The 71,258-nt window shown below is 40.1% G+C and overlaps 6 protein-coding genes across 12 annotated transcripts in view; 3 read left to right on the forward strand and 3 right to left on the reverse strand.

Moving 5' to 3' along the window:
• The window catches only part of prcc (proline rich mitotic checkpoint control factor), a 9,396-nt gene extending 6,872 nt beyond the window's left edge, over nucleotides 1–2,524 (forward strand). The window contains exon 7 of the mRNA XM_062047616.1: nucleotides 1,973–2,524. Within this exon, the coding sequence (XP_061903600.1) occupies nucleotides 1,973–2,059 (87 nt within the window). The 3' untranslated portion in view covers nucleotides 2,060–2,524. The remainder of the gene's footprint in view (nucleotides 1–1,972) is intronic.
• mrpl9 (mitochondrial ribosomal protein L9) lies at nucleotides 2,497–8,337 on the reverse strand. The gene is made up of 7 exons (XM_062047621.1): nucleotides 8,076–8,337; nucleotides 7,479–7,638; nucleotides 7,289–7,413; nucleotides 7,152–7,205; nucleotides 4,079–4,180; nucleotides 3,900–3,983; nucleotides 2,497–2,776 (listed from the first exon to the last, which is right to left on the reverse strand). The coding sequence occupies exons 1-7, from the start codon at nucleotides 8,154–8,156 to the stop codon at nucleotides 2,594–2,596; spliced, it is 789 nt and encodes a 262-aa protein (XP_061903605.1). The 5' UTR covers nucleotides 8,157–8,337; the 3' UTR covers nucleotides 2,497–2,593.
• Nucleotides 8,338–17,176: 8,839 nt separating this feature from the next.
• Nucleotides 17,177–19,705, reverse strand: LOC133650410 (transmembrane protein 272-like). Its single transcript, XM_062047622.1, has 6 exons — nucleotides 19,628–19,705; nucleotides 18,673–18,770; nucleotides 18,071–18,113; nucleotides 17,936–17,986; nucleotides 17,670–17,861; nucleotides 17,177–17,555 (listed from the first exon to the last, which is right to left on the reverse strand). Exons 3-6 carry the CDS (start codon nucleotides 18,111–18,113, stop codon nucleotides 17,296–17,298), a joined length of 546 nt encoding a protein of 181 aa, XP_061903606.1. The 5' UTR covers nucleotides 18,673–18,770; nucleotides 19,628–19,705; the 3' UTR covers nucleotides 17,177–17,295.
• A 340-nt stretch (nucleotides 19,706–20,045) lies between these two features.
• On the reverse strand, nucleotides 20,046–36,344 carry si:dkey-266f7.9 (uncharacterized protein LOC100006223 homolog). Of its 3 annotated transcripts, XM_062047619.1 has the most exons (5): nucleotides 36,266–36,344; nucleotides 34,906–34,996; nucleotides 34,611–34,666; nucleotides 22,091–22,661; nucleotides 20,046–20,449 (listed from the first exon to the last, which is right to left on the reverse strand). In XM_062047619.1, the coding sequence occupies exons 3-5, from the start codon at nucleotides 34,649–34,651 to the stop codon at nucleotides 20,153–20,155; spliced, it is 909 nt and encodes a 302-aa protein (XP_061903603.1). In that variant the 5' UTR covers nucleotides 34,652–34,666; nucleotides 34,906–34,996; nucleotides 36,266–36,344; the 3' UTR covers nucleotides 20,046–20,152. The 3 variants fall into 3 exon arrangements, with proteins under 3 accessions (XP_061903603.1, XP_061903601.1, XP_061903602.1); XM_062047617.1 differs by lacking the exons at nucleotides 34,906–34,996; nucleotides 36,266–36,344 and adding an exon at nucleotides 34,810–34,894; XM_062047618.1 differs by lacking the exon at nucleotides 36,266–36,344 and having other exon boundaries at nucleotides 20,047–20,449; nucleotides 34,906–35,073.
• A 19,616-nt stretch (nucleotides 36,345–55,960) lies between these two features.
• On the forward strand, nucleotides 55,961–62,979 carry rpz2 (rapunzel 2). Of its 2 annotated transcripts, none has more exons than XM_062046341.1 (2): nucleotides 55,961–56,059; nucleotides 62,067–62,979. In XM_062046341.1, exon 2 carries the CDS (start codon nucleotides 62,119–62,121, stop codon nucleotides 62,812–62,814), a length of 696 nt encoding a protein of 231 aa, XP_061902325.1. In that variant the 5' UTR covers nucleotides 55,961–56,059; nucleotides 62,067–62,118; the 3' UTR covers nucleotides 62,815–62,979. The 2 variants fall into 2 exon arrangements, 1 of the variants encoding a protein (XP_061902325.1); XR_009826118.1 differs by lacking the exon at nucleotides 62,067–62,979 and adding an exon at nucleotides 57,961–58,119 and having other exon boundaries at nucleotides 55,994–56,059.
• Nucleotides 62,980–64,272: 1,293 nt separating this feature from the next.
• krit1 (KRIT1 ankyrin repeat containing) overlaps nucleotides 64,273–71,258 on the forward strand; it is a 25,281-nt gene continuing 18,295 nt past the window's right edge. Inside the window, exons 1-8 of one of the 4 annotated variants that reach the window (XM_062047625.1) lie at nucleotides 64,273–64,460; nucleotides 64,961–65,154; nucleotides 65,256–65,412; nucleotides 65,474–65,566; nucleotides 68,829–68,958; nucleotides 70,649–70,892; nucleotides 70,958–71,073; nucleotides 71,139–71,258. The exon at nucleotides 71,139–71,258 is cut by the window's right edge and continues 24 nt beyond it. In XM_062047625.1, the coding sequence (XP_061903609.1) occupies nucleotides 65,053–65,154; nucleotides 65,256–65,412; nucleotides 65,474–65,566; nucleotides 68,829–68,958; nucleotides 70,649–70,892; nucleotides 70,958–71,073; nucleotides 71,139–71,258 (962 nt within the window). In that variant the 5' untranslated portion in view covers nucleotides 64,273–64,460; nucleotides 64,961–65,052. The remainder of the gene's footprint in view (nucleotides 64,461–64,960; nucleotides 65,155–65,255; nucleotides 65,413–65,473; nucleotides 65,567–68,828; nucleotides 68,959–70,648; nucleotides 70,893–70,957; nucleotides 71,074–71,138) is intronic. The other 3 variants (XM_062047626.1, XM_062047624.1, XM_062047623.1) reach the window with 3 other exon arrangements.

Below are 71,258 nucleotides of genomic sequence, written 5' to 3' on the forward strand. Positions count from 1 at the left end.
TACATATATGTATATATATATATATATACACGTATATATATATATATATACATATATATATATATATATACATATATATATATATATACACATATATATATATATATACACATATATATATATATATATACATATGTATATATATATATATATACATATATATATATATATATACACATATGTATATATATATATATACACATATATATATATACATATATATATATATATATACACATATGTATATGTATATATATATTTATATATATATATATACATATATATATATACATATATATATACATATATATACATGTGTATATATATATATATATATACATATATATATATGTATATATATATATATATATATATATATACATATATGCTAGGAACTCTTTTTCTAGCATATATATATATATGTATATGTATATATGTATGTGAATCTTTGGGTGTCCCACGATTCGATTCAATATCGATTCTTGGGGTCACGATTTGATTCAAAATCGATTTTTTTTTTTCAATTCAACACGATTCTCGATTCAAAAACGATTTTTTCCCGATTCAAAACGATTCTCTATTCATTCAATACATAGGATTTCAGCAAGATCTACCCCAGTCTGCTGACATGCAAGCAGAGTAATAGATTTTTGTAAAAAGCTTTTAGAATTGTAAAGGACAATGTTTTATCACCTGATTGCAATAATGTCAATTTGTTTTAACTATTAAATGAACCAAAAATATGACTTATTTTATCGTTGTGAAAATATTGGACAGTGTGTTGTCAAGCTTATGAGATGCGATGCAAGTGTAAACCACTGTGACACTATTGTTCTTTTTTATTTTATTTATAAATGTCTAATGTTAATGTCAATGAGGGATTTTTAATCACTGCTAAGTTGAAATTGTAACTAATATTGATACTGTTGTTGATAATATTCATTTTTGTTTCACTACTTTTGGTTTGTTCTGTGTCGGGTTTGTGTCTCCTCTCAATTGCTCGGTTTATTGCAGTTCTGAGTGTTGCTAGGTCGGGTTTGGTTTTGGAATTGGATTGCATTGTTATGGTATTGCTGTGTATTGTTTTGTTGGATTGATTAATTAAATAAAAAATAAATATTAAAAAATCGATAAAAAAAAAAAATCGATTCTGAATCGCACAACGTGAGAATCGCGATTCGAATACAATTTTTTTCCCCCCCACACTCCTAATATATATATATATATATATATATATACACAAACAACACTGACTCCCATTAGCTGCATCTTGCAAGCGTTTTTTTTTATCATCATTGTGTTCTTGTCTCTCGTAAGGATTGTGAACGAAAGGCATAATTCCAAAAAGTGCAGTTCCCCTTTAAGAAACCTTTCTATGACTTTAGCTCCAGACTTCTTTTGTTTGTTTGATATTGTCATTACTGCCGCTAGTGGTGAAAAAGTGTAATACAACTGATAGGTTATATTAATGAAAATATGTTAAGCTTGTATTGTGCTATCTACTTAAGACAGTTAGCTGCATAGCCAGGTCAAATCCACACTTTTATAACATTTAAAACAGGTTCCCTACAGAGGCGATGCAGATCTTGTGAGAATCCATCTATCCATTTCTACCGCTTGTCCCTTTCGGGGTCACAGGGGGTGCTGGAGCCTATCTCAGCTGCGTTTGGGCGGAAGGCGGGGTACACCCTGGACAAGTCACCACCTCATCGCAGGGCCAACACAGATAGACATTGTCTGCCCTAATTAGAGACTTTGTATATTTTCGTTTGAAGACTACGTTTAATTAGATATAATTGTTACTTGGAGTTTGCAATCTGTAATGCTTTGAGCAGCATTCCAGACTTAGGTTTTTCCAGAAACATCAGACTTTCTAGTTTTCCCGAATGCACCATAAAGTCTGGATGTGAACTTCAATCCACACTGTGATCACGTGTTGTCTAAAAAGTCTACCTTGCCTCCTCCTTCCCAGGCAAAAGAACGTGAGCTGGAGCTGAAGAACAGCTGGGCAGAAAACCGAATGACGCGCAGGCAGACTCAGGCCAAATACGGTTTCTGAATGCCAAACTCTTTGGACTCTATGCGGCGTGTGGAGACCCTCCCGTCATTTAGACATTAGGAGTAGCGCTTCCTGCCCTTTAGGACCCATAGATCTGAAACTGTGATGCACATTCCCCTCACACTGCCATCTTTGTTTTTGTGACAAACTTTGTTTTCATTTAAGACCATGCTCCCTTTAAGGAATCCAGTCCTTCAGTGGTTTACAATGAAATCTGCTATTGAACACATTTGAGAAACTATGGGTGGCTTTTAGAGTTACAAATTTATTCTTTTTAACATGTATTCTTCCCGCTGATATGACAAACAAGTGTTAGTCTTGTTTGGATGCTGCCCATGCACAGAAATAGCATTGAAACGAACTGGAGACTCAAGTCAACATATTTACATGGAATCCGTTGTTTTATATTAAAGATGTTGGTGCACACGTCACTAAGGTTCTTGTTGGTCAGTTAAAGAAGCAACACATTTATTTTACAAATACATAGTCAATACCTGTTTCTATGCAAGTAGCAGTAAGCTCTGTGGATGTCATTTAAGTGTCCTTTTTTAAGCTGTCACTAGGTGGCGCTATCATGTCTTGACTTGTCTTATCAACCTCAGAATCCTGTTCCAAAATGTCTCTCTCGGCGGCCTGCTGCTTCATCTGACGTTTGGCTGAGGGGTCCTCAAAGGGGACCAGTGACAAGGGGATGCGGACAGTGTCCATTCTGTTGACCTGCAATAAAATGGATATAACTTACTTCCACTTTAGAGAATATACTTTTACAGAACACTGGTGCCTCAGTTTTCTTTAGTAATCCATTCCAAAAGTCATACGAAAACCAATTACATTTTTCCCCATTTTAAATAATGTAAATCAAATCAACACATTTAAAACAGCGGGTTTTATAGTCAATGATTATAGTTTTACATGCAGAAAATATTGCAAAATACATAATGAATGAGTTAACATTTTTTACCTTTTTTATACTTTTGATGGCAATTCTTTCTCAAATTCAATCAATGTTATTTCTCACCTTTATTAATAAAGTGCAGGCATTTGCTACTGCCTTGGTGGTTTATTTTGCAGCTGTACTCATACAAAAAAAGAGAAACCGCTGGACCTGCAGTTGCTTCACGCAGTTATTCATTTCGCTCCGACATGAAGAAAGGAGAAGGACACAGTTTATCGTTCTGTGTGCGTTCTATGAAAAAAAAACTCACCCACCCAACCGCATAATAAAGATAATTAAATGATTCCCTATCCAGTCACCAAGGCGTAACTTTGTTTAGGCACTCGATTCTGCAGAATTATATGCGGGGTAGGTTGTTAAGCGCAATGTTTGGCTGTACAATGACCGAGACAGCATACAAAAACTGGGAAACTTTAATATCAAAAAAATTTTTGTCGAACAATGGAGTGTATGAAAACTAAGGCACCACTGTCAGGAATGTGATCGGGGAATACAAAAAAAACTGAATCTTTTAACACTAGTGACACCTCCCTTCCCAATTGCAATCACGGGTCTTTGGCTGCACCACAATTATGTGCAATGAGATGCCACAGATTGATTTAACGAGGCCAGCAAAATGATCAAGTTAATTTTCATCGATTCCTTACATTGATTACCATCCCAGGAGTTAAGCAACATTCCTTTAAAAGGACATTTTTATTTGAATTAAACAGGATGGATATGTCTCTAGTATTACAATTTATTTTTTACAGGCCTCTGAATACAACCATTAGTAATCACACCACATGTTCCAAAGCATGCAAAAAGGAATCCTTTCAGTGTTCCGCTAACATTTTGTCCTACAAACTACCAATAATCACCCTAAAATGTAAATACTAATCTTACCGTAACTTCACACCAGTAGTCGCCCAACTCTGTGATTGGCTCAAATGGAAGTTTCAACGCATGAGGAGGCACAACCATGATCAACTGAGAAAAACATTCCAATAAAATTCACACATTTTCAACACATACATACATATATCTATATTTATTTTTTAATTTTTTTCAAACAAAGTGCATACCTTGCGAAGAAAATGCCTCCTAACGACCTCGTTGGTGAGCTTAAAATTCTCAGAGGGCATTTTGTTGATGGTCAGCTTACAACGCTTGAGGAACTCGACTGTCTGTAAAAAACACGCCCAATAATTAAATAACTTTAGTACAGTGCTACCTCAGCTTATGAGTATTTTGAGATACAAGCTGTCTCTTTCTGCTTTTTCGTATGCTTTAACACTTGTCCCTCGGGCCCACAATGGGAATTACTCACTGCTCTCCTCACATCCCAGGGGGTAAACAAGGGGATGGGTCAAATGCAGAGGACACATTTCACCACACCTAGTGTGTGTGTGTGTGTGTGTGTGTGTGACAGTCATTGGTACTTTACTTTAACTTATGTGATGTGTATGTTCAGTTGGAAGGTTAGCGGTCTGAAGTTTTTTGGGGCGGGGTTGCATTGTGTTTTTAAATGCAATGCTGTTAGAGCAGTCCTTCTCAAATAGTTTGTGTGTGTGTGTGTGTGGGGGGGGGGGGGGGTGCAATGCCGTGGGGGCGCGTGTGACCTTGCGGAACAAGCGGCCATGTCGTATGTAGCTCTTGGCTTCACTGTAACCTCGGTGGGAGATGAGGAAAGGCTGGTGTGTTGTTTCTTTTAATATTAATAAACTTACAATGTTATAGACAAATTATAATATTTATAGTCACGGTAGAGAATGGTGGGGCGCAAAATATTTTCTCCTTTCTAGGGGGGCGTGACAGAAAATAATTGAGAAGCACTGTGTTAGAGTAAGATATAAACATAAAGAATACACACTTTGTCTTTATAACTCTTTCACCCTATTGACTCCCGATTTTAACTGCTATTTATAACAGACTGTAATCCTGTAAATCCTATAATACTATGCTCTTTACTTGAAAACCAAAGTAATCTCATTCTTGCCAATTGAAAAAAAAAACAAGACAATATTGTTTGGTGTAATTGCAGCCCTTAACTTTGAGATGGTTCCCAAAAAATATCCATGATCATACCGTATGTCTCAAGAGTTTTGACAAGCATAAATTAGTTAAACTGCCATTAAACTGCTGAAATGCAATGAAAATGATCTTGGGCAGTATGTATGACATAGAAGAGAGATATGAGGCCTCGTTCACACTGCAGGTCAATTCTGATTTTTTTGCCCATATGTGAACTCTTATTTGATTTTTTCATGTCAATTTAAACAGTGTAATTCAGAATTTTTCAAATCCGATCGAAGCCTCTTTCGTAAGTGGATATAAATTATATATACATCCAATGCTACTGCAGTCTGAACGATCGAGTCGCGTTTACTCAACCAATAATAATAATCAAAAAGAGATAAGTGTCATACTTCTTTGCCAAAACAGACGGTTGCAAAATAAATAGTTGACAAATGAGCAGAAAACAGGTGAAAATAATGTTTTACAACTGGCAGCCAGCCAAAGCTTTTAATTTGGCCCGCCGAACAACACCCAAATAGGCTTGATGAAACCATTCAAAACAGGGTTGCTCATGTATGCAGTACTCCTGCCACTTGGCAGGGGGAAACAGCGAAGCATGTGTCACAATGAAATAGCAGTAGGTGAGTAGAAGATGATGGCATTATGGACCCTCAAAATGTTTTCATAAATCACAAACATTTGACTTTTAACAGCGACTGGACTACAAAGTATGTATGAAAATTGCTGACTTTGTTATGGTATTTTGTATTTCCGGTTGAGTTGTTTTTGGCTGCTTGGTTAAATATATTTTGCGCTGAATTTGACCAGCAGAGAGTGATAAAGCTACACTTTAGGTTTATTGTGTTAAACCACATGTGTGCAATGTTTGCTGTGTGTATTAACACTACACCTATTTTATGTATGTAACATACACAACGGACATTATTTATGTAAATACACAATGGAAGTTATACTTTTTTGATGGTTAAGTTTTCAGTCTTACAAACCTGAATAAAGGAAGCCATACAAAGAAATACAACTGAGGAAGAAAACTAATTCAAAAGAAGGAACATCAATCATCAACAAAACCTAGCTTCTGTTTCTTAAAGCTGTTAACTATCTGTCAACTGTACACGCTGGAAACAAGTAGTGAGGGCAGAATAATTAACTTATTGACAGTGCAATGTGAAAGCTGATGTGTTTACTTTGTCTCAAAGAAATATAACCTGCCGAGGCACTTTCTAAAGAAACATCCAAATTTTGATGTCCTGCCCCTGAGACCTTGGGCTCTTGAAACAGCGGCCGTCTTCATGATGTAGTTGAATAGCCCTGTTTTAGGAACTCACGTCAATGAACAAGGAACTCCGACTGCTCGCCCACGCGCTCTTCAGGATAGACGCCGAAATGCCAACAAACTGCAAAAGGTAAAATGCTTGCAATCTTCCTTCTTAATCTTCTACGCGCAATAATTCCGTTCAGAAAATGTTGACTTTGATTGCACAAAATCCTTGAAATGACCACAAATGCGCCAGGACTGAGACCTACTACAATTGGAGCCACGTTTACCTCCGCAAACACGTCATGACGTCATGTCTGCATGCACGTCAGATTGCATTCACATTAGCATTGCATTTTTTTGTGATGTGAATGACTACGTACATAAAAAGATCACATTTGACAAAATAAATCCAAATTAGACATCCTACCCCGCAGTGTGACATAGCCAAGTCCTGCCTGCTTTCTCACTCATTCTAGCTCAAAAGGCACCAAAAAATATTTTTTGTCTAATGTATCAAAATCAATTATGGGACCTATTCAAAGCTGTAATTACCAAACCTCAAATATTTCCCTATGCAACTTTTTATTTTATTTTAAATATTGCATATTTTACATTTTCTCATTATAAAAAAACAGTTGTTATTTTTCATAAAAGGCCATAAAAAAAAAAAGTTTTTAAATATGAAAACTTAAAATATAATAATATATCTATAGATGTGAAGTAGGTAAAATCTTTTAAACGTTTCTTACATTTTCCAAATTTTTGCACCTTAATTTCAAGGGTTATTGATAAGTGTTCAATTTCAATTTTATAATGTGGTTTACATTCAGCCCTCTGCTCCATATAGCAGAGGAACTCACCATTTGTCCAGTTCGGGTTTGGACTCTTTCCTCAAGCTTCCCCTCGCGCATAAGCTGCGTACAGAAAGATGAATATTCATATTAGAATGTGACATATGAAGGTACAATATTGGAAAATACTGCAATTTAATACACACCCTTAACTCCTCCGAAAACATCTGTTTGTTCTCTGGAGATGCATACACTGCAAGCCCTTGGGCAAGCAGTTTATTTCGCCCAATAGACTTTTTAACAAACACAGTATCTCCTCGTCCACCCAACTCTGCAACAAAACATGAAAAACGAATACACATTCTCCTTGTGTTACTTTTGTCTGATGGGACTCACTTGGGACTGTCTGAGTCAGAATGAGTTCCATCTTTTCTTTGGCCGCATTTTTGGTGTCCTCAACCATTTTGTAAATGCGGTGCCTTCGGGGGTTCAGCCTTGGCGGACTCCCAACTTTTGACAATGGTACCTGCCACCAGCGCTCCACTACGACAGTGCTCTGTGGAAACATAATGGACATACTGTATGCCATCTGAGTCTTTGTGTACTCTTTTCAAAAGTTAGGCAAGACATACTGATATATTTGAAGAAGAACCAGTCCAGAATTACATACATTTATAAGTCAATTTAATCCTTGTCACACGTATTGTATTTGATTTAGATAAGACACATGTGGTGCCTTCATGATCCACCACTAAAATATGGAAATTGGTACTATTTGGGTTCAGGGCATTGCCTTTAAACAAAACACACGTCATCTGACCCATTTGTAAAAAATCTGCGTTAATTGCAGCAATTTTTTTATTTATTACAATTTATATAATTCATTGTAAAACTTTACAGTCAGCACGCTAACCAGCTGAGGTTAACGTTCCTGCATATTCTAATAAATAGAGTATACCTGTATATCAATATAAATACAATGTTGACACTGACTTGGACGGGAGTCACAGAGAAACTCCTGATGGTCATTTGGCAGAGCAGATCTTGAAGGGCACGGCGGTTCAAACTCAACATGTTTATCCCACGTCGTTTACGAAAATATAAGTCGTTTTTCTTCCCCACAATACTTTATACTTTATACAGGTCACACATTGGTCAAGGTGCTGTGTAATATCGCTCACTTTACGCCTCAAGTCGTAAGCTAGCTAACATGCTGGTGGACTCATGTTGACGTCACAGGACCCTTAGTTTATAGCAGTCATTGCACTCGCCTAAATAGAAATGCTTTCGACAAAATTATGCTGTATTTGCATTTAACTATATAAATATTAAGAGCATTTAAAGTCCCATGATTCCAATTTCAAAAGAAAAAACTTTTTTTTATTTTTCGCATGTTTTTGTTGCTGAAGTAGTAGTCCCGGAAATAGCCTGAATGAAAATGTATTCCACTTCACGAGCGTTCAATAGAGGCTTTGCAGCTGACGTCATCAGCCACGTGACATTAGCTTGGCGGCCATCTTGCCGGTCACCAGTTCAGTGCCGGTCAACGACTCACACACGCTTTCTTGTTATATCTGCTGCTATTTGAGCTTGGAAATGCCGGAAACATGCTGTGCTGTTGGATGTAGCAATAGACGAGGCGATAAACCAAATCTTAGCTTCGGATCTTGGCGATTTGTCGTGAACGATGGAAACCCACGATGTACACAAGGATATGCAATGAACACTTCATATCAGGTATGTAAACAAACTATTCACCCCTGATTTGTTCCACAAAATGTGAAATAATACAATATGGAATGATACAAATATGATTGTTGTAAATGCTGGGTGCATTTTTAGAAAGGCAGCAAGGCAGGGAATGGGATGATTTCTTCAGTTCACCCCCCCCCCCCCCCCCGCCTCTGTCTGTGTGATGCTAGGTACCGTTTTTATTTTTTCATGATGCCTCATCTGATTGGCTTGAAAACTTTATCAATGTAAATGTTGAGCTTCATATTGGAATTGAACAATTAATTATCATGAGTGAATGCATTAGGAAATTTCAAAAAAATTATGATGGACATTGTGAAACAATTTTTTTCTAATGAAGCATTTTTGAACAAGAGGCTTTTTGTTACTTCATTTGGCACAAGGTAAAATCTACATTGGTAAAGTTTACAAGCCATTGGCACAAGGTAAAATTTTTTATTGGTAAAGTTTTCAAGCCAATCCGATGAGGCATCATGAAAAAATAAGAAAAAAATAAAAACGGTAGCAACTTAGACAGGTATCTGAATGATTTCACTCTATTCAGTTTTTTAATATGTCAAGTTATGAAATGCCATTACAAAACAAATTGAACTGGGTACATCCCCATCAACAACGTGCTTAATTATTTATGTCAGTCATTATGAATAATGTAATTGTTTAATTGTTTCAGGTGCAAAAAGCGAAGATCCACTATCCCCAGACTATGTGCCAAGTATATTTGAGCATACCCAGTCACCTCACAAGCGAATACTCAAATGTTCAATGAAGATCTTTGAGAGAAGACAAAATCTCAAGCAGTGTAAGAGAGACCACGAGAGGGCATTGGCAGCAGCAGCAGCAGCACTTGTCAATATTTCCCAGTCTGTCCCTTGTGAAAATGATCAACTACCCGCTGGTGAAGATGTGGTGCACGCTGAGATTCGAAAAGAAGGCAGCTTAATCCACTAGATGTTGAGGGCACCAGAGGATTAGCTGCTGTCCGTATCCATGTAGAGAGAGTTATTGGACTCGCAAGACAAAAGTATACCATGATGGAAAATATCATACCCATCTCTTTATTATCTTTATAAGTCTTGTAAAAGGCAGCTTTCTGCTCTTCAGTTGGTGGAGGAACATTCAGCAGTTTTCTCGCAGCACTTTCCTCAGGAGTTGAAACTTCTGACTTTCGTTTCTGGGCTGGACGGGCAAAATCGATATTGCATCCTTCAGCATATTCTATGTGCGATGCTGATGGTTTCAGCCACTGACAAGGTAGTGATGTGCATGGAGTGGCTGTCTTCATACGTATTAATGTCTCCAGGGCGAACAGGGATGCTGCTGAATGTGAACATGTTTCACCCAATCCAGCCATGCAGGTACAGTGGCAGCACAGGATCTGACCATCTTTCGCTATTGCTACCCAAGGTCTGAGGGGAGGATCATTCATCCGTTGAGAGTGTTTTACCTGAAACAGATAATATGACATACCTTATATTATTATCAGTCCCTAATTTGGATATAATATACAAGGCTAGACCTCTTACTGTCCATTTATGTATATTTTACCTGGCATTTGGTAAATGTTCTCATAATCATTCATTAAATTAGCCTGAAAATTTAAACCTGGTTCATTTTGAGCAAGAAACCAAAATGAATTATCAAGCATGAATTCTAAAAATTATTTTTGTAGAAACTGTTTCATAAGCTCTATACTGAATAGTTGGAAATTATGTAATGTTGTTTTATTGTAGGAATTAATTTCTCAGATTTCAATATGAAGCTCCTGGAAACAGTTTTTTACAAAGCAATTTTTGATAGAATTTTTTTATAATATTGTTTGGTCACATCCTTAAACTGAATACGATACATTTTCAGGCTAATCTTTTATTACAAAAAGCCTCCTGTTCAAAAATGCTTAATTAAAAAACTGTTTCACAAAGTCTATAGTAGTTTTTTGAAATTATGTAATGCATAGAGAAAAATTGGAAAATTGCAATATGAAGTTTGTGAAACAGTTTTTTAATTAAAAGCATTTTTGAACAGGATGCCTTTTGTAATAAAAAAAAAGCTTAACAATGTGAGTTTTCATTAGAATCACTTCAGTAGTTTTTTCACAATCACACTGTTACTGCCACGCGGATTTGTAAACAGACAGTAGGCTCTTCTGTGTGTGCTTTTTCCTTACCTTGGTCATGAGAAGAAATCGATTATTGTTTGGAATCTGCCATATCAGCCCATCATGCACAAAACCTGCTGTAAAATACTTGTAGGCATCCAGACTTTTGTATGCCTTAAGGTCCTTTCCAGTGTACGGATATGGTGAATCGACGAGGTAATTATAAATGTCTGGATATGAGAGTTCAGGCAGGTCGGCTGTTGCAAAATGCTCAGGTGATTTTAGCATGCTTCTCGGTAAAAGGTACGGATCCGTTGTGCCAACAAGGTTCAACTTCTCTCTGTAACGTTTCTTGGACTCTTCATCCAAATGCACAACTTCATTGGATAGCAAATCAGCCATAATTCGAATGAAATCGGTGAAAATGTAGCGCAGAAATCAAACTGAATCTGTACGAACACGTAGGAACGAGCTGACCGGTTGACCGGCAAGATGGCGGCGTAACACAAAGTCACGTGATAAAACCATGTGACTGCAAAGCCTCTATAGCAATTAGAAGTGGTCATATAATTGAATGGTAATACATTGTATTACAATGTATTACCATTCAATTATTGTATTACAATGTATTACAAGAACAACATTTAATAGCCTTTTGTGACCTTTTAAAAAAATGTTTGTGCTATTTGTGCCACAGGACCACTATCTTTTCCATTTATTTAATTATATTTATAATCTATTCCTATTAACCTATGCTATAACCCACTCTATTTTTTTAATCCTATTTAAAAACATCTGAGATACTAGATGTGTTGGTGTCCCATGCGTTCACGTGTGCTAGCATCATGACAAAGTTCCTAAGTTGAACCCAATTAAACATCTAGAGGAAGTGTATTTTACAATATATATATATATTTTTAAATGTCATTCAATTACAATTACAAAATTACAATTCTTTTTTGAATGTACATATTAAGAGCATGCGATCGATGCTCATGTTATTTGACATGCTCCTTCTCACACTTTGTGTAGTCAGACTCCCACAATTTATTAAAGAAATAAACATTACACGCAGATTATTGAAAAACTACAAACAATATCAGTTGTATACTTGTCGTATTAAATAGAGCATATATATTCTGTAGAAATCAGTGACACACACACACGGCTGTCCACTTCAGTGGTGTAGATTTTACTGAACCAACTGCGCATGCCCCGAACATACATACACAACTACGGATGCCCATAAGGGACATCCACTACATCTCCCCTTCTCCAATGTACAACAAGGAATGAACAATCATTGCAATGTATTTATAAATAAGCATCACCATTTATAATAAATCAACCTAACACCCTATAAAGGCATTATGTATGAGAATTGCATAACAAATTCCTTACCATCCTCTTTTCTCCCTGAGAAAGAAAAACAACAACAACAACAACACAAAACAACAACAGTGTTGCCAACTTACAGTCAAACAGTAATTGCCTTTTCTTTTTTCTTTTCTTTTTTTTTTCATTACACAAGATGTGTTTCGTTATGTCCTGTCCTTTCACGAGACATAGTCTTTAAGCCACCCCGGTGGCTTTACCTGCCGTCTTGGAGCATCTCTTGCTTTCGGTGTCTGGGTTACCTGCTCTCTGATTGGTGTACCTGGTGTTGCTTCCCTCTCTGTTCTGTGTTCCTTTTGTGGGGTTGGTGGCTCTTGTGGGGCCAACTGTGGCTGGAGCTGTGGCTCAGGGAGAGCCTGAAGGTGAGCCCTGTTTCTCCTCACCTCCTCTGCTCCAGTGTCGACCACAGGAGCGTGGCGTGTCGGCCTTCCTGATCACTGTAGCTGTTTGTTTTGAGGGAGATATCCATACTGACTGTCCAGGCCTCAGCTCGGGCTTTTGTGTGGCCCGGTGTCTGCTGTCAAAGTTCTGAGCCTGTGTGCATTTCAGCTGATAGTCCTTTTTCTCGAAGGCCTTTGTTCTAGGCCGCTGTGGTTTGAGGTTGGATGGCGCTTGTGGCAGCGGCGAGCGGAGACGCCTTCCCATCAGGAGCTCGCTTGGTGACAGTCCATGGTGCAATGGTGTGACTCTATATGCTAACATTGCCCTGTATGGGTCCTCCTCATTCTTAGCTGGAGATCGCTGTTTGTTGTGAGCTGTGTCCAAATCTCACCACGCTACAAATCTCGTTCCGAAATCTCGCGATAACTCGCGACAAAACACCGGTGGAAAAACAGTTACCTGACTGAGGTGAAGAGAGATGACTGAAGTGATTTTCTGTTGGATTACCGAAGACTGTTATTTTAGTTTAGTCGTCTCTCTTCACCTCAGTCAGGTAACTGTTTTTCCACCGGTGTTTTGTCGCGAGTTATCGCGAGATTTCGGAACGAGATTTGTAGCGTGGTGAGATTTGGACACAGCTCACAACAAACAGCGATCTCCAGCTAAAGGTAGAGACATACGTTAATTTCTCCTTTCTAGTATGTTGTCGGACACTCATTGTAACTATCTGAGCCTGTCAGTGTGAAAAAAATGCATGTTTATAGGCCGAATTTTGACGAGAGCCAGTTGCCCTGTGTACGAGCGTTAGCTGGGCTGGAGGCTGCCTGCCCTGCTCAATACTGGCGCGACCTCAAAAAATGTTTTATCCAGCACTCACATATACAGAAAAAATTATGAAAACAGGGCCCAGGTTGAAAAAAACCGAAGTTTCCCTTTAAGTAACAACAATTTTACCGTCTTGACAGCCCTCTCCGCCTCTCCGTTACTCTGGCTGAAGTAAGGGCTACTAGTCACGTGCGAAAAGTCATAATCTCAGGCGAAGGCTGTGAACTCTGCTGATGAGAACCATTGTCACTCCGTAGCTCCTCTGGGACTCCGTGCCTGCAGAACATGGCTATAAGTGTATTGATAATCCCCTTAGATGTGGTAATTGGGGTTTTCTCAATGTCAATGTATCTCGAATAATAGTCCACTGCTAACAGATATGAGCTGCCTTTCAGGTAAAACATATCCACCCCCACCTTTTGCCAGGGGCGCTGGGGCAGTGCTGATGGGATCATGGGCTCAGGATGCTGTGATTGGCTTTTAATACATGTTACACACTGTGCCACCATTTTAGTGATTTGACTCGTTATGCCCACCCACCACACTGACTGCTCTGCTCTTGCTTTGCATTTAGATATACCCATATGACCTTCATGCAGACGGGCCAGCATTTCTGCCTGCATAGTTTCAGGAATCACAATCCTCTGACCTTTCATTAAAAGTCCTCCTGCACAGTATAGTTCGCCCTGGTACGTCCAGTAGGGCTTTAGCTGCTCTGGCAGCTCTTCCTGTCTGGGCCACCCACTTTTGCATAGCTCTCTAAGCCGTCTGCATATGGAGTCCTGCTCTTGTGCATCTCTAATCTGTTGTAGTTTTGCCTTAGATGCAGGTAGGCACTGTTGCACTGATTCCACAAACACCTTCACCTCCCCTTCTAGCTCCCTTTCATCTTCTGTGAGTGTGCGCACGATGGGTGCGCGTGATAACGCATCTGCCGTTATCAATGCTTTCCCTGGGACATGTACTATTTGATATGAGTACCTGAGGAGCCTGAGGCGAAAGCGCTGGATTCTCGGAGGTAGGTCATCCAGTGCCTTTGTTCCTAACAGAGCTAACAGTGGCTTGTGGTCTGTTTCTAGGGTGAACTGCAGGCCTATTAGGTATGAGCTGAGCCTTTCACATGCCCATGTAACTGCAAGCGCCTCCTTTTCTACCTGTGCATATCTCTCTTCAGCATCAGAGAGACTGCGTGACATGTATGCTATTGGTCGCCACTCTTTGTTCTCTTGCATCTGAGTGAGAACTGCCCCGAGCCCAAAAGAAGAAGCGTCTGCGGACACTCTTGTTTTGGCACCTGGCCTGTACTGTGCCAGTACCCTGTCTGAGGCCAGCTCCCTTTTCACTTTTTCAAATGCGGCCTGTTGCACTTCTCCCCATACCCACTCACTCTCTTTTGCTAACAAGTCTCGTAACGGTTTGGTTATATCTGTGAAAAAAGGCAAAAATTTACCCACGTATGTTGCCATGCCTAGAAACCTTCTCACATCTGCTACATTTTGTGGAGTAGACATGTCTGTGATTGCTCTGACTTTTTCAAGGTCCGGTGCTATGCCCTCGCCACTGATTTTGTGTCCCACAAACACTAACTCTGGCTGTGCGAATGCACATTTTTCATTTTGGGTGAGCCCAGCATCCTGAAGTCTGGAGAGCACCGCTGTCAGCCTCTCATCATGCTGTTCCCGGTCCACCCCACACACCAATATGTCGTCAGCATGACAAACAACCCCTGTCAGTCCTTCTAAGAGCTGCGACATGCGGCGTTGAAAGTGTTCTGGCCCTGAGCTAATTCCAAATGGTAGGACATTGAAACAAAAGCGGCCACAGGGTGTTACAAATGTTGTAAGTCCTCTGCTTTCTTCTGCCAAGGGAATCTGCCAAAAACCAGACCGGGCATCCAGCTTGGTGAATACCTTTGCTCCGTCTAACTGTGCCAGTGATTGCTCTACTGATGGCAATATGTGCCTCTCCCTACATACTGCCTCATTAAGTCTGGTCAGATCCACACAGATTCTGATTTTCCCATTAGGTTTAACTACGGGCACCATGCCTGCACACCACGCTGTTGGCCTTTCTACCCTCGAAATGACCCCCATCTTTTCCATCCTCTCTAACTCCTCCTTTACTTTCTCTGTCAGAGGAATCGGCACCCTGCGTGGTGTCGTGAGTGCATAGGGCCTCGCATACTCCTTCAATCGAATGCTGTAGTCCCCATCGAGCCTACCTAGACCAGCAAACACTGTGGGAAACCTGTTTTTAAATGTTTCCCCTGGATCCTCTACTTCATCTACTCGCTCCACCAGCCGCAGGGCCTCTACAGCTGGAAGGCCTAGTAGGGGTCTGACCAATAAGTCCACCACGAACACGGGCTGGGTGACTGTTCCAGTTTTACTCTTAAGCTGACATTTTACCTGCCCCGCAACTTGTAGTACAATGTTATTGGGGCCATATAGTCTCTTGGTTGTTTGCATCAAGGGGCCATCTCTGCTGTATTTATACAGATTGGTGGGGATCGCGGTGACCGCTGCACCTGTGTCAATTTTGAAGGAGATTACCTCTCCATTAAGTTCAATGTCCGTGTGCCAGCCTGAGTTTTGCCCTCTTAGCTCACCCATAAAGAGGGAATCCTGTTGCAGTTCGTCCTGTACTTCATGCACAGGCTGCATGGAACGACACACAGCGGCAAAATGTCCTCGTTTGCGGCACTTCCTGCATTCCGCATTGTTAGCTGGGCACTCCTTCCAGTAATGGGGGCCCCTTCCACATTTCTGACATCTCTCTGAACTACTTACAGTCTCTGTTTGTCTTGATCTCGCCTGGCCGTGTTGTTTGTGTCCCTGCATTTCCTGTCTTCTAAATGGACGTGAGATAGCATCAACCTCTCTCCTCTCCTCTGCCTGTGGAGACTCACCCCGCATCACAGCCTGTTGCTGTTTAACCACCTCTGACTGTTTAACATGGCTTATAGCTTTTTGTAAAGTTAAATCAGCATCAATTTGTAACTTTTCTGACAGAGCGATATTCCTTATCCCTACTACTATGCGGTCACGTATTAACTCCTCCCGAAGCACTCCAAAGTTTATGTATTGCTGTTATAAAGCTATCTGCCGACTCACCAGGCTCCTGTTTCCGTACATTAAACTGCGCGCGCTCGAATATGACATTGTGTCTCCCAACAAAATAATCACTGAAACTTTTTATCACCGCAGCATAGTTCTGTTTTTGGTCCGATGTCAATGGAGAAGCATCCAAAATGTCCTCCGCATCCTCTCCCATGAAGTACATCAGCGTGTTGCCCTGGAAAGCGTCCCCTTTCTTGTCCAGTCCTGACGTCACTCGATACCTCTCGAATCTTTTGCTCCATCTCGGCCATTTCTTCCCGTCTCCGCAGTCAAACTTTTCTGGCGGGCTAACTTGAAAGTTGTCTCCATGGGCGGGAAGCGCCGGTGCATTGCCTTCACTCATTGTGATAGCTAATTTGGGAACGAACTAATTAAATCGTACTAATAAAACAAAAACACTACCTTTCGCCGTCGGCATAAGTCTTTATATGTCCTCTCTGACACATTTAATAACTTGGTGCGGTTGTTTAGACACTTCTGACACCATGTAGAAATCAGTGACACAAACACACGGCTGTCCACTTCAGTGGTGTAGATTTTACTGAACCAACTGCGCATGCCCCGAACATACATACACAACTACGGATGCCCATAAGGGACATCCACTACATATTCAATATTCGAACACCTGGACCAGAGTTAGTTATCAGACAGCGTCCGCAGTGTCACCCTGAAGAGAAGTAGTTCCGTAGGAGGTACTGCAGATGGGTGTCAATCTGCATCTTGCCGTTACTGTTGTGCAGCAGGTGAACAGGAGTAGGCAACCGCCGCAGAGCAGGGTAAGCATCATGGCGCCCCACATCATTGTAGTGACCACAAAAGCAAACTGGTAGGTTGTTTTGTGGCAGTACTGAGCATCCCCTGGTGTGGAGCTGGGTGGATAGACACTGTAAGTCCAGTGTGTGCCTGCAATGGTCACAAAATGGTGATAAGTCTATATTTGGAGAAATAAAGGTTTAGCTTTGCACAAAATATAGGTAGAATCCTGGCAGCGTGAGGGTGTGTATTTTCAGTTCACACCTGCAATGAACCAGCAGAAAGTAAAGAGATGCAGCAGGGTCATGCAGAGCGAGCTCGCAACCTTCATCACGCCACCGTCCCAGACGCACCTGCAGTAGGTGACACACAGAGAAAGGAGGCTGGACACTCCCAGTACCATAAGGTACACCGGGATGTTGGGTTGCACCGGGCACAAACCAACGTGTATGGCCCCTGTGAAGCCAAAAATAATGCCAATAAATGTTGAAATACATGTGTTTGGAAGTGGAAGCTGTAAGGTCGCCTACCCAAGCTTATGCCTGCAATCATCACCATCCACCATATTATATTCACCACAACTGCAACAGAGGGACGTCATTTTGATAATTAACATTTACTGTTCAACTCCTCAGAAGATGGATATTTAAAAAAATATGTCTAACCAATGGACGAAACCTGGACTTCACTTTGATGCGCGTGGTCCATCTGTGCAGACAGCACAATTTAAAACAATAACTTGTGCAAATAATCACAAAAAAATGATTGCATTAATAATTTCAAAACACAGATTAATCACACAATTTTGCTCGTCTGCACATGCTCCTTCACTTCAACCGTGAATGGTTGATAAAGTCAGTGATCAGGCCAATGCAAACGCCAAGATGAGGAGACTGTTGTTGGTGTTTTTGCAAATTTCACTTCAAAATAAACCCCAAATGTACTTGAGCTAAAACTGTTACCAAATTTTGAGAAATTAAATGATCAAGTAAAATGTTTTTCAATCAATCAATCAATCAATCAATCAATGTTTATTTATATAGCCCTAAATTTTCAAGATGCTCATATATAACATTTTTACAGTAAAACTGCTCGAGTGTCAAAATTTCATGGTCATTTTAATAAGTTAATTTGAATTATGCAAGCAAGTAATCTAATGGTGATTAATCAAAAATCAGAGGTGTGATATACTCTGATTAAAAAAATAAATAATTTAATAGCAGTAATTAAAAGCGTCACCGTGCAGTAAGAGTGTATCTTATTTTACCGTTTTCTCCTTTGAAATAAGCAGTTTTCTTCATTGGTCGGCTTTGCACAACTCTGCTGTTTGGCGCTCAGGATGTGCCGACACGGTGTGCGAAGTCACTGCGTTTCGACAACAGTGTCACAAGAAAGGAAATGCTGATTGTATCTAGTCATGAGCATGGTGCTCTTGCATGTACATTTTTTTAGGGTGGGAAGGGGGCATACTATCTATAGAAACAAAACTGTATTGCCTGAATATGCAAAAAAAAGTGTGATTGTGGATAAGTAGTTGGTTTATTCAAAGCCTAACCCAGAGGTCGGCAACCCAAAATGTTGTAAGAGCCATATTAGACCAAAAATACAAAATCAAATCTGTCTGGAGCCACACAAAATTAAACACCATATATAATTCTTATATTGAAGACAACAAATTATGTAAGTGCCTATATTACATTAGCCTACTATCAAAATGATTGTGTCAGAGGCTGACGCAAATCTTCGTTGACAGAAATTTTGTAACGTTATTATTTATTCTATACATTTTTTACAACATTGGAAAACATCAGTAAAACAGAGGCTTCTCAGAGGGTGAGATAACTCCTGGAAATGACTGTCTTCGAATGGCCAAATAAATATGTGTTTGTCCAAGTTATAGGAAACGGCAGGCTGCCTTCTTCTAATGAATCTTTGGCAAGCTGGGTAACGTTTGCCATGGTCTGTAACAACATGGCACACAAACAACTATCAGAAATGCAGCCAATATCACATAGAGATAATGTATCATGAGACATGCAAATATAAATTAAATACACAGATGAATAAATATACCTTCATACATACCAAATGAGGCATAATGATGCAATATGTACATACAGCTAGCCTAAATAGCATGTTAGCATCAATTAGCTAGCAGTCATGCACTGACCAAATATGCCTGATTAGCACTTCAACAAATCAGTAACAATAACAAAGCTCACCTTTGTGCAACTCAGGCACAGCATAATAAGTTTGGTGGACAAAATGTGACAAAGAAGGAGTGGCACAAAACACGTCTTACTGTGACAGCATTGGAGAAAGTTGTACATGTAAACAAATTGTTGCGTCACAGCTCATGGACCGCAAAACAAAATGGCGCTCGCCAAATACTCTTATTAGTGAAGCATAAACAAACATAATAAAAACTGGGCTCTCTTACAATTAGTAATGTTTGTCCTCCTACAGAAACCATAATGAAACAAAAAAAATTTCCCCCCCCAATTTCTTCTATTTTTACACATTTTTGAAAAAGCTCCAGAGAGCCACTAGGGCGGCGCTAAAGAGCCGCAGCTCCAGAGTCGCGGGTTGCCAACCACAGGCCTAAACCTACAAAAATATAAAAATGACATGTTTGAGGATGACAGTACACCAGACTTGTGTATTGATTTATTGGCACAAAACACAGATAAACTTTTGAATATTTATGCTTTTTATATTTTGAGTGAAAGACAGTGTTAAAGGTCAAACTATGAATTTTTTTCTCCCTCATTCTTCAGCTGGAAGTTGATGATGCTTTCAATAATGGGAGCAGCCGGGAAGTCCATGCATATGATTCCAAAACGTTGGTTCGGGAGGTTGGTCTTCTCCCTCAGGTAGTCGTAGAGATAAGGATTGATGCGTTGGGCCACAGCCCTCGGGAATGCAAACACACCAGCGCCGCTGCTGTAGGTGAGAAACATCTGGGCCATGTCGCCAACAGGTGCGGCCTCCAGATGATCATAAACGCTCTGCCACTTCTCTGTCACTTGGCCGAGCGTGGTAACCTACCAGAAACACAGCTGTTTTAACAGTGCAAGGCTAAAATTATAGATGATGCTTAACCATCTGTGCTGAACTGGGCTTTTATTTGGTTTGATTTGCTGTCATTGTTTTTACATTCTAAATCTGCACTACAGGATCACAATCTATTCTATTTTCCATTTATAATCAACCCCTATAACATATGCTATTTACTGTATTTATATCGGATTTTATTTAAATTATTATGTACATAGTATCATTCTTGTGGTACTCTATGGGCTAAATCTGGGACCTCCAGTACTAAATTGTGTGTGTCTCGTGAAAAAACATTGCTAATGCGTAATGTTTTTTGTATTTGTCAGGTTATTGTGCACTTTATCCATATTTTACAATAACGTTAGCAACAGTAGCATAGCTATGTAATCTACAATGCTAACATTACACTCTCATTCAAACAGCTGTTTGTTTTTTATTCACCGATCAGGTTAACCTATAGGTTAACCTGGTCGGTGAATAAAAAAAATAAATGATCGAACCAAGTTGTTCTGCATAAAGTGTTGGTATAGCTTTTAGTAGTATGGTAAGTATTGTTATCGGATTGATATTAGCGTGTGGGATCCATACTTTAGCTTCATTTTCTTACCTGTATGTCCAACAAATTACTCACTTTTCCTTAGCGTTTTTTGTCCACTTAATTATTCACAAATATCTGTCTTTCTCTCTTGGTTCTAGGCAAAGGCGGTTGCACTACCTCCCTCTCCGTATCTGCTCTGCATGCCTATTTGTAGTGTCCTGTCTGGTCTTAATTTTAAGCGCCTCTCTTTCTGTGCCATTCTCCAAAATTGATAAACTGGACTTTCAACTAAATTGATAAAATCTTCTCGACGAGAAACAGAGGTTCGGGGGAACCTGACTGTCCTGACGGAACGTTTGCTGCCGAGTACACGAGGGACCTGTGGGGAAAAATGGCGAGTCCTGTGCCTGTCAGTGCTTTCCGTCGAGGACGTGGAAGAGTGATCACAGGCAATGTGTTGATTGGACTGAGCATTGCTTTGGTGTATCGACAAATTCGGAAGGCAATAGCAGCCGTTCAAGGAGGCCAAAGGCTGCCCATCGTGATGTACGAATGGGTAGAGCAAACTAGATGGTCAATCAAACCAATATGGCTACCATTTAGTGTATACTCTATCTGAGTATGCTAGGGGCCTAGATCTTTCCGCTAAAAGCAGATACGAATAAAATAATCAAACTCTGCAATAGAATTCATTGATACGTTATCAGAAAAAGATTTGTCGAGTGATTTCAAGGATTATCTGTCGGTAACCTACCCAGACACGTCACACTATCTGGTGCTCCAAACTTCCTTCTACACTGCACAACAGATGAAAGCTGGCAAACGCACGGAGGCCTACAATTTTATAAAAGGATAAAACTTTTATCCTTTTCACAATTATTCCAACAGCCTAAAACAACGCAAGCATGGGGCATTTTTCTTCGAGAAAGGCATAATGCCACCCAGAACGCTTTGACAACAGATGCTCGCTTGACCACTACTTTGAGCCTCCAATAATTAATGAGCAGGACGTGATGTCAGGTAAATACAACATATTACTACGAAAAAAAAGTAAGAGCACTTTACAAAGGATGGTCAACAAATGTCTTACCTTCCAGGAATCAGCTATATGGAGACTGTTGTAGCGCATCCCCAAGTCAGGCCCCTGAAAGTCCTGCAGGACGATGAGCTTCCCTCGAGCTTGACCCATGGTGGGAACCAGGCGGCTGTGCCACAGCAGATCCCAGTGAGCATAGCGATTAACATACTCCACCACCGCCCCATAGAAGTCTCTGGTCTCGCTCTGCTCCTCCTTGATGCGCATCAGCACAGTCTCACTCGGGTAGTTGCTCAGGAAGTCGGCTACGCCCTGCAGCACGTCGCCAAAGTGGGCCTGCTGGTATACCACCCCGTGGTGGATGATGAGTTTACCATCCACATGGCGGACACGTACGTCCAGAAAACGGATGCCAGCTTGAAGCTGGGAGTCCAGGCTCCACGTCTGACACTCTGCATAGACGCCGCCGTACAGGGCCATGGTGTTGTGGGTCCCCGGCATGGTGACCTCGGAGAGGGGACGGTCGTCAGGAATGGCGGACATCCAAGATGGATTGAGGAACTCTGGGGTGGGCGTGTCGTCATAGTCAGGTCTCTGGACAGCACCCAGATTTAAATCCAGGGCTCTGTGACAAGTAAGTGACAAGTAATGTTTTTTACTTCCTAATTTACAGTACAAGTGCGCAATCTTTTTCCAATGAGGACTACATACTGAAAAATCTAAAGATGGGGTGGATGACTTTTATTTTATACCTACAAAACTTGCTAAAATGCTAACATTCTATAATATTTGCACGCCATATATCAAATGCTAACAATGCTAATTGTTGAGGACTGTGGGAGCACTATAGTTAGTCCTGGAATACACCAATATTATCTATTGGAATTTCTACTTCCTTCAATTTGAAAGAATACCTTCCATTTACAACCTCAATTCAAATCCATGCAAAATAATTGGAATTCAGGAGAGATAATCAATTCATTTAGGTGTTTTTACACAAATCTGGTTGAAATCCAACTAGGGATCGATACAGAATCCGGTACTTTTTTTTGTCACCGACCAAATCCCATCGGTCCTATTGGGCACCGATTCATATAAATCCAATGGAGCCATGTTGGAGTACCTGGGTTGCGAGTGACATCATGGCCAGTTACCTGCTCAGCTAGCTTTTCGCACTTCAGCACTTGGCGATCACTCTGGCAGCACTGACAGTGGACTCAGCCGAGGTAATTGTTGTGTTTTGCTCTATAAGAAAAACTATATATATATATATATATATACATATATATATATATATATATATATATATATATATATATATATATATATATATATATATATATATATATATATATATATATATATATATATATATATATATATATGTGTGTGTGTGTGGGGAAAAAAATCACAAGACTTTTTCATCTCTACAGGCCTGTTTCATGAGGGGTTTTCCTCAATCCTCAGGAGATTTTAATGGAAGCATTCACATACCATGGTTTATATAGGGCACAGAGCGGGTGGGTACAGGCAGGCGTGGGGGCGTGGTGATTGACTCATGTGTTACCTAGGAGGTGTTTCCTTCTGTGACGGCATGCTGATACAATTTCACTGCGCTTGTTGAGGGATGACAAGTCTGGATGGTATATGATAAACAGTTTCTCTTTTAAGCATAGGTTGCATCTTTTATTACCACTGTTGTAAGGTGTGCTGGATGCAATAATTTGCCATGTTATTGAGTATTCAACATTATTGTCTTTGAGATTCCAAATGTGTTTGCTGAGTTCTGTAGAGTTCTGCAGGCTTTTGCATCTGAAAGAAGCTTTGTGGTTGTTCCATCTGGTTTTGAATTTTCCCTCAGTTAATCCTACGTATGTGTCGGATGTGTTAATGTCCTTGCGTGTTACCTTTGCTTGGTAAACGACTGATGGTTGTAAGCACCCCCTGTTGAGAGGGCAATCAGGTTTCTTGCGGCAGTTACAGTCTTTGTCGGTTTTGGAGTCGTTCTGCCTGGTGGTGGGCGGCTCTTTTTCAATTGCTTTATTGTGGTTTGAAATGATTTGTCGCATGTTGTTCATGCAGCTGTAGCTCAATTTAATGTTGTTCTTGTTGAATACTTTTCTTAGGGTGTTGCCTTTAGGGAAGTGTTTGTCGTTTAGGGTGAGGAATTTGTGGCCAATATTAGTTGAGACGTTTTTGCTGTATGGGGGGTTGTACCAGATAATGTTGTTTCGTTTTCTGCTCCTTTTTGGTTGGTTTCCTGACGTGGGTTCGTAGGTGAGGGTGATGCTTTTTGGTACGGGGGGGTTGCTTTGTCGAATTCAGCTTTGCTAGATGACCGCATCGATAGTCTTTTATTAATTCCGGTAGGTATTCTTTTCGTGGTGGTGGGTGGGTGGTTGCTGTCATGGTGCACATATTGGAGTGTTGTGTTGGGTTTCGTGAATGGTTGGTAGCTGTTATTCCTCAGGTTGAAAGTGACGTTGAGGAACTTGACGGTTTGCTTGTTGGCTTCAATCGTGATCCGTAGACCGTTCTCTTTGAAGATTTGGCATATACGCTTCTTGGTATTCTCGCTGCTCCTTGGCGAGGCGCGAGGCGCGACACACTGCCAGTCCGTCATCACGGTAAATACCAAGGTTCAGGTTGAGGCTAGCGAGCTGGGAGAGGAGGAAACTCCCAACAAGTTTGCACGTTTCTGCTCCGTCAAAACTCCCCATAGTGACGTCGAATGTTGAATTGTTCTTTTTTTGCCATGGTGTACCGTTGCGGATGAGTATGGAGTTCTTTGCGTGGATGATGATGTTTCTTTCGTTGCCTGTGATTGAGTCGTAGTCCGAGGCAAAGTCTCGTGCTTTGGTCAGTAGGTCTTGCGTGATGGAAGGGTAAAATTCTTCGACATCGAAGGAGATAAAGTAGGTAACACATGAGTCAATTACCACGCCCTCACGCCTGCCTGTACCCACCCGCTCTGTGCCCTATATAAACCATGGTATGTGAATGCTTCCATTAAAATCTCCTGAGGATTGAGGAAAACCCCTCATGAAACAGGCCTGTAGAGATGAAATAGTCTTGTGATTTTTTCCCCCACACATACATATTACGCTCTACCACGGTATCGAGCACTATTTTTTTGGATAATCTAATTAAGACATATATATATATATACACACTACCGTTCAAAAGTTTGGGGTCACATTGAAATGTCCCTATTTTTTAAGGAAAAGCACTGTACTTTTCAATGAAGATAACTTTAAACTAGTCTTAACTTTAAAGAAATACACTCTATACATTGCTAATGTGGTAAATGACTATTCTAGCTGCAAATGTCTGGTTTTTGGTGCAATATCTACATAGGTGTATAGAGGCCCATTTCCAGCAACTATAACTCCAGTGTTCTAATGGTACAATGTGTTTGCTCATTGGCTCAGAAGGCTAATTGATGATTAGAAAACCCTTGTGCAATCATGTTCACACATCTGAAAACAGTTTAGCTCGTTACAGAAGCTACAAAACTGACCTTCCTTTAAGCAGATTGAGTTTCTGGAGCATCACATTTGTGGGGTCAATTAAATGCTCAAAATGGACAGAAAAAGAGAACTTTCATCTGAAACTCGACAGTCTATTCTTGTTCTTAGAAATGAAGGCTGTTCCACAAAATTGTTTGGGTGACCCCAAACTTTTGAATGGTAGTGTATACAAACATACATATATTGCAATAAATATGTGGGCAGACTACGGGTCAATGCTTTCTTTATTCATCTTTCTTGATTCTCAAATGCCTTTTGGGTAAAGGGGGCTTGTGGTAGTGTGTTTGAAGTTCCATACCTTGGTGAAGGCTTGGAATTCCTCTGAGTTGGAGCAGGGGCGGTTGTTGCTGATGAATGTTTCAGGAATACCGTGACAAGTAAAAGATGAATTGAGCTTTCTCTACGAATGTTCTCATTCATCCAGGTCATCGTAATTTCAGGGCATTCAATCGATCGCAACTGGACTATTTGGTTTGTCTTAGAAGATGTTTTGGCTCTCATCCAAGTAGGCTTCATCAGTTCATGTTCACAGACTTAGATTGGTCAAATCTAGTCTAGCGGCTGGTGCCAGTACCTCAGTAGGCTTCATCAGTTCATGCTCAGTAGGATTGCTCGTTTGCATCAAAATAGTTGTTTTTCTCACTACAATAGGGCGAAACCATCCTTGCCCAGGCACACTCTCCGGATTTTGGAGTATAATTATTTGGGGTTTTGGCACCAGCCGCTAGACTGGATCTGACCAATCTAAGTCTTTGAGCATGAACTGATGAAGTCTACTGAGGTATTGGCACCATCCACGAGACTAGATCTGACCAATCTAAGTCTAAGACTAGATTTGACCAATCTAAGTCTATGAGCATGAACTGATGAAGCCTACTCGGATGAGAGGCAAAACGTCTTTTAAGACAAACCAAATAGTCCAGTTGGGAATGACTTGCTTGGGTTTTGCATTGACAGCGAATTATGTCAATCTGTGTATTTTCGCAAGCTCAAAAAAATCGGCTATAGTGGTCAACTATGACAATGTGGTCCTGGGAATTCCGTGTAAGCAGATATGCGCCTACTACTTGTCAGGGTCTTTCGGGTATCGGGTATGACAACAGAGGTTATTTGGGGTTCGTGCTGCAACTCTCTTGGCATATGAAGCATTGGCCCACTACTGTCTCTTTTTGTTTTCCCATTCCAGGCCAGAATACCACGTCTCGTGCACGGTGCTTGCTTTTTTTCCACACCCAGGTGGCCGGCGTTTATGTGTTTTATTAGGTTTGGCCTAAGTTTTTGGGGAGTTATGATTTTCTTAGCTTTGAGCATCATGGAGTCCATCTCCGTTATTTCATTCCTGTGATTCCAATATTCCTGGATATATGTGGGGCAATGATTTCTTTTGTCGGGCCATCCAGCTTTAGTTGTTCTACTGAGTGCAGTGTGTTGAGCATCCTTTTTTATTTCTTGTAATTTGCTGTCACTTACAGGAATGCTTCTGAGGACTGTGTGCCCTTGCTTCCATGCCTTCTCTCAGGCCTTTGCCGTGGGGTTGAAGCAAGTTTCGGGATAGCGTGGCGGTTACAAGTATACCTTTACCTGGGCAGTGAATTATTTTGATGTTGTATTTTTGTAGCTGGAATGTCATTCTTTGTAAACGAGGCAGTGCAGCCGCCAGCGGCTTCTTCAGTATTGCTTCAAGTAGTTTTTGGTCAGATTCTACGGTCACTTCGCGGTCATACATGTACTTGTGGAAACGCTTGCAACAAAACAGGAAAGCGCACAGCTAGCTTGCTAGGGTTCGGTTCTTGGCCCTGCACTCTTTAGTATTTACATGCTGCAGCTAGGTGACATCATACGCAAATACGGTGTTAGCTTTCACTGTTATGCGGATGACACCCAACTCTACATGCCCCTAAAGCTGACCAACACGCCGGATTGTAGTCAGCTGGAGGCGTGTCTTAATGAAATTAAACAATGGATGTCCGCTAACTTTTTGCAACTCAACGCTAAGAAAACGGAAATGCTGATTATCGGTCCTGCTCAACACCGACATCTATTTAATAATACCACCTTAACATTTGACAACCAAACAATTAAACAAGGCGACTCGGTAAAGAATCTAGGTATTATCTTCGACCCAACTCTCTCGTTTGAGTCACACATTAAGAGTGTTACTAAAACGGCCTTCTTTCATCTCCGTAATATCGCTAAAATTCGTTCCATTTTGTCCACAAACGATGCTGAGATCATTATCCATGCGTTCGTTACATCTCGTCTCGATTACTGTAACGTTTTATTTTCGGGCCTCCCTATGTCTAGCATTAAAAGATTACAGATGGTGCAAAATGCGGCTGCTAGACTTGACAAAAACAAGAAAGTTTGATCATATTACGCCTATACTGGCTCACTTGCACTGGCTTCCTGTGCACCTAAGATGCGACTTTAAGGTTTTACTACTTATGTATAAAATACTACACGGTCAAGCTCCTGCCTATCTTGCCGATTGTATTGTACCATATGTCCCGGCAAGAAATCTGCGTTCAAAGAACTCCGGCTTATTAGTGATTCCCAGAGCCCAAAAAAAGTCTGCGGGCTATAGAGTGTTTTCTATTCGGGCTCCAATATTATGGAATGCCCTCCCGGTAAAAGTTAGAGATGCTACCTCAGTAGAAGCATTTAAGTCTCATCTTAAAACTCATTTGTATACTCTAGCCTTTAAATAGACTCCCTTTTTAGACCAGTTGATCTGCCGTTTCTTTTCTTTTCTTTTCTACTCTGCTCCGGGGTGGACCGCTAGCCTGTTCATCGGATGGGGACATCTCTACGCTGCTGACCCGTCTCCGCTCGGGATGGTTCCTGCTGGCCCCACCATGGACTGGACTTTCGCTGATGTGTTGGACTTTCACAATATTATGTCAGACCCACTCGACATCCATTGCTTTCGGTCTCCCCTAGAGGGGGGGGGGGTTACCCACTTATACAGTCCTCTCCAAGGTTTCTCATAGTCATTCACATTGACGTCCCACTAGGGTGAGTTTTCCTTGCCCGTATGTGGGCTCTGTACCGAGGATGTCGTTGTGGCTTGTACAGCCCTTTGAGACACTTGTGATTTAGGGCTATATGAATAAACATTGATTGATTGATTGATTGATTTTTCTATTTGGGAATAATTCTCTTACGATTTTGATGCAAAGACTATTGGTTTGCCTTCCTGGAGCATCACAGTGCAGAGACCACTCTTTGACACATCCACTTGTAGTCTGCGCTCTTTTTTGGGGTCGAAATATGCAAGCACAGGATGATTTCGTAGAAGTTATTTAATTTTTTTGAACGTCTTGTCCGTGTTTTTGTCCTCTGTGTTGTGTTTCAGCATTTGGCGCGGAGGTGCATTTCCTTTTGAGAATCGAGGAGAGTCAAAACTATCGATCAAGGGACGCTTTAAATCTTTTAGCCTACTCAGTGGCTTAGTGGTTAGAGTGTCCGCCCTGAGATCGGTAGGTTGTGAGTTCAAACCCCGGCCGAGTCATACCAAAGACTATAAAAATGGGACCCATTACCTCCCTGATTGGCACTCAGCATCAAGGGTTGGAATTTGGGGTTAAATCACCAAAAATGATTCCGGGCGCGGCACCGCTGCTGCCCACTGCTCCCCTCACATCCCAGGGGGTGAACAAAGGGATGGGTCAAATGCGGAGGACAAATTTCACCACACCTAGTGTGTGTGTGACAATCATTAGTACATTAACTTAACTTAACTTAAATACAGAAGTGTTCTCGCTTAAAGTATTGCCACCTTTGCTTCAAACTTAGCTGAACAATAAAATAATGAGCAGTCAGATCGACAGGTAATAAAGTTAACTCGCTCCCCTGTTGTGCACAGATTCGTGACGCGCACACAGCTGCTTGGCTTGATGCCAAACATTAGCATAGTTCAAACCGCCCAAGTAACGTAAACTAGCTGGAATGACCAATTTTGTAACAAATTCCTACAATTTGTGCTTTATCTTTAATAATGTGTGTTTTACCTGCTACATGTCTTATCTGTGTACTTTTAGCCATAGTATTGTTTTAGTATTTACGAATGATTGTATTTTTCTTAAAGCATAGACCAAGAATGGAAACAATAAATCATAATGTCAAAAAATCTTTCTATTTTTTTTTTTTTAAACCTAATCCTAGATTGAGTGTTCTAACTCCTCAGCAAGGAAAGTAGCCATTGGCTGTCCTAAAAGTCACTAGAAGTCACTCGTCATTGCCTCATTTGCATAATTTATGGCAATGGACGCTGTAGTAGAGATACAAAAGTGAGTTTAAAAAATGTAATTTAATTAAAAATTCCGACTCGCCACTACAAATGGAACGCACCATAAAAGTCCAGACGACAAATGATTTGCGCATGGGCGAACCGCTGCAATTCCCTCCCTGTGAAGTTCTATGCTCCGCTCGCAGCACCTTCACTGCTCGTTGATGACACTTTCACCTCAGTCTCCAAGACTCAAAAAAGATTCCAATAACACCGAAAGAAGTCGCTATATTTGTCACTCATAGCTCTGGACCAAAAAAAGTAAAAGTCGTCGAGTTGGCAATACTGCCTAAATTATGTCAGGCTATATTGTAATGCATTGAAAATCCCAATGTGTTTTATGCCTTTTAATTTTTATTTTAATCTTCTAAAATTGTTCTTTGAATGCAAAAGAACCATATCATAATATTATTTTTTTAAACGAAGCCAAAAATTGAAAGGTATCGAAAAGTATCGAAATACATTTTGGTACCGGTACCAAAATATTGGTATCGAGACAACCCTAATGCTAAGTATGGTTTCTAGTTCAGCTTTGTTTTTCGGCGCTTGTATTTCTTCTATGGCTTTTACCTTTTGTGGTTCAGGATTTATGCCTTCCTGAGACAGTGTGGCCAAAGTAGCTGACTTCTGTTACGCCAAAACAGCATTTGTTCAGCCTCACTCCTCTATCTCTCTATTGTGTTTTAGCACGTATTTGAGGTTGCTGTCGTGCTCTGTTTTGCTTTTGCCAAAAATGAGGATGTTGCCAAGGATGACAGCGATGCCGCAGACTCCTTCAAAGGCCTCATCCACACGTCTCTGAAACTCATCATGAGCTGAACAGATGCCAAAGGGTAGTCTGTGAAACCTGTATTGTCCAAACGGGGTGTTAGATGTTGTTAGCATCAGTTTGATAGCCCAGTAGCCTGATATGGCATCAAGGACTCTAGCAAGCTTTGTGGTGACATCTTCTAGTATGGGGAAAGGGTAGTGTGGTCTTTGGCTTGCCTTGTTGAGGTCTTTGGTTTCTGAGCTTGGCTTTCTTTGGGTTCTCAACAAGTTAACTTGCATATGATGTTGTCTGTTTCCATTTAAGTGAATTAATTAACTCATATTATGTTCTACGTATGGTGAATGTTTGTATTCACCTTGGAGAAAGCAAAACACCAACTTTAATTAAATAGTGGTATTTCAGTTTGAGCACATAAATAGATAAGGCCCCTTAGTTTGATATTAGCAGGTGGATTGCATCACTTCTCGTAGGAAAAGAGGCTCTAATTGGGACCTCGGAATGCAAAAGTGATAACCATATCCTTGAGAAAAGACTACCTGTCTAGCTCAATGCTAACATTTGAGTTATGACTTAAAGCAGTTGTTTTCCAGACACTTACACACGGACATCTCCTTTAATGGTCAGGATGCGCTCTCCTGATTTAGCACTGTGAGAATTAGTTATTTTAAGTGTTCTTTTTAATCAATAGTCATGTTTAAAGCAGCTAGTATTTTCCTATGTAGTGTGTATTCTTGTGATTGCCGTGCTTGTATCTTATGTCCGCTAGTAAACTCTATGTTTCACCTTGAAGGCACTGGAATGTTTATTGGGAGTATAATGTACTCCCTTTTTGTGGAGGTGGCCTTATCAGTTTAGAACAAAAAGGCTGTTTTTCTTTCTGGGCGGGAGGGGGCTGTACTAAATAAGCGGACTCTTTCTGTTTGATTTTTAGACTGCTTCTTGATGCTGCTAATATTGCATTGTAGGGGCTGGACTCCTAAAGCTTTAGTAAAACTTGGTAGTATTGCTATTCTGTCTTGGTGGTCCTTTTTACTCAACATATATGTCATCCGAAAGAATTTGGGATTGACCAGTGTGTTTTATTCCCTGAGAGGAAGACTGGTCGGACGCAACAGCACACACACCCAGAGACAGAAAGGAGGAATATAAAAACTGATGGTTTGGCTTCTCCAGTTAAGAGTCCTTCATTTTTTGACCGGAGTTCCTCCAGGTACTGCAGACCTGAATAATGACGCTCGCTTGTAATAAAGCAACTTTTGGTTCATTAAAGCGTCTCCGACGTCTCTTTTGATCCAGCCGCACTGCCGTGTCATCCTTCTGTCCGGACGAGGATGACAAGACCAGAAATACACTTCACATTCTTGTCGAGTCTTTGTTTTAGGCGGCTGCGCAGTGCGATGGGAATCCTGCGAGGTGGGTTCACCACTGGCCTCGCATTGGGATCGGAAAGTGATTTCTCTTGGGAATTTGCTATTGCCCTGAAAAGCACCTGCAAACTATTTTTTGTAACAATGCTGCTTGTGTGTCGCTCCCTTCAGTTATTGTCAATATCAGCTAAATTAGGTATAGGGCTACGCATGCTCTGAAACCCAGGAAAGGTGGGGCCTGAGTGTTGACTACGTAGAAGTCGCACATGGCTGAATTATGCTTGTGTTGACATGTCATTCGACATTTGCCTACTTCAGCGGATTACCTCCATAGTCGTAGAGCTTGTGATCTCCTGAACTTGCAGTGAATAGTGTGTTGAACATAGATTTAGGCATGGAATTTACATTTGCTCCTGCGTCAATTTTGAATTTTGCTTCCTGTCTTTGTGGGCCCACATGTATTGTTGCATGGGCCTGTTAGTTGCTTTTGCCTTTGTTTTCTGTTGTGACATTGTTGATTACCTCATTTATGTCATCTACATTTCTCCTGTAAGTATTGGACTTTGTTGTAGCTTTGCTTTTACAGACTTTTGCAAAATGTTTTAGCTGTATTGCATTTTGTGCATGCTTTGCCTGCTGCTGGACACGTGAAGTATGGGCTGTGTGAACCGCCACATCGGCTGCATGTCCGGTTACCATTAATCCTGCTGTAGTTTTTCCCTGAGCGGTCCGATGAACATCAGCCCCATGTGTTGCTGGAAACGTCACCTTACTTCTGGCAGGTTTGGCAAGTCCCAATCCATCCTTGGTGCTGATACGCTGCACGAATCCATCTTTTGCATTTATCGGTGGGTTAATGAATCTCTATTCTGACACCATGATGTGTTTTGCCCTTTAAGCAAATATATATATATATATATATATATATATATATATATATATATATATATATATATATATATATATATATATATATATATATATATATATATATATATATATATATACTACCGTTAAAAAGTTTGGGGTCACCCAAACAATTTTGTGGAATAGCCTTCATTTCTAAGAACAAGAATAGACTGTCGAGTTTCAGATGAAAGTTCTCTTTTTCTGGCCATTTTGAGCGTTTAATTGACCCCACAAATGTGATGCTCCAGAAACTCAATCTGCTCAAAGGAAGGTCAGTTTTGTAGCTTCTGTAACGAGCTAAACTGTTTTCAGATGTGTGAACATGATTGCACAAGGGTTTTCTAATCATCAATTAGCCTTCTGAGCCAATGAGCAAACACATAGTACCATTAGAACACTGGAGTGACAGTTGCTGGAAATGGGCCTCTATACACCTATGTAGATATTGCACCAAAAACCAGACATTTGCAGCTAGAATAGTCATTTACCACATTAGCAATGTATAGAGTGTATTTCTTTAAAGTTAAGACTAGTTTAAAGTTATCTTCATTGAAAAGTACAGTGCTTTTCCTTAAAAAATAAGGACATTTCAATGTGACCACAAACTTTTGAACGGTAGTGTATATATATATATATATATATTTATATAGAATTACAATAAAGATGTGGGCGGACTACGCGGTTAATGCTTTCTTTGTTCGGCCATCTTGATTCTCTCTGTGATTCTCAGGATGTCATCACACAAACACAATGCTACGGCAACTTGATTTGGCGAACTCAAATGAGAATGTTCCAGTAATGTGACTGTCGAGATAATGTTGCAATTTTCAATGCCAACAAAGCAATTGACTCAAAAAACACTACGACGTTATAAGTAAAGTAAGGCTCCACTTTTCCAAAAATGCGCCATCTTAATGCTTCTACATCACATGGCGATTTAAACACCTTTGAATGTGTTAAAGAAAACTACAACTAAGATGCACGTTAAAATCAACAACTGTTGCGTAATAAGTATGTACAGTATTAGCACTTTTTAGGGCGCAACAAAAGACTAGATTCAACAAAGACTGAACTGACTGGCAACACACCAGAAATTATACACTACTGCAATCTAACGTCTTGGACTTGCAACTGTAAATGCAACTTATTATCATACTTGCAAATGAGACTCAGAAATGTAATAATAAAACAAGACACAGCTGTTATCACAATCAGCTCATTTTTAAATGTTGCAATAAAAAAAGATTTTGTTATCAAAAACAGTATTTACTAACACACACACGCACACACACACACACACACACACACACACACACACACACATACACAAAAGTACAGAAAATCCGATACTGCTGAGCACTGGTATCGATACCTGGTTACCGGGAATTGGTACCATATTGGTTCAAATGTTAATAGTACCCATCTATAAAACCCACAAAAGCTTTTTTTAAATAAAATACAGTACTGACACAAATATAAGACAACATTTTCCAACTGGAAAAAAGTCCTGACAGTTTTGTTGTATTTGGGGTTTAGAGATTTACATTACTTCACCTCAGGCCAGTCGGAGCATTTCTTCCTGTCACTCGCACACGTAAAGTTAGAAAACAACAGAAAAGGAGTTATGACTCTAATTATACATATTTTCCTCAAAAAATTACTTTTGTCTCATATTCGCGTCAATATTGCCTTAGCAACTTTTACTCACCCAAGAAGAAACACGAGTGTGATGAATTCCTGGCTGCACATTTTTCCACTTGTTTCCTAGCCAAACATTTCGGGAGGGACACATAAAGAAACAACACCCAGTCAGAACTGATATCAATGTGAGAATGTTATCAAAGTTATTTTAGTCAATCTATTTATAACACATTTCCCCATTTCTGATGAAAGAAACATAAGCTTACAGTGCAAATATGGCATCTCCCACACATTCACCCAGCAAAAACATTCAATCCTAATCTTTTCGATTAGCTTTTTATAGCCAATGTGGTGTGTCAGACCTGACTGTGATGACGACGATGATGATGATGGTGATGTTCTGATGGGTTCCTCCCTAAAAGCAGATATGCTCAGCCTGCATAGCACGACCGCCTGAGTGAACACAACCATGGGATGTTTTTGTGTGAAATTGCATAGCTGAGCAGCTGAGCTCTATAGTGTCAGGGTGGGAGGTGAGGGCCGTGTGTGTGAATGTGTATGTGTTTTCATATCACTAACAGGGAATTCAAACATTACATAAGTGCATTGTCCTTGTCCTGCCAAAAAATGTTTGTTTAGCTGTTGGTACAGACTTCATACCCAGATTGTGCACCAAAGAAAAACATACATTCCTGCAGTTTTTTGGGGTAGGGGACTACATGAAAGAGAAAGAAAGCATATTGAAGACGAAAAAGAAAATAACTGGACTGGGGATCAAAAGGAAAAGGAGGACAGACTGCACTGATAGAATGGAATGGCCCTACTAATTTGAGATTCTCAGACACTATGGCTTTGGAGACAACTTTATTAAATGGGTAGGATAACTTTATACAGAACCATATGCCACAGTTAGGACAAACTCTAACATATCCAAATTATTTTACATTTAAAGAGGATGTGGGCAAGGAGACACACTACCTCCTCTCCTGTTTGTTATGGCAATAGAACCGCTGGCAATAAGCTATACGGACACATCAAAACATAACATAATGATAGGACAACAGGAACACTACATGTCTCTCTTTGCAGACGATACAATAATATCCCTGAATTGTCAGAACTCCTAAGTTTAAAAGGATCTATAAGCGAAAAAAATCATCTATAATGCTCTGAATCAATCAGAAAGGGAAATATATGCCGAAGTTGTTTCACATATTTGGGAATTCAAATTGGTTGTAACTAATAATTATGAACCAATAATGCAATAAATCTCAAAAGCACTAGACAGGTGGACTCCCTTACCAATGTCACTAATAGGGAAAATAACATACTTAAAGGCCTACTGAAACCCACTACTACCGACCACGCAGTCTGATAGTTTATATATCAATGATGAAATCTTAACATTGCAACACATGCCAATACGGACGGGTTAACTTATAAAGTGCAATTTTAAATTTCCCGCAAAACTTCCGGTTGAAAACGCCCTCGGATGATGACGTATGTGCGTGACGTAGCCAGTGAAACAGGAATATCGGTAGCCCATTGAAGCCAATACAAAAAGCTCTGTTTTCATCTCAAAATTCCACAGTATTCTGGACATCTGTGTTGGTGAATCTTTTGCAATTTGTTTAATGAACAATGGAGACTGCAAAGAAGAAAGTTGTAGGTGGGATCGGTGTATTAGCGGTTGGCTGTAGCAACATAACAAGGAGGACTTACTTGGATAGCAGACGCGCTAGCCAACGCTAGCCGCCAACCGCATCTGTGATCGGGTGAAGTCCTTCGTCGCGCCGTCGATCGCTGGAACGCAGGTGAGAACGGGTGTTGATGAGCAGATGAGGGCTGGCTGGCGTTGGTGGAGCGCTAATGTTTTATCATAGCTCTGTGAGGTCCGGTTGCTAAGTTGCTAAGTTAGCTTCAGCGTCGTTAGCAACAGCATTGTTAAGCTTTGCCAGGCTGAGAATTATTAACCGTGTTGTTACATGTACATGGTTTAATAGTATTGTTGATCTTCTGTCTATCCTTCCAGTCAGGGATTTATTTATTTTGTTTCTATCTGCATTTGAGCCAGATGCTATCACGTTAGCTCAGTAGCTAAAGAGCTTCGCCGATGTATTGTCGTGGAGATAAAAGTAACTGTGAATGTCCATTTCGCGTTCTCGACTCTCATTTTCAAGAGGATATAGTATCTGAGGTGGTTTAAATTACAAATCCGTGATCCACAATAGAAAAAGGAGAGTGTGGAATCCAATGAGCCAGCTTGTACCTAAGTTACGGTCAGAGCGAAAAAAGATATGTTTTGCACTGCATTCTAGTCCATACTTGCCAACCCTCCCGTTTTTAGCGGGAGAATCCCGATATTCAGCGCCTCTCCCGACAACCTCCCGACAGAGATTTTCTCCCGACAAACTCCCGGTATTCAGCCGGAGCTGGAGGCCACGCCCCCCAAAAAAAAAGTCTGCCGCAGCTGCGATTGGACCTGACCAGCCTCCGGGTACAAGTACTGGAGTACCAATTGCTTGCCAGGGAAGATCTTCCCCAGGAAGCAAGGATTGACCGGTTTTGGGCCATGCTAGGGAGAGATGGAAGATTCCACACTCTCGTGCATTTGATGAAAGCACTTTTGTGCGTGCCACACAGCAATGCATCATCAGAGAGGGTGTTCAGCATGGTTAGAAAAATAGTGACAGAGAATAGAAAGAGGATGGACAATTCAACCCTTAACAAAGCATTGTACTTTCAAGTACAACAATGAGTAGATGAGTGTTGCGTGTGTGTGTATATATGTGTAAATAAATGAACACTAAAATTCAAGTATTTCTTTTATTTATATAATAAAATCTATATATATATATATATATATATATATATATATATATATATATATATATATATATATATATATATATATATATATATATGTAACGGTGTAGAAACAGACGTTCATTATGCTTGATTAAATTATGAATGAAGTGTTGCAACAGCGCCGGTTGCTGGCGAGAAGTGGTATGTACTTTACCTGCGGGAAGTGCTCAGAACTGTGACGCCTTCCAATTGATAATCCCGTGACCCAAGTGGACTCACAGTCTCACAATTTGCACTGTTTTGCAGGACACTGTAATAAAAGAAATTCATAATCCACCTGGTGCCAGTGATATGTTGAAGCGACAGCAGTGTGGAGCTGCATTTTGCCACATACAGTTGTGGACCGTCACATATATATATATTTATATAGCTAGAATTCACTGAAAGTCAAGTATTTATATATATATATATATATATATATATATATATATATATATATATATATATATATATATATATATATATGTATATGTATATGTATATATGTATATATATATATATATATATATATATATATATATATATATATATATATATATATATGAAATACTTGAGTTGGTGAATTCTAGCTGTAAATATACTCTCCTCTTAACCACGCCCCTAACCACGCCCCCCCCAACCACCCCCCCACATATATATATATATGTTTATATATATATATATATATATATATATGAAATACTTGAGTTGGTGAATTCTAGCTGTAAATATACTCTCCTCTTAACCACGCCCCTAACCACGCCCCCCCCAACCACCCCCCCACATATATATATATATGTTTATATATATATATATATATATATATATGAAATACTTGAGTTGGTGAATTCTAGCTGTAAATATACTCTCCTCTTAACCACGCCCCTAACCACGCCCCCCCTCCCCCGACCAAGCCGCCCCCCCTCCCCCCCCTCACCTCCCGATATTGGAGGTCTCAAGGTAGGCAAGTATGTTGTAGTCCGTCACTCTAACGTTCCTCATCCACAAATCTTTCATCCTCGCTCAAATTAATGGGGTAATCGTCGCTTTCGCGGTCCGAATCGCTCTAGCTGGGTTGAAAACAATAGGAAAATATGACGAAGCGAACAACTGACTACGTCACGCTACTTCCGGTAGGGGCAAGGCTTTTTTTGATCAGAGACCAAAAGTTGCGAACTTTATCGTCGTTGTTCTATACTAAATCCTTTCAGCAAAAATATGGCAATATCGCGAAATGATCAAGTATGACATATAGAATGGATCTGCTATCCCCGTTTAAATAAAAAAAAATCATTTCAGTAGGCCTATAAGATGAATTTTTCAATATCTTCCTCTTCCTTCTCCAAGTAACCTGTTCACTCGACTAAAAAGCTTGTTTCTCGCTTACATGTGGAACAATAGACGCTCCCGGACAAGGTTGTCATTACCAGTGTTGGGACTTTTTGAAACTTGAAACTGAAAAATAACGCATCTGTAACGCCGTTAATTTCGGCGGTAACTAGTAGTCTAACGCGTTATTTTTTATATTCAGTAACTCAGTTACCGTTACTACATGATGCGTTACTGCGTTATTTTAGTTCAATGTAAGTTGTGTCTTGGATCAACGATCCTATCTACTGCCCAAAACAGCAATTCAAATCTGCTGAAACAGCTACAAAAGCAACATGCTTGGACGAAGCTAGTAAAGAGAGACACACTTCACCTCCAACACCATCTAAGCAACAGCAGCTGGATTTTAATAATAATAATAATAATAATACCTGGGATTTATATAGCGCTTTTCTAAGTACCCAAAGTCGCTTTACATGTTTAAAACCCATCATTCATTCACACCTGGTGGTGGTAAGCTACTTTCGTAGCCACAGCTGCCCTGGGGTAGACTGACGGAAGCGTGGCTGCCAATTTGCGCCTACGGCCCCTCCGACCACCACCTATCATTCATTCAACATTCATTCACCGGTGTGAGCGGCACCGGGGGCAAGGGCGAAGTGTCCTGCCCAAGGACACAACGGCATGGTAAGAGGCGGGGAGCGAACCTGCAACCCTCAGGTTTCTGACACGGGCGCTCTACCCACTAAGCCATGCCGCCCCCATTTTAACCATACTTGCCAACCCTCCTGGATTTTCCGGGAGCCTTCCGAAATTCAGCGCCTCTCCCGAAAACCTCCCGGCACAAATTTTCTCCCGAAAATCTCCCGAAATTCAGGCCGAGCTGGAGGCCACGCCCCCTCCAGCTCCATGCGGACCTGACATGTTTTCACGTCCGCTGTACCACAATATAAACAGCGTGCCTGCCCAATCACGTTATAACTGTAGAATGATCGAGGGCGAGTTCTTGGTTTCTTATGTGGGTTTATTGTTAGGCAGTTTCATTAACGTCCTCCCAGCGCGGTAACAACACACAACAACAGCAGTCATGTTTTCGTCTACCGTAAAGCAGTTCGTCTGCCGTAAACAGCAATGTTGTGACACTCTTAAACAGGACAATACTGCCATCTACTGTACATGCATATGTGACAATAACATCTACGGCTTTTGGAGAGTGCAGTGCACAACTGCGCACACAACAAGGAGACGAAGCAGAAGAACGAGGAAGATACAGCCATGGTGACGCCGACAACGAGTAAGATGAAGAAATACGCTTGTAAGTTCCAAGCCGCAGCTGCGATTGGACCTGGATAGCCTCCGGGAAGAAGTAGTGGACTACCAAGTGCTTGACAGTGAAGACCTTCCTCAGGAAGCAAAGATTGACAGGTTTTGGGCCATGCTAGGGAGAGATGGAAGATTCCAGACTCTAGCGCATTTGATGAAAGCACTTTTGTGTGTGTCACACAGCAATGCATCATCAGAGAGGTTGTTCAGCATGGTTAGAAAAATAGTGACAGAGGATAGAACAAGGATGGACAATTCAACCCTTAACTCAACAATGAGTAGATGAGTGTTATGTGTGTGTATATGTGTAAATAAATGAACACTGAAATTCAAGTATTTCTTTTATTTATATATATATATATATATATATATAGTCAAGTCAAGTCAAGTCAACTTTATTTATACAGCACATTTTCAACAACTTTTTAGATTGCACCAAAGTGCTTTACAGGTTAAAAAAAAGCATGGCGCAAACAAAAAACAAACAAAAAAAACCAACAACAAAAAAAAAAAAAACAACTAAGCAAAACAAAAAAACAAACAAACAAAGAACATAAACAATGAGTGTGCTAAACAAGACAATGCAAATGCAATACGGTAAAAGGGGTCGAATAAAAAGTTTTAAAAAATTTGCAGAATAAAAAAAATAAAAAATAATAAAAGTGCTACAAATTGAAAAATACAACTAAAGCGAAGGGGTGGGAGGGGGGGGGACTAGAAATGGTGGCCTAGTGGGCGGACTCGCTCGGGTCAAAGGCCAGCGAGAAGAGGTAGGTCTTAAGGAGGGTTTTGAAGACCCCCAGGCTCCGGGCTGACCTAATGTGGAGGGGAAGGCTGTTCCAGAGCTTAGGGGCGGCAACGGAAAAGGCTCTGTCCCCTCTGGTCTTTAGCCTGGATCTGGGGACCGCCAAAAGCATTTGGTCAGCTGACCTCAAGGCTCTAGACGAGGTATGGTGATGCAGCAGCTCGGTCAAGTATTGTGGGGCCAGACCATTTAGGGATTTAAAAACAATTAAAAGTAATTTAAAATCAATGCGGTGACGGACAGGGAGCCAGTGGAGTGAGGCCAGCACTGGGGTGATGTGCTCACGTTTTTTGGTACTGGTGAGGAGACGGGCAGCCGCGTTTTGCACAAGCTGCAAACGGCGGAGTGATGCCTGATCAATGCCAGCGTACAGTGAGTTATTGTTGTCTAGCCGGTGTGTGATGAAGGCGTGGATAGCAGTCTCCAGGTCGCTCTGGGAGAGATAGGCCTTGGTCTTTGCTAGGGTTCTGAGATGGTAAAAGCTGGTACTAACCACTGAGCTGACCTGTTTGGTGAATTTGAAGGCACTATCAAAGATCACACCGAGATTTCTCACGGAGGACCGGATGTTTACACCCAGAGGACCAAGAGCACTGACAGACGAGACTGGAGATGTATCGCCGAAGATGATTATCTCGGTCTTGCTCTCATTAAGGTTGAGGAAGTTAGCACTCATCCATGCTTTAATGTCAGTCAGACAGTCAAGCAGTGGTTGAAGTGCGACCTGTCCTGTGGCCTTAAGAGGTAAATAGATCTGAACATCATCGGCATAACAGTGGAATGGGACATTGTGCTTGACCAGGATTTCACCTAAAGGTAGAATGTACAGTAGGAAGAGTATGGGACCCAGGATTGACCCCTGAGGAACACCACAGGTAAGGGGGGCCACCGAGGAGAGAAAGTCTCCTAGCTGCACAGAGAAACTCCGGTCAGTTAGGTAGGACTGAAACCAGCTTAGGGCTACACCTGAGATGCCCACGTACTGCTTCAGTCGTGACAGTAGAATCCTGTGATCCACTGTGTCAAAGGCAGCTGTGAGGTCCAGAAGCATCAGGATCACAGGACTACCAGAGTCAGCGGCCAGAAGCAGATCGTTTTGCACCCTCAGGAGTGCCGTTTCAGTGCTGTGAGATGTTTTGAAACCAGATTGGAATTTCTCGTGGATGTTATTTGCAGCTAGAAAAGATTGTAACTGGACATACACTACTCTCTCAAGGATTTTGGACAGAAAGGGTAACTGAGAGATAGGCCTAAAGTTAGAAAGAACAGACGTGTCAAGATTTTTCTTTTTAATTAAAGGCTGCACCACAGCATGCTTAAAAGCAGCCGGGACATATCCGGAGGAGAGGCAGGTGTTAATCAACCATAAAATAGTAGGGCCAACTGAATCAAGGACTTCTTTGAGAAGGCGAGAGGGAAGGCTATCTGATGGGCAATATGTGGGCCGCAGGTGTTTGACTGCGTCCGAGAGGGAGGAGAGGGAAATAGGCTCAAACTGCTCGAAAACAGCAAGCTGGGGAAGCGGGGGAGGGGGAGGGAGAGGAGGAGCGGAGGTGTCAGATGGTCTGACACCTCTATATATATATATATATATATATATATATATATATATATATATATATATATATATATATATATATATATATATATATATATATATATATATATATAATGAAATAAATATATATATATATAGCTAGAATTCACTGAAAGTCAAGTATTTCTTATATATATATATATATATCCATTTTCTACCGCTTATTCCCTTCGGGGTCGCGGGGGGCGCTGGAGCCTATCTCAGCTACAATCGGGCGGAAAATATATATATATATATATATATATATATATATATATATATATATATATATATATATATATATATATATATATATATATATATATACTTGACTTGGTGAATTCTAGCTGTAAATATACTCCTCCCCTCTTAACCACATATATACAGTCACGATCAAAAGTTTACATACACTTGTAAAGAACATAATGTCATGGCTGTTTTAAGTTTCGAATACTTTCTACAACTCTTATTTTTTTGTGATAGAGTGATTGGAGCACATACTTGTTGGTCACAAAAAACATTCATGAAGTTTGGTTATTTTATGAATTTATTATGTGTCTACTGAAAATGTCACCAAATTTTCTGGCTCAGCAAAGTTGGGTGTTCCAACAGGACAACGACCCCAAACACACGTCAAAAGTGGTCAAGGAAAGGCTAAATCAGGCTAGAATTAAGGTTTTAGAATGGCCTTCCCGAAGTCCTGACTTAAATGTGTGGGCAATGCTGGAGAAACAAGTCCATGTCAGAAAACCAACACATTTAACTGAACTGCACCAATTTTGTCAAGAGGAGTGGTCAAAAACTCAACCAGAAGCTTGCCAGAAGCTTGTGGATGGCTACCAAAGGTGCCTTATTGCAGTAAAACTTGCCAAGGGACATGTAACCAAATATTAACATTGCTGTATGTATACTTTTGACCCAGCAGATTTGGTCACATTTTCAGTAGACCCATAATAAATTCATAAAAGAACCAATTTATGTTTTTAAGTTATGTACATGTAGATGCTGTATAGGGACAGATCCATCAAGAGTTTGAGCAGAAATATGTAGTATAGGAATTAACTAGACGCAATAAATCATTAACAAAATGATGTATCGCATGAATGGTTTTTGAAATAACACCTTTGTGACATGAAAAAAACACAAAAAATGTAAAAAAAAAACATGGTGTTTACTTTTTAATATTAATATAAAACTCAAAGCAGTTTGGCTGATAAAGATGAAGTCTGATAAACAAGCTTTGTTCTTCTTCCCCTCCTAGTGGTTCAGTACAACACTTTGGCCAACAAAAATAAAGAGGGGTCACACCTCGCACATTGCATACACAATCTTCTCAGCCTGTGTTAAATTCGATGAGATTTGGGAACCATGACGAGGTGATGAAGGAAATATAATAAATCTATTAGTGGCGGCATCGGACAAAGGTATGTTCAAGCGTCACTTTTGTATCTCGTAGCACATAACTGTGGTGCGTTCAAGGAACCTTGATTAAGGTTTGAAACAGAGGCATCACTAGGTTTGAAAGACACAGGAGGCTAATCCCCAGTAAATGCATTGATGAGATGATGATGATGTATATTATCACTTTGGAACGTGTAGGAGTGTATACATGCAAGAGGACACTTGTTTACAATCATGTGTGCATGTGGGATGGTAAGAATGATGATAATAAATAATATTCAAGACTGAAATGGGGCCACAAAAAGCCTAGAGCCCGAATCGGGATTAATCCAAAATCACAGGTGGGAATAAACTGATAAAAAAACGTGTGATAGCACTACTTCAAACACGTTAAAACTAATCCGGTATAAGACAAAATATATGAGGAAAAAAAGTTTTTGGTTCTTTACAGTGTTGCTCTAATCCTCCTTTTGCAATGCTCAGATGTAGTGTTTAATTGTATTTGACAAAATATGCCATAAAGCAACAGCCATAAAGCGTAGAAATGGCTAAATGAACTAGAAACCGCAATATTACGGCGGTAAAGTCCACTGCATGAGACCAAACCAATACAAGTGCGATTCAGGGACCCCTGTTGTACAACTTGTACATGCTGCCAGCTAATACGTAGCTTTAATGTGTCCTAGCACAACTCTGCATATAACACTCAGATCTACATGTCACGGACAGTCAGGTGAACTGTATGAGGGGCCGTTAATAACATTATTCAGAATGATCTCTTATACACACTACTGAAATGCTCTCACATAAACAACTGAAATGTTTTTCTCTCACACACACTACTTAAACACTCTCATACACACTACTGAAACACTCTTATACACACTACTGAAATGTTCTCACATAAACAACTGAAATGTTTTTCTCACACACACTACTGAAACACTCTCATAAACACTACTGAATTTGTTTCTCTCACGCCCACACACACCTGACTTGGCCAGAGTTTGAACTCACAACCTACTGATCTCAGGGCAGACACTCTAACCACTAGGCCACTGAGTAGGTTGAAAGTTATAGATTTACACGCTGCAAATCTAGAACTTTCAGCCAAGCTATGCCGAATTAATAGATTGCTTACCCAAATCAACTAGAAACATCCCTGGCCAGCTGGACCAAACGGACAACTGTAAGCCTTCAAAGCCCTCTAAAACAACTTCAAAACCCTATAACGTTTTATATACACACTATAATGTAGTAACAGACACAATCATAACAATATGTAATATGTACAATATTTACCGTATTTTGGTCATTTTATGCACAGCCGTAACAAATTCTTTGGCGCATTTATTTCCGTTTCCATAGCAGCGCACTTCCGACTTCCTGCAACAAACTTGTTCCTACTTCCTATCAAACACGAGTGTGTTTTCTAATCATGGCAGACTCGGTAATGGACAACAAAGACGACTATTTTTCGACAAATCATGACTCACAACCTTATCTTTTAGAACCTAAATATACGGAGGATCAACTGCTGCATATAGAAGCAAGCACGAAGAAGAGGCTGAAATGTTGGAGCAGACGGAACTTGAGAGAGTGCGGCATGGTCACGCTGCAAATCTAGAACTTTCAGCCAAGCTGGACCAAACGGACAACTGTCCATCAAGTGAGTCACTATACTATTGGTCATGATACATGCAGCCCATCACCGTACACTACAGTACATATGCTGTCTGGCTAGCTGTTGTTGGAAGCAGATCAGAATCATATCCATATTTAAGTGTTACTTCTTTCTAAACTCCTATAGTCATATAAAGAATAGCTAGTATTCTTCCTTCTTTTGAGTCTCATAGTAAGGTGTTGGCCTTTTAGATTGGAATGTGTCAGAGTAGAGATAACTCGGAGTAGTCTAAACAAAGGGAGTGGGGGCGAGGGACAGAGGGAAGATCACGGGACTTCCGGGGGTTTGAGGGGAGACCGAGCTAGACCGGGCTGGGAAACGCTGGTGTGCTAGATTGGTCTCACGTTTGTCCTCTAAGCTTGGAGAATAAACCACAAAATACCAATTACTGCCTGTTGATTGAATATAAACATCAGCTTATGTGCCATAAAAAGAATCTGGGAGAGACTAGCAATTTGAATTCCCCATTGGAGGAATGCTGGTCAACGCAACAATTTGGGGGCTTCGTCCGAGATGGCATGCTGTTGATTGATGACTTCTTGCAATCTTCTGGACAGACTCAAATGGCCAATACAAGGTGAGCAGAGCCTTTTTATATAAAATCTGCTTTAGGAGTCTGTCCTGAAGTCTGTAAGTCAAACACTGTTTTTTAATCCCAGGCACAGATTGGTGATTTTGATAGATTGATTGCATTTTTGCCGAGCCTGCCATTGCATTAAAATTGTAAATAAGTGGTCAACTTACGCCATTGTGTCTCGATTACCGTGACGGGCAGTTTCATTGACGAGTGAACTAATAGTTGGGTGTGGCTCACCCTGGGTAGTTGGTCGCCGCCTAAAATAGTAACGGGTTAAAGGCCCTCGTATGATATGGAGGTTAGAGGCCTGCATATTGTACGATAAATTTAACGGGGTTAAAGGCCGCCGTATGGTTTGGGGTTTAAAGGCCTTCAGGGGTTCGAGGCCCCTGAAAAAAAAATAGACACAATGGCCAAGGAGTGTGACAGACAAGAATGTGATGGCGGCTGGGGAAAATGTGATGAATCATAACTGTTTAATGATCAATTGAATGCACGGTTGCGACAATGGAATTAGCAGGTAGAGTTTAAAAAAATAAAAAATAAAAAAAAGAAAGAGAACATTCCTTGAAAGGGTTAAGAGGGAGTTTACAATACTCGAAAAGTCGTGGACTCAAACGTCTGGTAAATTAAGAAAAGTAACTGGAAGTTTTATGGTTAAGTGAAACGCAGAGATAAGGGTAGGTGCAGCTTTTTCTTGTGTGTGTGTGTGCGTGTATGTGTGTGCTGCAGGTTGCGCGTGCTCGTGTGTGTGCGTAAGCGCTTGCTTGCTCATGTGCTTACACGTGCGTGTGTGTGTGTGTGTGTGTGTGTGTGTGTGTGTGTGTGTGTGTGTGTGTGCGCTGGTGAAAATGGAACAGGGTTGGTGTTCGAGAATTTAAGAGTTTGGCGTATGATAAAAGTAAACGGGGATTACGTGGAAAAACGAAATGCAGCAAAAGAACCGATGATTAATGAGACAAATAGGACAGAATAGACTGATTGGGGTTTTGCCTGCCGCGCATGCGCAAGACAATTCAAACGACCCGCCCAGACTTTGACTAGGCCACCGCCCCCTACTCCAGTGAGAAGGAGAGAGAGAGAAAAAGAGAGCAGGTGAAGGAAGATTGAGGGTGAAGAGGATGGTTTGAGAAAATATGGGAAAAGGATGTTTATAACCTTACGTTACGTGAATGGTTTCTAGGAGAACAGAAAATAGAAACATTATGTGAAGTGTAAGGAAGAGATGGATACAGGATGTTGTTTGTAAAGGAAAACGAAAGTGAAGAAAAGTGAGAAAGTGACAAATGAAGGTATTCGTAAATGGTATGCTGTTGATTGTGGTTAGCTGCAAGTTTGTTTATTTGTTTGTTTAGTTGTTTGAGTGAAATGGGAAAAAATCAATAGGAATAATTAGATGCAGAATGGAATAAAACTAGGATCACAAGTGTCTCAAAGGGCTGTACAAGCCACAACGACATCGGCCTATCCTATACATTCACTGAACATTAAATTACCTGGAACATCAACGTTAAAAGAGAAAGTATTAACCCCTTATTTTGCAAGTCTGACCATTTTCCTCCAGCAGAGGGCGGTGCACACCAGACATTTTTGACACATGACATTAACACTTTGGACATACTACAATATAAGTCTCTTGCCGATGCATACATGCAAGCCATTGTTGACCTTGCTTTCCCACCTGTACCTCCGGGAGGGAACCTTTGGCCAAACACTTTGGACAAAGTTAACCCTGATATACACGGTGCCAAAAACAATATATGGCAGGACATTTTATTCATCCCATGCAAAATAGGGCTAATGACAGAGCAACAAGGAAACGACTACTTCAATTACAGATCGCTGAAGATAAAAGGTTAAAAGAACCAAAAGGTCAAAGATCAGCTAGGGTATATTCAGCAGTGGGTGACCTTGCTTTTGAGTTCCAACAGGTGGAGGAAAGAATCCTCAACAGACGTGCGGTTGGACTCGGGTGGTGGACGGCACGATGCTTCAAAGCCGGTCTGGGGTAGACACTGTTTCGGCTGTGACCAGCCTGGTCACTGGAGTCGTGACTGTCCGAACATTTCCGAACAGGAAAGGTTCCGTCGTGCCAACAAACGAACACGAAGGCGGGAAAGAGGACGCCCACATCAGGAGCCGCAGCAGGAAGTACCGACAGGACCCCTGCTGGACATGAGTGTCAACGGACAATTTTATCAGCCACCCATTCGATTCTGAATGCAGAGGTACCAAAAAAACGGTGTGCTTCCTCTTTAAAGGTCGAAGGCTTCGCTGGGGTCACAAGAAGGTTACCTGTCACCAAACCACTTCCGGTTCAGATTGCTGGACCTCCTTTACAGACTGTACCCTGACATTCAAATCGCAAAGAAGGAACATTCCTGGTGTTACCTGACGGCTCAACCACCCAGCTGCGACACCACTACCAAGACTCCTCCATGAGCTCATACCACAGCCTGAAACAACAGGAATGGCTGACATCCAACTGCTCTAACAGTGAAAACCCTGACTGACTGAGATGCTTCCGTGTGTTCTGCCACCCGACTCGCCATATGTTATGATTATTTATATATGTTGGAACTCAAGGTGTGGCTGCTCATGTTGACCTATCTTTGCAACAGCTAGCATGGTATAAGATGGACACAATAGTGTCCCACATTGTTCCCTTGCTCTCTGTCTCGCCTACAAAACCAAAGAACTTAGGTCCAATGATAAGACACGGCGTAGCTGCCAAACATTACACCGACACCCAAATACCACATTTTCAATTGTTTAGGTTTAGCCCATGGTTATGTTAAACACATAACTATGAGCTGCACTTTAGACACCTGTAGGCTACGAGGAGCTAGCAGCTACACAACAGCTGAGCTAAAACGAGACATTACACATTTAAGCATATCAAATAATTATAGTTGCTCATTACATACACATAGTCGTCAAGACAGAAGTCTGATAGAAAGTATTCAGTAACAAACGTGTCTGCATCATTCAACTGTCTACAACATGAGCTTGACTTAATGAATTATTGGGGCCACCAGGTGTGGTAAAATTTCAAAATACTATTGCTAAAGCATCCGCCATAAGGGTAGTATTTTTCTAGTATTGGTGACATTATAAATATAAGCATATTTTGTTACTTTCACCATATTGAATAAGTTACATAAAAGTTAGGGTTTAGTTGAGTTTGAGATATTTGTGATATTGCTAAGGGGTCCCCTACCCTAACACCACCCCCCAGTGGACCATAGAGGCTAAAGAGACAATCATTGACCTCAAACATGACCTGTCCTCTGCTACTTGACTATTAGCTGACCTTTTTCTTAGATGTTTCTGAAAGTGATAGTATGACTAACACAGTCCTTTTTTCAGAAACAGAAGGGGGTGAGTGAGGGTGTATACCAGGGGTCACCAACCTTTTTGAAACCAAGGGCTACTTCTTGGGTACTGATTACTGCGAAGGGCTACCAGTTAGATACACACTTTTAAATAAATTGCCAGAAGTAGCCAATTTGCTCAATTTACCTTTAACTCTGTTATTATTAATAATTAATGATATTTATCTTTGTGGAAACACTGATCATCTTAATGATTTCTCACAATAAATATATATAGAAACAGATAAATATCAATATGCAACACTTTATTTTTATATTTTCTCTAAGTGCACATTTTTCAAATTGAACATTTTAAATGATCACTTCTAAGACAGTCTTGTGAAATCACAATATCCCATTTTAACTAGCTAGCCACTAACATTTTTTTAACAAATCATGAATTACTTTGCACCATGTTTGTACAAATAATAACTCATGTAAAATACAAAAGTAAACTCTCAAATTTTTAAATCATGTCACACTTTGAACTGGACACCAAATCTGTTATCTGTTTCTTTGTCAGTTAGTGGGAAGCCTGGCATTGCATGCTGTTAACTAGTGTGTTGTACTCTGGTGTGTAACTTGACACTGCAACTCTGAGTGAGTCTTGCAGATGTGCATCAGTGAGGCGTGTTCTGTGTTTGTTCTTGATGAAGTTCATGTCAGAAAAGGCTGATTCACAAAGATAAGATTTTTCCTCATTGTTTGCGGAACCTTCTTAATCTTTTGGACATATTTTCACAGCAATCTGGCCTTAAGCTTAATTATGATAAATGTAAAATGTTAAGGATCGGAAATCTAAAGGGAACGTCCTTTCGAATGGAATGCAAAGTGCCTGTTTTGTGGACAGATGGACCAGTTAACATACTTGGTGTTGTTGTCCCAGAAAATCTGGAAGATCTAGGCTCAGTAAATTATGATAATCGACTAAGAAAGCTGGACAAAATTATGCAATTATGGAAAGGGAAATCCCTAACCTTGTATGGTAAAATGTCTATTGCCAACTCGTTAATTATTCCTCAATTTATTTATTTGTTTTTGTCATTACCAGCTCCATCACAAAACTTTTTTAAGATTTATGAGTGGAGGGTCTTCGATTTTGTCTGGAACGGCAAACCAGAAAAGATTAAAAGAAAGGTTTTGTACAAAGAGTATGAATATGGGGGCCTGAAACTTCTCAACCTTGAAGCTATGTGTCTGTCTTTAAAAGCATCAATTGTTCCAAAGATGTATTTAAACATTGAGTGGTACACAAATGTCCTGTTGGACAAAAAACATGTACTGTATCAAAAGAAATTGTATCCTTTTTTACAAGTGATCCCCTCCCAGAGAGTCTGCTGGGAAACATGGCTGGGTTCATAAAGGAAACAATCCACTCATAGTGGTGTTTTCAATTTTATGTGCCAGAAAAAAGAGACGATATTTTGCAGCAGTTAATATGGATGAACTCTAATATTGTAATAGATGGAAAGCCTTTCTTTTGGAAAAATATGTTTGAAAGAGGAATCATTTTTTTCAATTATATTATCAATGAGAATGGTAAAATTATGAAGTATGATGAATTTAGAGCTATGTATGGTGATGCTTGCTCAAGCTTTTCATTTTATCAACTAAATGGAGTAATTGGGAAAAAATGGAAACAAATAATTAATTAATTATGGAACTACTAAATTATTAGTTTGTAAGCCACTAATAAGAAATTCTAGTTGGCAAAAAGGAACTAAAATAAATAGAAAAATATGTAATTTGTATTTAATAAAGAAATCTTTGAAGGCTGCCTCATACAACACAAATGGAAAATGGGAGGACTTTTTTGACTGCCCGTTGCCACGGGATGCCATATTCAAACTAATCTATAAAACCACTATCGATGTGCAAAATCGTTATTTTCAAATTAAAATTATTTATAACTTCTTACCCACAGGTAAAATGTTAAAATTATGGAATATGACAGAGTCAGATGATTGCCGATTTTGTTGTCAGGAGCCTGAATCCACCCTGCATTTGTTTTGGTATTGTCATATTGTGTCTTTGTTTTGGGTGGAAGTTGAAAAAATGTGTTTAAGGATTGGTTTGTTTATGAAGCTTAATGTGGTTTCTGTTATTTTAGGAGAGTTCATTGACAATCATGATTTAGTCAATTTAGTTATAGTACTCGGTAAAATGTTTATTTTTAAGGCCAAAAACAGATATTCACTTAGTATTACTTTCTTTAAAACATTTATTCAGTATTTTCTAACTTTAGAAAGTTACATGGTTGAAAACGATAATGATGCCAAAAAACATTAAAAAAAAGATGAGAAGTCCTCAAAGGCTTATTTTGAAAGTATAATTATGTTTATAGATTATATAATATCTGTTGTTGTGTTCCCTAATTTGAGTGACCTGGACATAATCTGGACTGTACATAAATGCTTATTTTGAAAATGTAATTTTGTTTATAAATTATATGCAATCTGTTGTGTTCCCTAATTTTTTTCTGTGTACATGAATGAAGGTGTGTGTTGCTGAGTCCGACTTGGACATTATCTGGACTGGGCCTGGTTTAAAAAACCCTTTAAACAAATCTAATTTCATTGACAACCTGGTCTGTTGAAGATAAGGCCCTTTTTAAAAAAAAATAAAAATAAAATAAGATAAATAAATAAAAAACATTTTCTTGGATAAAAAAGAAAGTAAAACAATATAAAAATAATTACATAAAATATAGTAATTAATGAAAATGTTAGTGGACCAGCAGCCTATACAATCATGTGTGCTTCAGGGACTGTGTCCCTTGCAGATGTGTTGTCTATGTTGTGGGAATCAGAATATTGGTAGCAGAAAGAAATAACCCCTTTTGTGTGAGTGGGTGTGGATGAGTGTGCATGGGGGAGGTTGTTTGGGTTGATGCACTGATTGAAAGTGTATCTTGTGTTTTTTCTATGTAGATTTATTTTAAAAAATATATATATTTTTTTTATTTTTTATTTTTTATTTTTTATTTTTTTTAGAACAGGCCCGCGGGCGACTCATCTGGTCCTTACGGGCGACCTGGTGCCCGCGGGCACCGCGTTGGTGACCCCTGGTGTATACAGACTCCTTGGAACAAAATCGACAATCATCCGACTCTGACACATTCCAGTTGTTTTAACGTTTTTCCCGTGGGTAAGAAGTTATAACTAATTTTAATTTGAAAATAACGGTTTTACACATCGATAGTACTTTAGTATATCAAATTTAGAATATGGAGGAGGTGAGGGTGAACCATGTATAGTCTTTGATTTCACTGATATGATCAATACGGTACAAGGGAAAAGGTACGTACTGACTTGTGTTGACAATCACAGTGGTTGGCCGGAAGCAACAACAACCTCAAAAGAGGAGGCAATATCAGTAATTAAATGACTTGTGAATGACCTAGTTCCCCGACATGGTTTCCCCAAAAAGATTAGGTCAGACAACGGCAACCATTTAAAAAAATACTCACTTAGCCTTGGTCGAAAAGGCTTTCGGACTAGAACACAGGTTTGGGGTACCATCCTAAGTCCCAAGGCAAGGTTGAAAGGATGGACCAGAACATAAAAAACTAATTGGCTAAAATCTGTGCACAGACCAAATTTAATTGGATTGACATGTTGCAATTAGCGTTAATGATCATTCGAAGGTCCGGGAATAAAATTGTTTTACTGCCCTTTGAGTTTTTCACCCTATGAGCTGCATACAGGTCAGCGCTTCCCAGGACCAGCAGCCCCATGGAAGGAGGAATCAGCGTAAAACCAAAATGGTATTTTACACAAAAAATTGCAGAATTTGTGTGCCAGTTCTTCTGTACAGATTCCCTTCCGCCCGCTGAGAGGGTCAAGATCAAGGTCATCAAACGCAAGTGGACGGAGCCCAGGTGGACTGGTCCCTTCAAGGTCGTGGAACGGACGTCCCACGCCCTTCGACTAGCCGGTAAAGGGGACACCTGGTACCACCTCTCCCTCTGCACTACTGCTGAAGAACCTGACAGATTACCAGCGGATGTCATTGCTGACATCGCCACAACATCTGCCCCTCAGCCCAGGAGACGAGAGAGATTTTCTACCTACATTACTCTTTTCAACTTTTATATTGTATATCCTTGTGTGAGACCAATCCAGTATGCTAAATGTTTCTTAGTTTTTCTTGCTTGTTTTCAGCATAACTATATGTGTCGTTACATTAAGTGAAAAGTTTGATGTTTATCCCCGTTTTGTTACCTAAATTACTCTGATATTGATAGACGAAAGGCAGCATGTTACACCTGACTAGTATTCCCTGACGGACTGGTGCTTGGGCGTGTTCTATTGTCTTTGTGTCTCAGTTCATCCTTCCTGACGACAGTGACTGACAAGTGTCTACGAACATACAGCGGACTTTAAATAGACTGGGTGAAAGGGGATAGCAAGACTTATTTTTTGACCTGTGCAGTGTGATTAAGTACGGGGGACACAATAGCTATTACCGTGGTAATAACCTCTATATTTGTTACGACCCAACCCTGAACCATTGGTGTCGGATGAAGACAACATACTATGGTAAGTGGTGCCCATCGTCCCTTTTATGTTGTTTTGGGGGTTGACCTGACTGATACAGACTCTAAAGGAATTATTCAAATTAATGTCCTTGAGAGGGCGTTAACTACCTCTACACCCTCTGTAGCACCTAAAGTACCACCCCACCTCGGTGGTGTTTCAAAGGCTCTCACATCTGTGCGTGCTAATGACATCACCACCGAAGGCCTGGTAACTTTGACCTTAGGAGCGGGTGCAGACAACCTGTGGCTCAGGTGGATGCCAAAACCTGGGTGACTGTGTTGCTTCTTCCGCTGGACGTCCCTTTTCCCACACTTACCCCGCCCCTTTTAAGTTGACTGACATGTGTACCCTTCTGTTGACAATGCCACCCGACTTCTTCCCTTTGTGGCCCAAAAGCTGAATTACACGCGTTTTCTAATTACAGGACCCTCTTCGTTCCCCAACAAATTGGGTGACATTAACCGTTACTGGTGCACCACACTGATAGATGGCTCTAGGATAGGCCCTTGGGCACGAGCTGACTTATTCTGGTGCTGTGAGGAGCACAGATTGTACATTACAATCCCGACGTCAGCCGATGGGCTTTGTGCTATGGTTAGACTGGTGACCCCAGTCACCAAATGAACACCCCTTGGAACTCCTGTTTCAGCGGCCTCTCTAACTCCCCGCCGCCATTGAGACTAACCAACCTGACTCGTGACACAGTTGAGGGACTTGCTGAACAACCTCCCTCAAGACCATCCAGAACCGCACAGCCCCTTGTGCTAAGTGTCACTAAAGGGGGTCTAGCAAAGTGGTAACTTTAAGACTTTAATGTGGGGCGTGCTTTATAAGTTTTGTACAAGTAATAAAGATCTTATTAGAAGATCTTAAAGGGGGACTTGTTGGAAGCAGATCAGAATCATATCCATATTTAAGTGTTACTTATTTCTAAACTCCTATAGTCATATAAAGAATAGCTAGTATTCTTCCTTCTTTTGAGTCTCATAGTAAGGTGTTGGCCTTCTAGATTGGAATGTGTCAGAGTAGAGATAACTCGGAGTAGTCTAAACAAAGGGAGTGGGGGCGAGGGACAGAGGGAAGATCACGGGACTTCCGGGGGTTTGAGGGGAGACCGAGCTAGACCGGGCTGGGAAACGCTGGTGTGCTAGATTGGTCTCACGTTTGTCCTCTAAGCTTGGAGAATAAACCACAAAATACCAATTACTGCCTGTTGATTGAATATAAACATCAGCTTATGTGCCATAAAAAGAATCTGGGAGAGACTAGCAATTTGAATTCCCCATTGGAGGAATGCTGGTCAACGCAACACTGTGTACAAACAAAACATGAAATGTGGACTAATACTTTACAGATATTGTAATATTATTGTTTAAGTTTTTCAGTCAGTACAGATTGTGTGCATTACAAACTCAAACGTGTTTTGTGCTGACGTAGAAGCTGGGTTATCTCTTGCCGTAGTTAGCTTTTACGGCTAATTAGCACGCCAATGTGTTTGTACGCTAGGAAAATAGTTCCTCAGGGTTCGCTCTTACAATAACAATGTTGCTACAGCTTGGTTATTACACAGGTTACGGAACGTAAATTAAGTATTGTTGGCGGTTTTTGAATGCATTTTTAAAGTTATTTAGAGGTAGAATGGATTGCTCCCATTAGCTGCATTATAGACACCAAGAACCAGCCGATTTTTGTATTTTAGAATGCGGGAAAAAACAAAACCTTTTGTCTTGTTGTCCCTCATCAGGAATGTGAACGATAAGCTAAATTCCAAAAAAGTGCAGTTCTCCTTTAAAGTTTCATTTTGTGTCAAGATGTTCAATAGGTATGAATAACAATTAAAGAAAAAAAACCTGTATGGTCACCCGCCCTGGTTTCGTAGTGTTTATGTGCCCGCCCATGCATCATCCAATCAAAAAAGAGCCAGTGTGAGTCACTTCCTGTTGTCTGTTGCCTTATTTGGCATCGAGAGGCGTTGCCAATGCAGACCGGAAAAGGAAAATGGTGGCCAGTGAAGACAGGCGACTTCGATAGACAAGAGACACCAAACACCTTATCTCTGGTAAGTAGGAATTGACATTTTCATATCGTTAGATTCCAACTAGTAAGTAAGCATTCTCAGCTTGTGAGTTTTGTGTTTTTGGTGATTACAAAAAGAAGTGTGACAACTGTGAATGGTGTTTTGATGTGGGTGAAACAAGAAATGGGAGGAAAAAAGTGGGCTCCTCACAAATGCTATGTTTTCAGTTCAAGTTAGCTTTTTTTGTAAATGGAAGTGTTAAAAAAGAGAATAACATGTTACCATAGTGACACACACATTTCTGATTCAGTTTAAGGGATGTGTTTTCCTTTAGGATGGCACTGTCAGGCAGAATAATGCAAGGCTTTCCACTATTGCACTTTCTATTTGAGGTAGATTGTTGATGTTATCTTAGTGTTTCATAAAATGCTCTGTTTTATTGTAATCAGACTGGTATGGTACAGTTAATTTCAAACATCCATGACAATGTTATAATGAAATAATTCACGTTTACAGTAGCACAATTAAAAATGGATGAAAAGAACTAGAAAGAAGCAATGCTTATTTAAGCCTCTACCATTTAACCCTGTTAACTATAGTTTGATTCTGTCACTCCCTGTATTCAAAGTGTACCACTTTATCTTTTTATTATTAGAAAATATATATATATATATAAAGGTGTGCAATAGTACGTTTGTGGATTGCGTATCCACTAATAAAGGAAAAAAATCAACCCATCAATAAAGGAGTAAAACTGTTTTGGCTAAAGTAAAGTTTTGAGCTGCATGGAGAAGGTGTCCTCCTTTGCCTCCTCCATTGACCCTCTTTTCGCTATAGTCTCATCCCTTTTCGCTAGAAGATAAACATATTTAAACACACAAATTAAAATACAATGGGTTGCGACTTGTCCAGGGTGTACACTTTACCCTCCTTGCTCTCAGTACCACCCACACTGATTTAAATGTAGCCTAAAAGATGCAGATAATAAGTTTCACTATGTGATGCGCGTGCACAATACAAAGGTCCTGGGTTCGATCCCCGTGACTGCGTGGGTTCCCTCCGGGTACTTCAGCTTCCTCCCACCTCCAAATACATGCACCTAGAGATAGGTTGATGGATAACACTAAATTGGCCCTAGTGTGTGAATGTGAGTGTGAATGTTGTCTGTTTATCGGTGTTGGCCCTGCGATGAGATGGTGACTTGTCCAGGGTGTACCCCGCCTTCCGCCTGAATGCAGCAGAGATAGGCTCCAGCACCCCCCGCGACCCCGAAAGGGACAAGCAGTAGAAAATGGATGGATGGTTTTCATTTTTATTAAACTGCAACATTTTGCCAACAGAGTATATTTTATTTTTATTATGTGTTTGTTTCATTTACTTTGATTTGCAAAAGTTTGCCTTCCAATTACAATGTTGAGATATACACGAAATACAAGTTTATTACATATTACATCAGTGGTTAATAATAATAATGTTGGAAATAACATTGTTTATCTGCAATTATTTTGTAGGTCAATACATCGTCAAACAAACTTAGTTATCGGCCCAGGCCTACTCTCAGTAGATCATTGACGTTCATCACATTTCCTTTAAATATAGGTACAAGATTCTTATGTGCAGACAAAATGTTTTTTGAGTAAATGAAGCTGCCGGTTTTGTGGCGCAGCTGTTTTTAGACACGTCACACAAGGAAGGACAATTCTAATGAAGGGTTAAGTGTCAACCAAAACTGTACACAGGTATGAGACATCGCATACTGAAGAAACTTAATATGTTCACACACAATAATTTTGTACATAAGTACCTCCCAGATGGTTCGAGATGCATGCCTTAAAGGTTTTGATACAATATGTGCATTGGCTAAAAACCTGTGCACCTGTGTGCATTATTGATGGAAAAAATCTGAATTTTTTTTTACCTGTATTTCCGTTTTCCTTTTTTAGTCTCGATCAGCATTACTTACTGAGTGGTAGTGGCTAAAAAAGAAGCGCAGCCATGGTAGATGCCGCAATGATCAAGAAAACTGCTGTTACCGTTTTGAGCTGCGTGGAGAAGGTGTCCTCCTTTGCCTCCTCCATTGACCCGCTTTTCGGTATAGTCACATTCCTTTTGGCTAAAGTAAAAAAAACATATAATAAATATATATTTTTTAAATGTAAGATAGGATACAAATAATTATGGCGTTTAAGAACTTATTTGTCACAGTTTTTAACTATTTAATCATTTGTCTTAATTTGACAGGAATACATTAACATCTTAAACCGGGGGTGTCCAAGCAGTAGCTTGCCAGCTGATGTCGAGTAGATCACTAAAAAGTCAACAATATTTACTTCAACTCTCAGTATTTTTACAACTGTTCAATTCAGACATATTTAATGACAAATAACCACAAAAGAGCATAAAGACAACGGCCACATTGTTTGAATGCAAATCAGTTTCTTAAATTAAGCAAAATCTAAATGTCAATCATATAAATAAAATAACATTTCTAATAGAAAATGTGAGTTGTGGATATCAGAATTGTGTTAATGATCTGGCAAAACAAGTGCCTTCTCTTTATTTGGGTTCAAATAAGTTATGAAAATAAATGTTACAAAAATGAGTAGCTCTCTGTAGGGCTGCAACAACTAATCGATTAAAATCGATTATAAAAATAGTTGGCGATTAATTTAGTCATCGATTCGTTGGATCTATGCTATGCGCATGCGCTGAGGCTACGTTTTTTATTTTATTTTTATTTTTATTTATTTTTAACCTTTATTTATAAACTGTAACATTTACAAACAGCTGAGAAACAATAATCAAAATAATAGGGGTGTAACGGTACGTGTATTTGTATCGAACCGTTTCGGTACGGGGTTTCGGTTCGGTGCGGAGGTGTACCGAATGAGTTTCCACACGAACATATTAAGTAGCATACTGCACGTTGTGTAAACAATACTCAAAATGCCGGACATTTGAGGCATTTAAGAAACTCCGCCCTGACATGCTAGCAGCTAACAGGCTACGATAGACTGACCATATGTCCTCTTTTCACCGGACATGTCCTCTTTTGCAGAGCTGTCAGGGCTGTGTTTCTTAAATGCCTCAAATGTCCGGCATTTTGAGTTATGGTTGCGTGTATTAACAATGTACGTTCAGGGTTAAGAAGGGGTTCAAAACTAAACAAATTGTGTGCGCAGCAGCATTTGTGAGGGAGGGGCAGAGACGGAGAGCGAGAGCAAGAGAGATATGATACACGTGCATGCATCGCCAGGGTCTGCTTTTTATCGATATATTTATCAGATTTAATTTTTTATTATCTATAGCAGGGGTGTCAAAAGTGTGCATTTTTGTAAAATTTTCCTTGTTTTATTTGGCAAGTTGAAAGAACATGGCGCCAGTATGCTGGTTTTTTTTTCAATAAAATACTGGAAAGAATAGAAATGTAGTTTGTCTCTTTTATCCGATTATTAATCTATTAATCAAAGTAATAATCGACAGATTAATCGATTATCAAATTAATCGTTAGTTGCAGCCCTAGCTCTCTGCCATTATTTAGTAAAAGCAGCTCTCAGTTAGGCCTGGGTCGATATTCAATTAGTCAATTAACTGAATGATAAATAAAAAAGTTGGCTTCTTTTCCAGCATCAATATGGTAGGTAGGTAGGTCTTTATCGTCATTGCACAAGTACAACAAAACTTTGTTTTCAGCACAAACCCGTTCAAGATTAGACAAACAGTGTACAGGGTTACAGAACAGGAACGCTGATGGGTCGCCACAAGGCGCCCCGTAAAAGATGGGATAAAGGTCAACGCTGGGGAAGGATGAGTAAAAAAATACAATCTAGACATAGACCTCCATAGCAAAGCACATATACATATTACAACATACATCTCGAGACTAGCAACAGAGGGGAGGGAGTGGGGGCCACGGTGGCAGGCTGCAGCTCTTCAGGCGCTACACCGCCGTCCATCATCCCTAAGGGATTCGCGTCAAAGGCGTTAGATGGGGTGTGGGGTATGTGTGTGTGGCGTATATTTTTTGTGGATGCATGTGTATGTGTAAGCCTGCCTGCCGCATGTCTCTGTTCCGCGGCCTTGGTGTTGTGTAGTCGCTAGTCAGTCCAAAGTCAACAACAACAGGTGTGTGTCCATGAGAGACAAGAAGGGAGTTTGTTGCGTCTTCGCCGCACTGTCCTTCAGGAGAGTCTCGAAGCCAGGGAAACAATCCAAGTTAGAATGTTTTGTATGCGAGTGAAAATAAAATGTGCTTTTCACTCTAAATTGTCTATGACTGGTCCTCAAAATTAATTCTGCAGGGCAGACAGTCCGATGTTGTCCAAATCACAAGAGTGTCCACAGTTCTTCCCGCATCCTCCAATCATTTGTGGCAGCTTTGGGGTACTATGAAGACTGCCAGCAACTTCCAAAATGTTGACAAACCAGAGCCATGCTTACTCCAATCAGCAGATAACTGCCGTATGCATGCGTTGCTACAGGTTCCAAGAGCGGTCACTCTTTTGCATAGGTTTCAGCAGCTGTAGTCTTTTGTACTACATGCACATAAAATGTAATAATGATAACCGCTGTAAATATCCCGACGGTTAGTTTTACTGTAATAAATTACAATGATCGAAAAACTGTGATTGAGAACTGCACTTTGATAAAGTTATCGAAGGACTAGCAGTAGCTCGCTAGCTAGAATAAATGGGAACATGAAGACAAGAGACATGATTAACGTCTTTATCCATTAGGAAACGTCATACTCCAATCTAAACTTGTATAAAGACCTTACTGTCTAAACAACTAAAATACAGTATTCACTTTGAACCTAAAGGTTGTTCTGTCTTTTCACAAACTGATCGATATAAACTCCACAGTGTCGAGTTGAAACAGACGGAGGAACGTTCAACTGGAAGTGAACTCGCATCACATAAACCGGAAGTGTAAAACAAATGTTGACAAATTAAAATGGAAGAAGATAAACATATTTAAACACACAAATTAAAATACTATGAGTGGCGACTTGTCCAGGGTGTACCCCGCCTTCCGCCCGAGTGCAGCTGGGATAGGCTCCAGCACCCCCCGTGACCCCGAGAGAGACAAGCAGCAGAAAATGGATGGATGGATGGGCTCTTATGAAGCCACAGCAATTGTTGATGTTTCCTCTGCCAAGAAAGAATATTGTGTCTATTTATTTTGGTTATTTAAAAAAAAATACAACTGGTTAAAATATTTTAATATTTTAATGCACTTTTTTAACACATTCAACAATACCAGGAGAGTAATGGTAACAATCATTTTATTTTAGCCATTTTATTTATTATTTTGGTTTTGTGTATTTAAGGGTCCCACAGCCAGTCCTTACAGAGACAGAACCTATTTTATTGCTTTTGGTTGTCATTTTTATGAAACTGCAACATTTTGCTAACAGAGTATATTTTATTTGTATTATGTGTTTGTTTCAAAAGTTTACCTTCCAATTACAATGTTGAGATATACCTTGAAATACAAGTTTATTGCATTTGAAAGTGTATACTTTCATTATTATGATGTAATATTACATCAGTGGTTAATTTGATCTTAAAAAAATGTTGAAAATAACCTTGTTTATCTGCAATTATTTTGTAGGTCAACATACCGTCAAACAAAATTTGTTATCGGCCCAGGCCTACTCTCAGTAGATCATTGACGTTCATCACGTCTTCTTAAAATATAGGTACAAGATTCTTATGTGCAGACAAAATGTTTTTTGAGCAAGTGAAACTGACAGGCTTGTGGCGCAGCTGTTTTTACACACGTCACACAAGGAAGGACAATTCTAACGAAGGCTTAAGTGTCAGCCAAAACTGTACACAAGTCATCGCATACTCAAGAAACTTAATTTTTTCGCACACAAGAATCTTGTACCTAAGTGGCTCCCAGATAGTTCGAGATGCATGGCTTAAAGGTTTTGATAAAATATGTGCATTGGCTAAAAACCTGTGCACCTGTGTGCATTAGTGACAAAGATTTATTGAATAATCTGATTTTTTTTTTACCTGTATTTTCCCTTTTCCTTTTTTAGTCTCGTTCAGCATCACTTACTGAGTGGTAGTGGCTAAAAAAGAAGCGCAGCCATGGTAGATGCCGCAATGATCAAGAAAACTGCTGTTACCGTTTTGAGCTGCGTGGAGAAGGTGTCCTCCTTTGCCTCCTCCATTGACCCGCTTTTCGGTATAGTCACATCCCTGGTAGGTGTGGCTCGCAAGGGCCTCATGGATGACGAGGGCCACGCGTTGGACAAGGACTTCCAAGCCATCCACTCCAAACTGGAGAGCATCTCGGAGCAGAACAAACAGTGCTTGAGGCAGATCCATATTCATGAGGTATACGAGACCTACGGCAAATACGAAGAGTACATCAAGCATCAGTACATGGCCTTTAAAAACATGGTGGCCCAGATAAAGAAAGATCCAGGTAACACTTCGGGTTACATGAAGAACTTTGAAGAGATCTACGAGCGGGACAAGTCAGAAACCGCCCTCGATGTGTACTACCGCGGTGTGGTGAAGACTACTGTGTTCGGAAGACCCCTGCTCAAGGTATACCAAGAGAACTGCGACAGCGACCTAGAAATCATGGAGCACCACTGTTCGCACATCGCTCACCTCTTCCAAATGGGCCTCATCGCCCTCATGGGTTACACGGCGGTTACTCAGGATGACGAGATGGAGGTGCGGGAGAAATGGGCCGCCAGGGTGCATGAGATTCAGGACAAGATGCAGGAGGTGCTCGCTCTGTGCAAGGCCAACAATCCAGATCCAGCCCCCTGAACATGGACCAGCAAAACAAGACCACCCCGTGGACCTGTAGAAACAGACAAATCATCTAATTGATTAATTAGACCAATACAAAATGTATAACCAAAAGATTGTTGCTTGAACTTGCTACTGATGTCGCATGTTTTTGTTTACTGAATAAATAACATGTTGACAGACTGACTGTTTTTACTATTGCTGAAGTCACACCTCAGACTTACAAGAACATACACACATTCTGAAATCTTACACTTATTTACCTTTCATAAGACTCATAGGAATTTTTTATGATTTCTTTTTACCTCACTGCATACCTTACAGCAGGGGTGTCGAACTAGTTTTCACTGGGGGCCACATCCCAGTTATGGCTGCCATCAAAGGGTCGCTTGTAACAGAAAATAATATATGAATTTTCCTATGAATTTGATTATTATATATACTTCCTACGTATACTGTAAAAAAACTGTTGGTTTTACAGTTAAAAACTGGCAACTCAGCCACCAGAATTTTGCATTAAAATCTCCGGTGTTTTGGGGTTTTTTTTTTCAAGAAAATATTACGATAAATGGAAAAACAGTACCATTGATTTATTTTCGGTAAAAAAAATGGCAGCTTAGTTGCCAGAATTTTACTGTAAAACTTAAGGTTGGTTTTTAGAACATATTACTGTAAATGTTACCCTTTTTTAAATCCTGGCAACTGAGCTACCAGTTTTTTTACCATAAAAAATGTGGCACTGTTTCCATTTACAGTAAAAAAAAATTACAGTAAAAAAACTGGCAGCTCAGTTGACAACATTTTAACGTAAAAAAAACGTTTTTTTCAATTAACATAACAGTAATATCCTGTAGAAAACACTACATTTTTATCCTAAAATCTATTGTAATTTTTACAGTGTACAATTTGAAGGATAACTTGCTTTGAAATCATAAATCAAACAGATGTTAAGTTTTTTTTTTTTATTTAGACATTTTAAAAAAAAAGTATCATAATATAGTACTTGTTGCAATATTGAAAAATATTAAAGTTTAAAAGGTATGCAATTTCATGCAGTACGTATACTTTTTCTGTCAAAATGGAAAAAAACAAATACACTTAGTAAGAAAAGATAAAGTACTTTATTGATGCATATTGTTTGCGGGCGTTCACGGGCCATATAAAATAAAGTGACGGGTCAGATCTGGCCCCAGGCCTTGTCATAAATAAAGTCAGAAATGCACGTATGGTTATTACACTAGTCAAAGATCATCTATAGGTCAGGTGAGCTCTGCTGTTTTTAGGGATCGGTTGCAAAAACTGAAATCAAAATATGACAGAAAAATGTTATTCTCCCCAAAGTTTTGGACTAAGCTTAATGTTAGGTTTGATCTTATTTAGATACTTTTGGTTTTCGAGCCGCCAGTTGAATGTCCCTGCTCCATCGCCTCACTAATAAGAGTAGTCCGTTGTCCTACGGGCTCTGGTGCATTTGAACGTATCGCGACTCTTATATTATTCGCCGGTGGACATAACTCAGGCCTGCGGCGATTTAAACTCAGATAACCGCCGTGGAAGTCCACCTGGACCCTGCGAGGACGGACACTGTCACCCCAGAAGAGAACAGCGTAATCCGAAAAGTAGACGTTAAAGGGAGCGTGGAGATTATTCACGTCGCTTTTTTGGTGAGTTTGAGGACTTGGCCAAGCGGGCGATGTCATGATGTAGCATTCTAAGCTAGGACTGCATTGTTGTGCTATTTAAGTTGTTAAAGTATATAACAATGGCTCAAATAATTTCATGTTGTGCTCACTAGTTAATATGAAGCACGGTCAGTGTACTTTTATAACTACATATTGGAACAACAGAGGGTTTCAGTTTCCGGGGCGTGACCATCATGAATTCACTAAGTAGAATGCAGATGCTACCTACTGAAATTAAGCTAACCTCAAGTTAATTTACCGCTATTGTTCATCTCCTACGTTAAATCAAGTTGACCAAACTACCAGCTCTCAGATAAGTATTTATGTCGTAGTGTCTTTATTATTGTGATTTGAGTTTGCACGCAGTGGTGAAAACCTGTACTGCATCATAACTAAAAAGTACAGTATTCCTATTTTTTGCTCAAGTTATGTGACAACCAAAACATTACAAACAATGCTCATAGGTATTCTGTATAATTCAGTAGTTCAGTCCTGTCACGTCTCAGGCATGCCTCTCCAAAGCATCTTCCCCTTGTGCGGGAGCTTTTGTAAGGACTGAGTGAGAGTCGTCGCCATGGGCAACGAGGACAGCCTGGAGGACGTGTTTGTGGCTGTCCTACGGCCCAAGAGTCAGGTCAGCCTGAGCTCGAAGGAGTACCGAGCCAAAGCCTATGAGGTATGCATGCAACTCAGTGTTTAATGGTTGTTAGGGGAGGGGAATGTGCTACAACAATCCAGGAAATGGTCAAGAAATGCATGTATGTTTACCACGTCAAGATTCTTCTGAGTCAAATGCCCTTGGAGGGGAAGGAAAAGAAAAGGAAAAAAGTCCTCCCGACGACAAAGATCCAAGCAGCAGGGGACAAATCCAAATCCATTATAGATTATGTTGCTGAAACCATCAAGCCATTATCTAACAACCAAAGCTTCATTGGTGAGTTCATTAAACATGAATGGCACATTATTTTGCCAATTTAATTCTCCTTCTTGTTTAGGTAAACGTGTAGTTCACATGCAGAAATTTTCCTTGGATGGCGACAATAAAATCAAAGAGGCGTCGCTGTTTGTGGTGCCAGTCAATGTTAAAGGTGAGTACTTTCATACAGACTAGACCAGGGGTCCCATAACTTTTTTACTGGGGGGCCGCAATGAGTTAAATAAATTTGGCTATCGATGGGAAAATGCATTTTTAGACAACATGATTTGCCTGAGCGGTTAGGAGACACCGAGAGTAACAAGCGGTAGAAAATGGATTAGAAAGCACAGATTTTAAAAAAATTATAATTTAACAACAAAAAAAAACGTTTTTTAATTTTTTTTAATTTGGGACTTCCTGCGGGCCGGATTTTGGACGCTTGGGCTGTAGTTTGGGGACCCCTGGACGAGACGAAGGGTCTTCAACGTTCTCCAGGCCAATGACCCCCAAACTGATGAAAAAGAGAGAGAGCTTGACCCCCCCCCCCCCTCCCCCCCACTTATACAGTATATCTTGTCCAAATTATGATTGTAGCAGTAGAATGAAAAAAACGAGTTGACTTTTTATGCTTAATTGTGTTTCACGGTAAAAGACAAGCGGTAGAAAATGGATGGATCTATACATTATACCATATCAAAGTGTATTTACAATCTGCAAAGTATGTGAAAGTAAAGTCCAAACATCACAAAATGTCACAAAGTCAGTCTGACATTTTGAATATTTTGCTCTAAATATCTTCAGCAATTTCTGTAGAATCGAGGTCGGATGATGTCAGGATGGGAGCACTTCTGCACTCTGACCATATCGTCAGATCAGTCATACTGGAAATATGCAAAAATTGGAAAGAGATGTGCAGTTTATCATTCACAATCCTTATGTAAGACAAGAACACATATGCTTGTCTTTTTTATGCATTCAAAATTGTAAAGAAATAGCTAACAATTGAGATGACAGATTAAGGGTTGTCCAAGAAAACATCCAGAAACCGCCAACAATATTCCATTTACATGTCATGACCTGAATATTGACAAAATATGAGTGATATTGTTATTATAAGCGCTAACGCAGACAGCCTATTTTAGTGGCACATAGATAGCAGTGAGCTAATGCTAGTTTAGGCTGCTGTTGTTGACACACTGAGCCGGCGGCTGCTTTTGCTTTGTCTCAGAGTTGCTAAAAGTCAATTCTAGATTATAACTCATGCATCGCTCACCTGGTAGTAGACACATGTGGCCATGGACCGAGAGGCTGGTCGACTTTGACATCCCCCAAGATGGCAAAAAAGGCACAAAGAGACGCTAGTTCCAGTATAGTGGAAAAACAAGTTGACTTAATATGCTTAATTGTTTTATTGTATTCAATAAACAATATCCAATTGTATTTACAATCCGCAAAGTATGTGAAAATACCGTCTAAACATCACAAAATCCCACAAATTCAGTTGGCCATTTTGAATATTCCCCTCCATAAGAAGAAAACATAAATGCCTTACTTACCTATCAAGGAGGAAATTAGCAAATTTGGCGTCAGATGAAAAAATCTTCTCCGCCTTCAATCATCTCCATCTTTCAAAGGCATCCCTGATACAAATCCTCATTTTGTTCCTGGCTTTGTCATGAATAAATTGGGAATCGTAACAACGCCTTTTAGATTTACTAAGGTCTGACATGTTTAGTAACTTTAGCAGTGGCAGATGGCGGTGCATAACCGGCAACCTGGATGTAACACACTCACAGACTTTCTAATTGGGTAAACTTTGGAGGGCGGGGCATCGAAATGAAAAATAAATAACAAGAATTCGGGGCTGTAAATCTAATTTTGAAATGAGCATATCCCAGCTGAACTACTGTTATTAGTTATAGAGGTATTCAGAAAGAACATGATTGATGTATCAGGGCCATTTAATGACATGCAATTCTTACATTTGGCTCGTTTTAATACTGTAGGCATGCCTGCCATTGCCCTCTGCAGCCCACATTGTGTAATTACAGTTGACTACACAAAAGTATAAACAACAATGTTGCTGTGGATGATCTGAATGAATTAAGATGCTGTCTTGAAGTCATGTGAATTAAAACTATTAATTATTGTCTACTACATATTAATTTAAAGTTTTAGTGTCAATATGAGGCTGTTTCGCTACAGTATATTCTTTTATAACCTGTTCTGATTGATAGTCCGCATTTGCAGAATGTTTAATCGGCTGAGTATTACATTTTATTAATAAATAGGTTGAGAAGGTTAGAACATTGTCATGCAGAGATATAAATCCCATTAACTTGCACTACTTTTCAGAAGTTTGGGGCAATAATTACATAAGCACACTATATCCATTCATCACCCTGCAGAAGAAAGCAATATAGGTCATTTATAAGGCAGGATAAAGGGATCACACAAAAAAATGTTTCTTGCATTTAAAACTATTGAAATTTAAAGATCTTGTGGAACTACAAACAGTACAAATTACATTTAAAGCAAAATAAAGGTGGGTAAAGGATTATTGATAATATGTTATTAAGACCGGTAATTGTATCATTGTACACAATAATAATGATGATAAGAAAGCTAGTGATTTGATTTATAAATAAGGGTTGGGAGTAAATATGTTTCACTTCTTCCCATTCCTTTTTGGATATGAAAAAACCTAACCTTACCGTAATGTTATCAAGAGTATTTCCTTTTTTCCATAATTTTTTATTTTGATTTGTTTTTAACATGTCCAAAATACACTACTACTACTAGCTTGTGCAACTTGTAAAGCACAGAATATCAGAAACATTTAATCATGTAGAAAAAAATATCACCAAACATTTTTGACAATCAAAGCATGATCGCAATAATCCACATTTTATGTTATTAATGTGTGAAACTGCTATCTAAACATGGAAGTATAGCTCCTCTCTAAATGCAAGTGCTCCTAATTTAAAGCAAGAATACAATAAATGTAGTTTATTTTGCTGCAATTTTGATTAAATCAACTTAGACGGGCCCTGCATTGAGTATGGACATACTGAAACAGTTAGCAGTAGCTGATCATTTTTTGTGATCAGTATTGTAAGGCATTGACAGAAATTGGCCAATAATGATCAGTAGCTGATTGATTGGAACACAGTGGTATCTTTTTCTCCGTGCACAGCCACCTTTCTCGACTCAAGGTACATGACGTCAACGTATTTACATCATCAATGATGTCGACAAACCGTCCCAGCCCTATTATAAAGACATTTAAATTTGTGGAACAATTGTGGGGAATATAAAATATATATTTTAAAAAAAGTTAATCAACCCAAAACATTGCAACCACCCTGCAGTACCTTTCTCAGAGCATTTGTTTCAATATTTTTTCTCATTTTATAATTTTATTTTTTTTACAGATAACAGCAAACCCATCCACAACGCTAACAGCCCAAGCTTCTACTGCCTGCAGGACATCATGAGGGTGTGCAGCGAAACCAGCGTCCATTTCTGCTCTATCACCTCCAGGATGCTCCTGGCCTTAGACAAGTGAGGATGGATTACAAACGCATGTTTATTCGTGAATTAATACTTCCTGTATGACACCCTGTGATGTCTTTGTACCTGACAGAGGTGGAACGATTCAATGGTAACAGTTTATTTTTATTGTCACTCTTAAATCATACAGTACATTTCCATGCACTAAAGTAGTCTGATTTCTCAAATATTTCAGCTCAAAAAATAAGATTTCTTAATCCTATTAAAACATCTTAATCTGATTGTTTTCGGCGTATGAAAACACACCTAGATAAGTGATTGGAAACCAGTTTTCTCTGGCATGTAGGCGCTATCACTGATCCAATCTCAGAGGAGGACAGACACGCTGCTTTTTGCTACATTTCACAATACTCACAATACTGGTAAATATTCACAAGCAAAAAATAACAAGCCAATGGGCAGGTGGGAGGTAACTGTTCACACCAAATAGCATACAAAGTAAATACAAAAAAACTGAAATAAGTCATATTTTTAAACATATAATTCAAAAACCTTCCCATTTAATAAATGTCAGGATGTTCTCAAAGAAGACACTAAATACGTGACATGATGCCATCACATCCCGGCCGTAGGACGTGATAGCATCTGTCTCAAATGCAGATAGAAACAAAATAAATAAATCCCTGACTGGAAGGATAGACAGAAGATCAACAATACTATTAAACCATGTACATGTAACTACACGGTTAATAATTCTCAGCCTGGCAAAGCTTAACAATGCTGTTGCTAACGACGCTAAGGCTAACTTAGCAACCGGACCTCACAGAGCTATGATAAAAACATTAGCGCTCCACCTACGCCAGCCAGCCCTCATCTGCTCATCAACACCCGTGCTCACCTGCGTTCCAGCGATCGACGGCGCGACGAAGGACTTCACCCCAACACAGATGCGGTTGGCGGCTAGCATCGGCTGGCGCGTCTGCTATCCAAGTAAGTCCTTCTTGTTGTGTTGCTACAGCCAGCCGCTAATACACCGATCCCACCTACAACTTTCTTCTTTGCAATCTCCATTGTTCATTAAACAAATTGCAAAAGATTCACCAACACAGATGTCCAGAATACTGTGGAATTATGAAATGAAAACAGAGCTTTTTGTATTGGCTTCAATGGGCTACCGATACTCCTGTTTCACTGGCTACGTCACGCGCATACGTCATCATCCAAAGGCGTTTTCAACCGGAAGTTTAGCGGGAAATTTAAAATTGCACTTTATAAGTTAACCCGGCCGTATTGGGATGTGTTGCAATGTTAAGATTTCGTCATTGATATATAAACTATCAGACTGCGTGGTCGGTAGCAGTGGCTTTCAGTAGGCCTTTAAATAATGTGCCTATTTCAAAGGGGCAGTTATTTTCAAATCCTACATCAAATTCAGTGGAAACTTCCTGGGTACCACACTGGGATTTTCTGGTACACCCTAAAAGTGGAATTTTTGAATAATAATTGAGGTATTAATTTTTTTGTGTTGCTCCAAAATTATATATACCGTACACAGCACAATTTTGTTGGCCATAAAACTACTTGGGCCTAAATCAATTGTCTTGAATTATTATTCATTCTCAAACAATGGCAATAAAAAAAAACAACTATTCTGATTACTTAAGTGGTGTATTTAAAATGTTGTCATTACTTTTGACTCTGTTATCCAACATATCTTGCCTTAATTCTGATCCTTCTACAGGTGGTTAGCTGAGCAGCACAGCGTGCCACACGCTATCCCTGCTCTGTTCCGACCAGCACCCGTGGAGCGGGTGAAGACCAACGTCAGCAACCCGGCGTATGGCAGCGAGGGCAAACTCAGCGATGAGGGCTTATACATGGGCTACACAGCACTGGAGATCAAGAGCAGGATGATGTCCCTAGAGAAGGCGGACATGTGTGTCCTGAATCCCCTTTATGGCTCTGATTTGCAGTACACTAACCGGGTGAGACGAGGTTGAGCCACGTCTACTCCCAGAAGCCACTTACTATACAAATGGTATGTCTGCAGGTGGACAAAGTTATCATCAACCCATATTTTGGACTCGGAGCACCAGACTACTCCAAAATCCAGATCCCGACCAGGGAAAAGTGGCAACATGGCGCCAACTGCACAGCAGAAGACAAGTGAGGACTCTGACAACATTTTTCAACAGAAGAGTGTCTTTACTCAAGTTCCCGTTTCTTCACAGGGAGCGTCAGTGGGTGGAAGACTTCCCACTCCACCGCAGTGCTTGCGAGGGAGACACAGAGCTCCTCTCCAAGCTTTTAGACAGCGGCTTCTCAGTCAAGCAGCTGGACAGCGACCACTG

This window comes from Entelurus aequoreus, linkage group LG05, assembly GCF_033978785.1.
Source record: "Entelurus aequoreus isolate RoL-2023_Sb linkage group LG05, RoL_Eaeq_v1.1, whole genome shotgun sequence".
NCBI classification, from domain to species: domain Eukaryota; kingdom Metazoa; phylum Chordata; class Actinopteri; order Syngnathiformes; family Syngnathidae; genus Entelurus; species Entelurus aequoreus.

Excerpts from the sequence above, each read along its gene's own strand:
- mrpl9 (XM_062047621.1), bottom strand. The coding sequence starts at position 8,156 with ATGTTGAGTTTGAACCGCCGTGCCCTTCAAGATCTGCTCTGCCAAATG. Across the intron at positions 4,181-7,151 it reads AAACCCGAACTGGACAAATG|ACAGTCGAGTTCCTCAAGCG; the intron begins GTGAGTTCCTCT and ends TGTTTTTTACAG. Across the intron at positions 2,777-3,899 it reads ACTACTGGTGTGAAGTTACG|GTCAACAGAATGGACACTGT; the intron begins GTAAGATTAGTA and ends ATTTTATTGCAG.
- LOC133650410 (XM_062047622.1), bottom strand. The coding sequence starts at position 18,113 with ATGGACCACGCGCATCAAAGTGAAGTCCAGGTTTCGTCCATTG. Across the intron at positions 17,987-18,070 it reads AGTCCAGGTTTCGTCCATTG|TTGTGGTGAATATAATATGG; the intron begins GTTAGACATATT and ends CCTCTGTTGCAG. Across the intron at positions 17,556-17,669 it reads TTTCTGCTGGTTCATTGCAG|GCACACACTGGACTTACAGT; the intron begins GTGTGAACTGAA and ends TGACCATTGCAG.
- si:dkey-266f7.9 (XM_062047617.1), bottom strand. The coding sequence starts at position 34,836 with ATGTGTGGGAGATGCCATATTTGCACT. Across the intron at positions 34,667-34,809 it reads GGAGATGCCATATTTGCACT|GAAACAAGTGGAAAAATGTG; the intron begins GTAAGCTTATGT and ends ATGTTTGGCTAG. Across the intron at positions 20,450-22,090 it reads ATATAGCTGATTCCTGGAAG|GTTACCACGCTCGGCCAAGT; the intron begins GTAAGACATTTG and ends TGTTTCTGGTAG.
- rpz2 (XM_062046341.1), top strand. The coding sequence starts at position 62,119 with ATGGTAGATGCCGCAATGATCAAGAAAACTGCTGTTACCGTTTTGAGC.